Genomic DNA, 72,089 nt, shown 5'->3' on the forward strand with positions numbered 1-72,089 from the left:
ACTGGCTATCCCTACAACATATGGGCCCCTTATACAGTACACAGGCAATATTCAGGCAAACTCAGGCAGGAAATGGGCAATATTCACCACATGCAAACATGACTATATGAAGACAACAAACCTGCACCTGTTACAACATACAAGCAATTGTGACAATACGTTGGCAACAAATAGGCAAAATATGATAATACATGGATATGAAATGGGTAATCGGGAGAATATGCAGACAACAAATTTCCAATTGTGGAAAATTAATGGACAATTGTGACATTAGACGGCTTAAAATTACTCTTCCCTCCAAGCAAAAATCCCCCCTCTTTGATCTCACTGCTCACTCTAAACACAGATCTTTCTGCCTCTAGCAAAAATCACCCTCCCCAAGAACAACTTTCCTCCTCCCAGCAAAAAACCCCACCAACAATAATCCACCGCCTTCTCTGGCAAATCTCCGCACCCCTCCCCAACAAACCCTATTTCAGCAAATGTTTCCCCTTGTCTCTATTGAAACACCTAGGAGACCTTAGCTGTTGCAAGGCCTGATTCTCAGGGAGGGGAGGTCCTCTCAAGCTTGCCCTCTGGATATGTCATATTACATATCAGAGCCAGGGAAGAATTTAGATGAGCTTTCTTCGGCTCTGTGCTGCTGCTGTATCTGAGGTCCGACAGGGCTGCTATGGGTGGTTCTGCAGAGCTGCAGGCTACATGGTAATGTGCAGCTTATGCAGTCCTAGACCACCCCCAACCTGGCTGTACTTGAGGAGGACCACACCCTGGTACGTGACTCAGACCACATATATGTCAGGTAAATTTAGAGGTTTGATTGCTCAGGCTGTACCCATATATCTTAGCCACATTGAACGGCAGTGGGTTAGCAGGGTTCCACAAGAAATACCAAACTAGCACCTCAGATCCTTGCTATTTTATCAACATTCTCTTAGATCTAAATCCTAACTGGACAACATTTCATTTTCTAAAGCATTCTATATGATAAATAATTGCCATGCTTTTTATTTCTTAAAAGAGAAGTATGGACATAAACGCACCTAGGTGGATGCAGCATCGATCTGCAGTAAGAACTGAACGTTCAAACACTTCTGCTTGCTCAGTTCTCAGGTCCACTCTGAGTAGAGAGCCATGACTGTCAGTCTATGGCTCTCTGCTCTGCACCTCCAGCACTCTGGAGTGCTGGGCTGGGGAGAGAGCAGCTGGCTCAAGCTCTCAGTGGATTAATGAGTGGTTGAGCCAGCTGTTGGTCTTGGCTTCTGGGTGGATCCAACCATATAGTTGAAATCTATTCAGAGCCTGGACCGGCTCTGTGACATCAACTGGCTAGCCCGAGTCTTAGGAACGAACTACACTACTGTGACGTATAGGAGAAGTACAACCAAAAGAGCTTTGGCTAAGCTTCTCCTTTTAAAATACTGTTTTCACCTTTTTTTCATCCTTCTTCACATCTCAGTGATGTTGATCTCCCAGTGCCTTATTCAGCCCCTTTCTTTCTATTTGCACTCACTCCACTATTAGTTGCACATTGTGGTTGTAGACGGTCTACCTAATAGGGACAATAGTGGAACACGTGTGCACAATGTGTGTTGACATGGCCATCTGTAGTCTTCTGAATGGATGTACTGTATGTGACAGGGTGACAACAAAGGAGCACAGGTGGAATTGAGTTGTCACTCCATATCAGAAGTACCGGTACTTGAAAAAGAACCCTCATGGAAGAATCTCCCAGTTTTATTTGCTGAAAGCTCCATATTTAAATAGATTAAAAACAACTTTGAAATTACATTAACATTTTAAACATTTATAAGATTTTTAGTGGTTTAGATCTACTTTAAGAACTGCAGATTCTATGTCACAGCTATTAAACTGTTTCAGATCTGCCCTGAAAGTCTGAATCTAAACGGTGGTGCATATATTTAGCTCTTAAACTGCAGACAGCAGTAGCGAGTGCTAAACTAAGGTACCATATTCTGAGATCATCTAAGATTTTACTCCCATTAAAGTGTTACTAAACCCAGGACCCTACATTCACTGTATCTGGTCTCCCACAGTACACACTACATGGAAATGCAATTATTTTAGTAAATATAAACTGCTAAATACCTTTTCTCATCAGCAGCTAGTCAGTCTTGTGACTTCCATCAGTGTCCAGCAGAGCATCAATTACAGCTTGCAGGAGTTTTCATTCTCCCTGATTGTCTATGAGGCTACATAACCACTGACCCTCTGTCTGGACAGTGCTGATTGGCCCTGTGCTGATCACATGCACTATATCAAGAAAAAAAACCCCTCTCTAGCAATACACACCAAACTGAGAATGTGCAGCTTTCCCCCAAGGCTCTGTTCTATCAGCAGATGGATTGGGGACAGAAGAAGAAGGGGAGGGTCAAAGAAGACAGGATCAAACATCCTTTTTACACAATGCAGAGGATTAACCTCTTAGGTTCCTCATTGAGTATATCAAGCATGTTCTACTGCATATACAGACTGATTTTACTGTTGAGGGTTTAGTAACACCTTAAGGCACTGGTGACTTGTAAGTTCACAATGGTTGTGCTTACAAGTGTCTCCACTGGAACAGAGCAGGAAGGCTTAGCTGGCTAAGTGGGGACCCACTTCTTGAAAAGTGGCAGGTGAGAGAGCTGACTCCCAGTAAGCCATCTTATGACAAGATGGTTTGTCATTCTAGATACCTCTCCTGCTGGTCTAAGTGGAATATACCTTCCATCTACCTAGAAAGAGTGCTTATTTGTAGGACTGTTGTCTCACCATACACTGGTGCTATACATTAAAGCACAGACCACTATATTATTTTTGATGAAGTGTGTTAACCATCTGTTACTGTGAAAAAAGAAATCACTATAAACTAGTCTATTTTCAAGTATGTTGTATTAGTGGTCATACAAAATGCAATGCATATTCTAAATTCAACTTGTAAATTCACCAATGGATTATAAGTGGTCCACTATTTTGATATGCATATACATAAAGCCATGTTCTAATATAGTTTGGCTTTTTTTGTATACAGTTTGCGTATTCAGTTTAATTTCTGCTCGCTATCATTTAAAGTAATTTTCTTGCATCAAATTATTGGTTATATGAGCATGAGATGGTAAAAGATGTGTCATCTGCCTATTGTGTGCATTATAATGGAATAAAAGAAGTTTGGAGTGTTTTTGGTCCCCCTTTTCTACCTGGTTGACACTTTCCCATGACAGTGGGTGGCCAGTTAGTCTAGGGCCCAACAGCAAACACAAGATTGTCACTTGGACTGGAAAACAGCAATATCATGTCTATGGGTTTCCTTTAGAAGGAACAAGTTGACTCGGGAGTTAACCTTTGGTCCCCTTCCAGGCACTGTTAGTTCTGCCGGTGAGCAGAACCTCCAAGTGGACCATACCTTTATAAATCAACAGTGGGGGAGTATGTCAAAAGGGAAAGTGAAAATGTCTCCATAAGTATGTAACACAGTATGTGCTCAACCAAATTGAAGCTGAACTCTGCCCAAAAACACTTTTTGTATAATTGTACAGTAAAAATGAATTATTACTAATAAAGTGTATCCTGTCTCTGAATGCTGAAGCACTGGTTAGTGGAACTTTGCAAAAAAAAAAAAAATCCACCAGGCAGGTTTTTTACTATATCCCTACTGCAATAAAGTTTCATACGCAGCACATGCGCAGCTCAGTATACAACTTTGGCATCCACATGTGTCAGAGTGATGTTGTCTCAGCCTGGCCAATCATATTGGCCATAGACTGAAACCCAGAAGAAGACTGGTTGAAGATATCAGTGGCTGAAGGGGAGCTCCAGTACACCACTGCATTTAAGTAAATATAAAAGCCATGAATGCAAGCCTTTTATATGAATGGAGGATGGAGTACAGCGAGCAACCCACTCTAATATCTGCACTACAGCTGGAACTGGAAATCTCAGCACAGGACATTCTGAGCCAACATAAGACTGCAGGCTGAATGGATTTAAAGGAGCGGTATGGGTTTATTAAACAAATAAACATCCATACTCACCTATATTATTATTATTATATTATTATACAGTGTTTATATAGCGCCAAAAAGTTTGCTCAGCACTGTACAATATAGTGGGGGACAGTACATGAGACAATACTGTAAAAAAACAATATATGAGAGGGCACCTATATGCTGCAGCTGTCTCATGTCTGCTGTAAGATTGAGAGCTGAGTGATCACATGACCACTGATTGCTCAGTTCTCAGTCTGCTTGGAGCTAAGGTGTCCGGTTATGACACACAGAATAGCTGCGATTCAGAGGATCACAGCTATTCTCTGGTCATTCACAGTTTATGACACCCAGGAGAATATGTTCAGCCCTTCTCTGGAGATCTGTGTTCTCCCTCCAGATTCTCCAGCCCAGAGCTGGAGAATCTGAGGGACCGAAAACTAAGCAGCGATAATTTACCTCTGCTTAGTAAACTGATCTTTTACTGTAATCTCGCGAGATTATAGTAAAATCAGCCGTTTTCCAGAGTTTGTAGACTGTTCTCCAGCGTTTGGAGATCGTTCTCCCTTCGTTCGGAGAACTGCTTCATAAACTGCATTCGCAGGAGAACTGTGTTCTCCGAGAATGCCGGAGAACTGAGCAGCGGTCTATTACCGCTGGTTCATAAACGGACACCTAAGAGTGGTGACTGTCAGTCTCCGCTCTGCTCCTCCAGCACTCACTGGAGCACAGGGCTGAGGAGGGAACAGGCACAGCTGGCTCCAGCTCTCAGCTGTGTACTGAAAACCAGAGCCAGCTGTCAATCAGTCAGATAAGTGGATCCTAACAATATTGTAGGGATCCCTACAGAGCCTGGGAGTGACTCTGCCATGTCAGCTGGCAGCAGACAATAGCCTTCTATATACTGACTCTAGGGAACAGGAGAGCAAAAGTAAGTGCACTCGTGGGACCCACAAGAGAAGTATGACCAAAAAAACTTTGCCCATACTTCTCTTTAAAAGGTTAACTTCACCTTTACAGAAAACATAATAAATATTTAACAAATAAACAGTGAAAAAAGATGAAGTCCCCTGACGAATTCATGTAACCATGACCTAAAGTGTAGGGTGTGAACAGGGGCAGACACGGACCGGAAGTGACATCATGCGAAAGTGCATGCCAGTTCTCTGGTTTGTTTTAGGGCCGGTTGACACTATAGAAACGCAGTCCAGATGCAATCTGGATGCTTTTCTGCATGCACGTTTGTGGCGCATTCCAGTGCGTTTTTTATGCTTTTTTTATGCGTTCCAGTGCGTTTTTATGCATTCCAGTTCATTTTTTCCCCTCTCTTTTTCTTCAATTTAAATAGTAACGTGCATTTCACTGCATTTTTGATGCATTTTGGTTCGTTCCAGTGTGTTCTGGTGCATTTTTGATGCGGTTTACCACGTTGCAGTGCAGTTCTGTGCAGAAAAAATGCAGCCTATTCTACTTTTTTTTTCTTCAACCAAAACACACTGGAACTGCAAGCACTGATGTGAACTATGACATTGACAACCATATAAACTATTTTCTGTGCGTTTTGGATAAAGAAAAAAAGCAACTGAAACGCATGTAGTGTGCACTAGCCTTTAATGCGATTTTTAAGTTTTAAATGTATAAGTGGATTACATTTTTAATACAAATATCTACTATTGTAATACTACACCATTGGATAAGGTTCTAAAGATAGTAGGACTAAAGGAGAGCCTTAAAGGGACCGATACCCATCTATTGCTGGAGCACTGGCAATACAGGAGGAGACTTCCTAATGGACAGAAAGTGTTGGAGGAGTCTTTTAGTGGAAGAACCTCAGAGATATTAACACCTATGGGCCTGTGTACACTTCCATGGAGGTGAGAGTTCTGTGAGCACAGAGGTGGCATGAGCTATGCACATAGAGTAAAATAATGGGGCACAATTGAGGATGGTGATGGTTCCATAGTCATGGAAGAAGTCAAGTGGATTTGATGTATGAATTGTTGTAAAATTATATGAGAGACTCTATATTTTCCTTTGAACTGCTAAAACATTGGTTACAAGTTCACTATCAAGTTCTATTGTTAGTACATCTTACAAAGTAGTGATTGATTGCACTTTACATGCGTAATCTTTTGTGCTATCTACTTTTTTGGTTTATCATTTAGCACTTATTAAGAGTATCTCCCTGTTATACCAGTGGTAGATGGAGGATTATAGTTATCACATTAAAGGGATTTTCCTAGTATCTTGTAGCAGAAGCAGTGCAGCATCTTACTATCTAATAAAAAACAAAATAAATGTACATATTTTTCCAGAAAGCAAATGTGCATTTATTATTTTTTCCTGCATGAACCAAAGCATTGCAGCCACAATCAGTAGATCACAGGTACAATGCGGGCTCCTGCTGACATGTCCTCTGGCTTCCTGTTTGAGAGCCAGAGGACATGTCAGTGGACTGCAAGAGTGCTCATCAGTGCCCCTGCAACCCATTGAAATTACTATTGAAAAATCTGTCTGCCATGGTAGAAGATGGTACTTGTAGTTTATTCAATAACAGGAATCTATGAATGAATGGTGTGGCTGTGTGAGAGGAGCCCCACACAGCCATGCTGTTTTTAAAAAGTGCTGGTGGATGTGGGGAGAAGAACCCCGCTGATGTCACAGGGAAGGGGTGGATCGGGGGGGGGGGGGGGTTTGGAAGAAGGGGCAGGAGCTGGAACAGGTTACATCTTCCACCCTACATATGTGTGGAATATATACCATGTTCTAAAGGTGAACTTAAGCCCCATACACACAATGAGAATATTGGACGAATGATTGCCCGTTTTTTACATGCTAGTCTCATATCGATAGTGAAAAGGTTACTAAAGTTATGAAAATTCTTGCATGACAGAATAAAAATTCAGAAGTGATGTAATGTATTTTTTATTGTATTATCAAATGAAAACTGTAACGATTAAACAAAAATCATAGGATCTGGTATCGCACAAGAAAAATTTTTGTACTTGTCTCTTCAGTTAATTTCAGATGAAAGCTACTAACGATCAGATTATAATACAATCGCTTTGAAAGTGGTATTTTTTGTACGATATTGTGATGGTGTGTACTAAGCTTTAGCCTTTAAAGTGGTTGTAAAGGCTCAAGGTTTTTTTTTTAGCTTTATGCATTTTTTGCATTCTGTGTGCAGCAACACCCCCAGCCTCTAATATTTACCTAAGCCCCCTTTTGATGTACATGAGAGCAGTGGCCCTCTGGGGTCTCTCCCTCCTCATTGGCTCCTGCTACTGTCAATCACAGCCAGTGAGCCAATGAAGAGAGAGTGGGGGGTGGGGCCAAGCCACACTCTGCATATGAATGGACAGACTGAGCAGCAGCTCAGGAGTGAGCCTGCTTGGGTGCTCTCATAGCAAACTGCTTACTATGGGGGGCACTCTGTGGGAGGGAGGGTCCAGGATCGCCAGGGTGGTGGCTTGAGAAAATCAGGGCTGCTTTGTGCAAAACCATTACACAGAGCAGGTAAGTATGACTTGTTTGTTGTTTAAAAAAAAAATCTTTTAATATCATTTTTAGGGTCTGTTCACACTATAAAAATGCAGTTGAGATGCCTTCCGGATGCATTTCTGCATTTGCTTTTTTGGCACATTCTGGTGCATTTTCAATGTGTTTCAGTGTGTTTTTATGCATTCAGTTCACTTTCCCCCTCTCTTTTTCTTCAGTTTAAATAGGGACATGTGTGTTCCAGTGCGATTGTGGTGTGTTTTGGTGCATTCCAGTGTGTTTTTTATGTGTTTTGCCTCGTTTCGATACAGTTCTGTGCAGGAAAAATGCATCATGTTCTACTTTTTTTTCTGCAACTGGAACGCATTGGAACAGAAAGCACTGGTGTGAACTATGACATTGACAACCATATAACCTATTTTCTGTGCATTCTGGATGCAGAAGAAAAGCAACTGAAACACATGTATTGTGAACTGGCCCTCAGGAACGCTGCAGCAGCCAAACATGGGGCACACATCATTAGAGCTAACTTACTTTAATTGTGCAAATGTTCAAAAATAGTTTGGGGATGCAGTTCAGCTTTAAAGTTACAGCAATCTATTAATATCAGCAATTCAGACTGCTTGTAATAATTATCCTCCTCTCTGATCCAAATGTGTGATCCAGGATCCTTGCTCCATGCTAAGCCTGTCTTGCACAGCAGAGATTTAATTCCCCATGAATGTTGTACAACCAGTAAATCCAAGTAAAGCCTTTGAACCAGTCTGTCCTGCCTGGTGCTCCTTCTACAGTCCATGAATAATGGTCACATCACCAGCACAGCCCTCATCACTCCAGCCTGTGACTTTGTGAGGGGTGGGGATGGCAGACAAGAAGGAGGGGGTGAGCCTGGAAATGGGCAGGAGGCAGGCTGGAGGAAGCCGTTGCTACAACTAAAAGGAGAAAAAAGAGGCAAAGACTCCGGCGTCCCTAACACCCGTCCAAGCTGACTGGAGACCTCGCCCTGTCTATATAAGAGGTCCGATCGTGTACCGAACCATCACCGTCCAGACAGCATCCTCTGTGTGCACATCCACCCCCAGCCATGGCAGACACCCTCCGGAGGATGGCCAACAGCGAGACCTGCAAACTGCTACAGGACAAGCTGGACGACTGGTACAAGGACTATCATGTGAGTACACCTAGGACTGCTGAACATGGCACAGGCTGATGTGTGCCCACTGTATGTGGGGCTTACAGAGGTGACCACCACTTCACTTTGTGCATAGAAAAAAGGATGAGCATACACATTTTTGTAAAAGAAGTCTGATCATACACATTTATATAAAGAAGTCTGATCATACACATTTATATAAAGAAGTCTGATCATACACATTTATATAAAGAAAGTCTGAACATACACAAAAAGAAAGTCTGAACAGATATATTTATACAAAGGAAGTCTGATCATACCTATTTATATAAAGGAAGTCTGATCATACCTATTTATATAAAGGAAGTCTGATCATACCTATTTATATAAAGGAAGTCTGATCATACCTATTTATATAAAGGAAGTCTGAACATACATATTTATATAACAGAAGTCTGATCATACACATTTATATAAAGAAAGTCTGAACATACATATTTATATAACAGAAGTCTGATCATACACATTTATATAAAGAAAGTCTGAACATACACAAAAAGAAAGTCTGAACAGATATATTTATATAAAGGAAGTCTGATCATACCTATTTATATAAAGGAAGTCTGATCATACACATTTATGTAAAGAAGTCTGAACATACATATTTATATAACAGAAGTCTGATCATACACATTTCCATAAAGAAAGTCTGAACATACACAAAAAGAAAGTCTGAACAGATATATTTATATAAAGGAAGTCTGATCATACACATTTATATAAAGAAGTCTGATCATACACCTTTATATAAAAGAATTCTGATCATACACATTTATTTAATGGAAATCTGATCATACACATTTATATAAAAGAAGTCTGATTGTACACATTTATAGAAACATGTCTGGTTATACGCATTTATGTAAAGGAAGTCTGATCATACACATTTAGATAAAATATGTCTAATCATACACATATAATATGTATACACAAGTCTGATCATATACACTTATGTCACAAAGTCTGATCATACACATTTATCTAAAGACTTCTAAAGTCTGATCATACTCTTTTATATAAAAGAAGTCTGATCATACACGTTCATATAAACAAAAACTGATCATACACATATATAAACATGTCTGATCATGCACATTTATATAAAAGAAGTCTGATCATACACATTTATATAAAAGAAGTCTGATCATACACATTTATATAAAAGAAGTCTGATCATACACATTTATATAAAAGAAGTCTGATCATACACATTTATATAAAAGAAGTCTGATCATACACATTTATATAAAGGAAAACTGATCATGCACATATATAAACATGTCTGATCATGTGCCTTTATATAAAAAAAAGTCTGAATATACATAGTCATATGAAGAAACTCTGCACATATATATTTAAATAACTGAAGTCTGAGCAGGCACATGTATATATGGGAGGACTGACCACACACATTATTATGTGCACAAACTGATGTGGTTGTCACGTCCCCAGGTATATGTATGTTATGTCATGCACTGTGTGCCGATCCTCTGTAGTGAATGTTGTCTGTGACTGATGAAGGACGTCGCCCAGTGATCTCCTCCATGTAGTGTGCGGGTATCTGTGTATGGAATGTACTCACACTTCTCGGGCTCTCTGCAGTTTGCATTGCAGCGATTGGAATTGTGAAAGAAAGCGGTAACCAGGGACGCGTGTTGTCATGGAGACAGGGAACCTTTTCAGGACAGATCTCTGTTCCCCAGCCAGCAGCTTAGGTTGCAACATCACCACAATCACGTCTGTTTACCATTCCATACAATACAGGAAGTAGATGAAAGGATCGTATCCATCCTCTGTGTACTCAGCACTGCTCATTGTACAACATGTGATCTCTGATATGGAACAATACATGAATGAGATATATTACAAATGTGAGGACATAGTATGATCTGATTGAATTATCATTGACTTTCTGGTGCAAGACTACAGTATGAGGCTTATACCTGCAATGTACATTATTTATACTTTGATGGTCAGCTGTCCAGTTTATGAATCTAATAACACATACAGTAAATTACAGTGGAACGATTTACATAATAATAATTTTAATCATCATCATCAATTAACAAAATTGTAATAATACCCATAGTCCTTACACTTTCACCATCCATCATTTTTTCTCTTTTCTTTTCTTTTCTTTCTTTCTTTCTTTCTCTCTCTCTTTCTCTCTCTCTCTCTCTCTCTCTCTCTTTCTTTCTTTCTTTCGAAACACTATCACAGTTTTAAATTTCTCTAACGTTTATATTCACATGTTTCTTTTCACAGCTTTTTCTGGAAATGTGAAATGTTGCCAGTTAGAACAAACACCGTTCACTCATGAAAATATTATTGCTCAAATCTTGAGTTGATTGATAATTCTAGCAGTGGAAGGATTTACATAATAATAATCATCTTAATCATCATCATCATCTATTAACAAAATTGAAATAATACCCATGTAACATCATATTCACCAAGTAATAACTGAATACACTGCTCAAAAAAAATGAGAGGAACACTTTTTAATCAGAGTATAGCATCAGGTCAATTAAACTCCAGGGATATTGATCTGATCAGTTAAGTAGCAGAGGGGGTTGTTAATCAGTTTCAGCTACTTTGGTGTTAATGAAATTAACAACAGGTGCACTAGATGGAAAACAATGAGACGACCCCCAAAACAGGAATGGTTTTACAGGTGGAGGCCACTGACATTTTCTTCCCCTATTCATCTTTCCTGACTGTTTTTCACTAGTTTTGCATTTGGCTAGGGTCAGTGTCACTACTGGTAGCTTGAATCGATACCTGAACCCTACAGATATTGCACAGGTAGTCCAACTCCTTCCGGACGGCACATCAATACATGCCACTGCTAGAAGGTTTGCTGTGTCTCCCAACAAAGTTTCAAAAGCATGGAGGAGATTTCAGGAGACAGGCAGTTACTCTAGGAGAGCTGGACAAGGCCGTAGAAGGTCCTTAAGCCATCAGCAGGACCGGTATCTGCTCCTTTGTGCAAGAAGGAACAGGAGGAGCAAACTGACCATCAGCAGGCCACTGGTGTGAATGTCTCTGAGAAGTAGACTTCATGAGGGTGGCCTGAGGGCTCGATATCTTCTAGTGGGCCCTGTGCTCACTGCCCGCGCACCATAGAGCTTGATTGGAATTTGCCATTGAATCCCAGATTTGGTAGTTCCACCACTGGCGCCCTGTGCTTTTCAAAGATGAGAACAGGTTCACCCTGAGCACATGTGACAGACATGAAAGGGTCTGGAGAAGCCAAGGAGAACATTATGCTGCCTGTAACATCGTTCAGCATGACCATTTTGGTGGTGGGTCAGTGATGGTCTGGGGAGGCATATCCATGGAGGGATGCACAGACCTCTACAGGCTAGGCAATGACATCCTGACTGCCAATAGGTTTCATGATGAAATCTTTGGATCCATTGGCAGACCCTACACTGGCGCACTGGTCCTGGGTTCCTCTTGGTGCACGACAATGCCCGGCCCCATGTGGCGAGAGTATGCAGGCAGTTCCTGGAGAATGAAGGAATTGATACCATTGAATGGCCCACACGCTTGCTTGACCTAAATCCAATATAACACCTCTGGGATATCATGTTTTGCTCCATCCAAAGCTGCCAGGTTGAACCTCAGACTGTCCAGGAGCTTAGTGATGCCCTGATCCAGATATTGGAGGAAATACCCCAGGACACCATCCTTTGTCTCATTAGGAGCATGCCCCGGCGTTGTCAGGAATGCATACAAGCATATGGGGGCCATACAAACTACTGAGTACCATTCTGAGTTGCTGCAATGAAATTTCAGCAAAATGGACCAGCTTGCTGCATAATTTTTTTCACTTTGATATTCAAAGTGGCTTTGAATTCAGTCCTCTGTAGGTTAATAATTTTAATTTCCATCAAATGATGGAGCATCCTCACGTTCCTAACACATTACCCAGTCCATATCAGTAGAGATATCCAGCATATTTTTCCCCATTGAGATCTGATGTGTTTTCACAGTGTTCCTTTAATTTTTTTGAGCAGTGTATTTTACATGCTAACATTTTTATCTTCAACTGTTTCCTGAGCATGCTAAAACAAAACTTATTTGACAGAAGATTTACACAAGATACATACTGTATATACACATATAGTATAAATTACTGGATTGCAGCTGCTAAGAGATTAGTGGGATTTTGATTGGACCAGTACTTTATAGTTTGTAGCTAACTTATTCTGTGCCCCGTTTAGTGATGTGCCTAGGTCTTAGGGAACTAAACAGAATATACTGTAGGTGCAGCTCAATATATCCAATATACCATTCTGTATTGTTAGAACCATACACTTTAGTTCTCCAAACTCAGCTGTCTGTAATTTGTACTTTCAGAATAGTGATGGGCCAAACACCCTCCTGTTCGGGACTCCCCACTGATAGCTGAATGTAAAAAGAATTGCCAGCATTGTCTAGCAATTCAAAATTTTTATTAAAAATGCATGGGGTCCCCTCCCCATCCATACCAAGCCCTTCAGGTTTGGAATGGATATTGAGGGAAACCCCCACGTCAAAATAAAAAAAAAATGGCGTGGGGTTCCCCCCCCCAATATCCATAGCAGACCCTTATCTGAGCATGCAGCCCAGCAGGTCAGGAAAGGGGGGGACACGCGAGCCTCCCCCCTTTGGAACAATACCAGGCCACATGCCCTCAGTATGGGGGTGCTTTGAGGCAGGGGGACTTAAAGCACCTTGTCCCCATGTTGATAGGGATCAGGGCCTCTTCCTCACTACCGTAGCCGGTGGTTATGGAGGACTGCAGGCGAGGGGCTTATCAGAACCTGGAAGCCCCCTGACCCCAGCCCCACCATGTGAATCAGTATGGGGTATATGGTACCACTACTCATTCACAAAAAAAAGTGTAGTGTAAAAAATGACAGACGAGAGAGTTTTTGACAAGTCCTAGTAAAAACAAAAATTGAAAAAATGTCCCATGAAGTAGATCCAATGTCAATCATGATGCCCGCTGACCCAACCAGAAAAAAAAAAAGCTCCGCTCTCAACGCTGTCTGACAGCTGCATCGAGATGACAGTGTTTAAATACTGTGATGATGCCACAAGGGGGCATCATCACATGATTTGTAAAATAACAAACATGTCTATACTTACCTACTGCATGTAGTGGTTTTGCACAGAGCAGGCTGAATCCTCCTCTTCCTATCAATTTGTTTCATTGCTACACCAGGACAATAAATAAGGAGAGTGGATTCTACTGGCATTGGAAGGCCTAGACAGAGATTCTAATTTTTCAAAATATATTTTTAGTTGCTCTCTTTGAGAATAGAATTCTCCTCTAGCAGTTGTGCTTCAACTCATACCTGTATCTCATAACACATAGGAAATATTACAGAATTATCACCAGAGGAAAAATCAGCTGATTTATAAATTAGTTATTGCTGGCTGTAGCTCCATCCCCAAAGCCTAAAAATATGGGTTTCCATGGAGGGAGTATCATCCTTCACTTAGCCCCATTTCCTTTCCATTCTGGAGTGTTTTGTGTCTTCCTCATCACGCCTGCATAATACAGATGAGAGGAAAAGGCTTTTATTCACAAAAACATAAGCTGACAAAAGCACACTCTGGCTACTACACTAGTCCAAGAAGTCTAATGTAGTACCTGGCTTGTGCTATTGTCAGTTTGTGTTTTCGTGAATGAAAGCCCTTTTCCTCAGCTGCTGCAAAACAGTTTTTCTCTAAATAGCATCCTGCAGCTCCTGACTGTGTAAACTAAACAGAGAGAGATCACAGCAGAGCGATGTTCTGTCTGGCAGTTTAGAAGGAAGGGGCAGAGGCTGTGTGGGTTCTGTGTGTTGTTGGATACCTAGATGGGTGAATGGGGTTAGATATTTGACACCACAGCTACACAATCGATGCACAGATTTAGATGGGGACAATTGCTATGTGCACAGAATCGTTTGGGGGGAGTTCTTATTTAGTTCTTCTGCCTCTATTATTGTGAGGAGATTTACATGGCTGGTGGTTTTTGTTTGTCATGCACCTTGCATAGCATAAACAAAGACAGATTCGGGTCTCTCCCACTGCATGTTGATGGATCTGTCAAGCAATTCAAAATGGTTGCTATGGGGCACATTGTCAAGCAACATTAGCAAAAACCACAGATTAGGAATAAATGTAAACACAGATAACATAACTATTTGCTATTCTCATAGCTAATAAAAAGCTCCACTGTATTGTTAAATTTTAGAAGTATTATACCAGCCAATGTCCCTTTCTGCATCAGTGAACATGCTAAAAGTATTTCCTTTTTGGTGGGGCAGTTTCATGCAGAACCCTTTCTCCCTTTAGGTTATGTTGTTCTGTTTTATGTTTTCATGTAAGGACTGTTAAACTTCATTAATTTCTCAAGAAATCAGTTAAATTAATCCTTTATCTTCTGTTGGCAGCATGAATTACTATAGCTAGATGTTGGAGACAGTCATCAATTCCGCTAGACTCGGTCAAACAAACTTAATTGGACTATGATAAATGATAAACTTACGGGTACCGTTAATAATAATAATAATAATAATAATAATAATACTTCTAAATTTGAGGCTACATGGGAACCATGGATTAGGTATATTTCTATTATCTAATGGATTTATGGCTGGCCCTCTTCTCTTCTCTTTTTCTCTTCTCTCTTTTCTTTCCTTCCTCCTTCTTTTCTTTTGTTTTTTTCCCATTGTATTCTTTACTCTCTCCTTTGATTTTTTTGCTCAGTTTTTGCGGTCTCCTTATTTTGTCAGATGACTATCTGAAACTGCCCAGGTTTCCTGACCGATGGAATATGTTCTACCCTTCTGGGGTTGTGTTCTCTTGTTTACAGCATCATTGGTTAATGTATTCTTATGTGCCTATATACTCTATGAATCTGTTTATTTGCCACAACTGACCATGTAGGTGGGCTATGTTTCCTATTTTTCTGTTGTGACAGTAGGCAGGTGAAATCACCTGGTTGCGTCCTGGATGGACGATATATTTGTCCAAGGTTCAGGCTTTATGGGGATTTGTACCACTAGAGGGAAGTGCTGAGTCCTTCAGCACTGAGATAATGAGCCCAGCTGAAGGTAGTGGGCTCATTAAACACCTCTATAAAACCTCCCAGAGTGCTTAGGGAGTTGCTCCACCCTGGAACCAGATCTGTGCCTGAACTGTCTGGGGAGCTGACCTGTTACCTGTGTGCAGAGAGACCAAAGCCTGTGTGGCTAGCCTCTAAGTACTAGCAACTAGGTATAGCAGCAGGCTGTACCTAGTGGGTAGCTAGGGAGAAGCTGTTGTTGCAGTAAGTAGCCAAGTTGGCCAGGATTTATTTTGATGTTTCTTTTTGTTTATCCTTTTTTCTGTAAATATTGTAAATAAATTGCACCTGTTTGTTTTCACCTCCACTATTGTTGTGCTGTGCCTATTTTTTTTGTGTTGTGCACCCATCCAGGGGGTCACACACACCCGATGCCGAGCTAACCCTGTTACACTGTATACACTTTCTACAATTTTTCAGTAAAAAATATTGAAATATAAACTTTGTTTATTACTGAAGAATAAATAGTATTGCTTTTCAAGCATAAAACTTTTGAAAATCAAAAGCTGAAGTAGCCAAATATTTTTAAAGTGAAACACTAGCTTTGTTGGGAAAAAAAACATCCAGGTAAACTATATACATTGAAAAGATTTGAGCAGATTTAAAGCTTAACTCTGGTCAAAAACAACTTTTTGACTTGTGTACTGTAACAATAAAACCACAATAATGAAGTACATCTCATGCATCTAGGCTGCAGCATTCTGAGAGCTATAATTCTGGATGTGATTTGTACACAAATCACAGTGGATAGCTCACTTTTCAGCTCATCCATTCAATAAATACCTTGTATTATTTTCAATGAATGCAAGGAGCTATGTGACTGAAGTAGGGAAAATTGTGACATTCATATGCCCCTCCCTCTAATCACACAGCACCTTTTATTCTATGAAAAGAATGCAAGATGTTTACTAAAAGAAAGAGCTGGAGTGTGAGCAATGCACTATGATCTGAGTTCTCCAAGCAGAACTGTAACTTTCATCACACTATTAAAGCAAGAGTTGTACATTAAGTGTATATTTTTGTAGAAAAAATTGTTTTGGCCAGAGTTCAGCTTTAATTGCAGGTTGTAACCACTTTCTCTTCTTCACTTTCTTGAATTGATTGCAAAGTGGGTGGGTCCATCTTAATTATACTCACCTGATCAGTCTCAGCCAAGTTACACCAGGAACTTTATAGTTAAGATTTGTGGCATCTATGGAGATTATTTCCCTGGTGATTTGTAGCTTGCTACAGTGTTGCTGTTGTACCTGGATACAATTCCTCTCTAGGCTACAAATTGCTAATTATTTGCTGCTATGATTCTCATAACATAAGTATCTTCTGAAGATGATAATTTTATAGATAGCAAATAGTTTAGTGATTGAGCTACAAATTGTTAGAATGCTGCAATACAGACTTTTAAAGGCGTACCTCGATTTACGAATTTAATGCATCCTCCGGGACGTTTCGTATTGCGAACAATTTGTAAACTGAAACACAGTTTCCCATAGAAATGCATTAAAAAGCAATTATTCCGTTCTGGAGGCCAGAAAAAAGTCAACAAAAAGTCTGTTATCTGTTCAGAACTCTTTATAAAGTGCACTTTAAAGGCATAAATACTGCACAGGGACATGATTAAAAATTAATTTGTAAATACATTGAAAACCAATGAATCTGTTCTGTAGGTCAGAAAAAAAGTAAAAAAAAAGTCTTATCTGTTCAAAACTCTTTGTAAAGTGCACTTTAAAGGCACATGGCTGGAGCTATAAACCTCCCAGGTACAATGCATCCTGGGTAAACTTACTTCGTATTGCGAAAATAAATTGTAAACCAAGGCATTATTTTCGATGGATTTTCATTCGTAAACCAAAAATTGCATTAACCAAGGCGTTTGTAAACCGAGGTATGCCTGTACTTGACTGCAGTCAGGACCAGCTTATCCATATGACAATTTTGGCAGGAGCTTATTGGCCTGGTGGATGTCCGGGGGGGTCAGCTACAATTGTCATGCTTCTGAAGAAAACCAGGGAACCATCACAGTTAGTCAAAGCTGTATGCATGCCTAACACTTAAAGTGGTTGTACAGGTAGAGGGTTTTTTTTTTACCTTCATTCATTCTGTGCAAGAAGATAAAAAACCTCCAGATTTCTCCCCAGCCTCCCCTTATACTCACCTGAGCCCAGTCCTGATTCAGAGATGTGCAAGAGAGCCGAGGCTCTCTTGGCTATTTTACATCTCATTGGCTTAGAGACAGCAACTCCTGCTGCTGTCAATCCCAGTGAGGAGGGAGCAGGGGGCAGGGCTGAGCTGCGCTCTGTGAGTCTTATGGACGCACAGAGTTGTTTCGAGAGCAAGCATGCACCAGTGCTCCTAGAGCCAGCAGCTTGCTCTGGGGACACTTGAGGATGGATGGGGGGGAAGGAGTCAGGAGCAGAGGCAGGGGATCTGAGAAGAGGGGAGGAGGGGTTTTCTCAGCTAAGCACATCCTCCTTAACAAAAGCCAAAGAAATGTGCTGAAGCTGCTGCTGAAGGTACACAGAGGCAATAAATGGCCACCAAACATGCAGCAGCAGGGGCTCCAATGGGCCAGCAGATGGTGTGGGTAAAAAGAGCTGGTGGCATCTCCAGCCACACTGGGAAGATGTCAGAATCCTTAGGTGATGTCAGTGGGGGGAGCAAGCATAACGCATTTAAAGGGTCTCATCCCTCTTTTTCCAATGCATCTGTTGCTGCATGTTTGGTGGCCATTTATTGCCTCTGTGTACCTTCAGCATTTTGGATCTGGTGCTTCAACCTGCTGTGTCATTATCCACTGGTGGATTGGTAAATTCTGATATGTGTGCTGTTTTTGATAAAGGTGTTTTTTTTACTAGGTATTAACCTCATCGCCCTGCTTTTTGCTATTTCAAGCACACCCTCCTGCATGCATGAGCTAAGGGCAAATAGATTTCAAGAAGTAAATGCTACATGCATTATCACTTATTTAGGATCGCTGTGGAAAAAAAACACTAGGTGGGGTGTTTTTCAGAGTGATTTCTCAGGAAAATAAAGCATGGAGATATGAATGGACGGGGGAGATTGCTTTGAATGATAACAATGAATTAAATAGTGTTTTGGTTTGCGGTGCTCAGATGCAGTTGTCAAAGGGGTTGAGCTATGAGTACAGAAAAATGAGACAAGTCATCTGTGCTTTTTGCAATCATTATTAATATCAATCGAAGGGATGAGGAAGCCAAAGTCTCTGACTGCAGTTAAAGCACCTCTACTTTTGCTAGCACTAGGGCTTCTCTAGTTTTCAAATGTTGGAACATTTCAATAATGGATACATTTAGTGCTTATATGTTCCTGTTGTAAACCTACATGCAGTTGTGTTCAAAATAATAGCAGTCAGACATCACTAACCTGATCAATCACTGTTTTTGGTAGAAATGATATTTCTACATGGCAAATAATTTACTAGTAGGTGTAGTAGAGTAATAGAAATCCAACAGACCCAACAGTCATGACATGCATGCTGCTGATTCTGTGTAATTGAATCACTAATTGAAAGATGCATGTTCAAAATAATAGCAGTGTGGAGTTCTATTAGTGAGGTCATTCATTCTTTGAAAAACAGGTGGCAATTATTGCCCTTATTTAAGGAAGGAAGGCAGCAAATGTTGTACATGCTGGTTATAGTGCATTTCTCTCTGAAATTCTGAGGAAATGGGTCGTTCCAGAGATTGTTCAGAAGAACAGCGTACCTTGATTAAAAAGTTAATTGGAGAGGGGAAAACATATAAAGAAGTGCAGAAAATGATAGGCTGCTCAGCTATGATCGCAAATGCTTTAAAATGGCAACCAAAACCTGAAAGACGCAGAAGAAAGCGAAAAACTACCATTCGAATGGATAGAAGAATAGCCAAAATGGCAAGGACTCAGCCAACAATCAGCTCCAGGAAGATCAAAGAAGGTCTAAAGTTACCTGTGAGTACTGTTACAATTAGAAGACACCTATGTGAAGCCAAGCTATCTGCAAGAAGCCCCCGCAAAGTCCCACTGTTGAAAAAAAGACGTGCTGAAGAGGTGACAATTTGCCAAAGAACACATTGACTGGCCTAAAGAGAAATGGCTCAACATTTTGTGGACTGATGAAAGCAAGATTGTTCTTTTTGGATCTAGTGGCCGGAGACAGTTTGTCAGACGACCCCCAAACACTGAATTCAAGCCACAGTACACTGTGAAGACAGTGAAGCATGGTTGGGCCTATTTATCACATACCAGGGATCATGGATCAGTTTGAATACATCAGAATACTTGAAGAGGTCATGCTGCCTTATGCTGAAGAGGAAATGCCCTTGAAATGGGTGTTCCAACCAGGGGCGGACTGACCATTTGGAAACTCAGGCACTGCCCGAGGGCCTGGAGTCAGTAGGGGGCCCCATGAGATGCCCCTGGTACCTTTTTCATAGGCTTTTGTGAGTTTGGGCAAGGACACAGGGGCTCCATGATCCCCTATTGCCCGGGGGCCCCATGAGTTGTCAGTCCGCACCTGGTTCCAACAAGACAAGGACCCCAAACACACCAGTAAACGTGCAACATCTTGGTTCCAGACCAACAAGATTGACATTATGGAGTGGCCAGCCCAATCCCTGGATCTTAATCCAATAGAAAACCTGTGGGGTGACATCAAAAATGCAGTTTCTGAGGCAAAACCAAGAAATAGAGAAGAACTGTGGAATGTAGTCCAATCATCCTGGGCTGGAATACCTGTTCACAGGTGCCAGAAGTTGGTTGACTCCATGCAACACAGATGTACAGCAGTTCTCAGAAACAGTGCTTATACAACTAAATATTAATTAAGTGATTCAAAGGAAAGCAAAATCTTCAAACATTTTTCAGTTTATATAGTGAATGTTTGAGTTTGTAAATAAGAATACAAACACTGCTATTTTTTTGAACAGTCTAATATTCACTTTTCTTAAATTTTTTTAGAGGAACACAAATTTGATATATTTTTCTTCATGTTTTGATTTGGAATAGAATGCGTAGTGTTCCCAATGCATTTGTGTGTATGGAAATAAAAGCTATTAGAAGGATTTTGAGCTTTATTCACTTTTTTCAACACACTGCTATTATTTTGAACACAACTGTATGTTCACCACATTGAATACTGCAAGCACTATACAAACATTGGGTCATGTATCGCCAACCTAAAAGTCCAAGACGTTAAAAAGGCATATCATGTTTGTGTACATAAGGCATAACTTCAGGAAATCATCTAAATACTTGATACTGATAAAATACATATCATATGTGAGAGCTACTTTTGTTTGTTTATGTGCATCCTGCATGCATTCCCGAGTGTCGTGTTTAGAGCAACCCACACGTGAGAAACACATAAAAGAAATCCCTGATCCTTTTTATAAATTACACTGCACCAAAACACATGGTACTTAGTTGCCATGGGTTTTGGCATGCTAAAAAGCTTGCGAGTTAGCAAGCAATGTGGTACACCATTAAAAATGAAGGGCATTGCCGTGTATTTACTAAAGGGCTTTTTATGTTTTTTGTGTACTTCAGAAATGCACACACTTTTGCATGCCTTCTGGCAATGCACAAGTGAGAGGATAGCCTAAGCTATTAGAAACTGTCTGAACCTGCCTTTAGAGTCATTGTTGTGGTCTTTGAGAGGGTCTTTGAGAATGAATTACTTCACAAAACAAGCAGCTGGAGCTGTCAGTGATGGCTTGTTTTAACAGTATGTTATGGCATAATGTACTAGCATGCACTGAAAACTAACAAATTATGGCAGACTTACCTGTCAAATGCAACCCTCCAGCATTGCACTGTCACCATTCTTGACACTTCCATCTTCACCCAGTCTTCCTTCTGGGTTTATGCTCTCTGGCCACTTGCATGTCCAGGCCACAATGACCTTACTCCTACACATGCACCATTACTGCATGGCACTCTGTGCATTCACAGCAGTCAGCGTGCCCTCAATGCAGAGCGAACTGCACAGTGACGTCATCGACTAGAGCCAATATGAATATCTATTAAAAATGATCAAAGTTTAGTAGATATTCATGGTACCTACAGGTAAGGTCTGTTGTAAGCTAAGGTACAAGTTTAAAATCAGAGCTCACTACTACTTTAAAGCTCTTTTAATGCCCAATAAAAGGACTTCAAGCCTGCTGGGAAATTTGCTGGCCAAGCCCTCCAAGGTGTTGAACTGTGTTTATACACAGTTTCAGCACCAGTGGGAGAGCTAACGTTATCTTTTTTTTTTTTTTTTTGCATACCTCTCCTCCCTCTTCCAGAGTTAACTAGCATGGCACACCAGGCATATGGGCTGGTATCCCCATGGTTAGGAGTCAGCAAATGTGCAACCCATTCTGGCTATATTGCTATTAACCCTGATGCCCTTCAGCACTAAGGGATGCTCTGAGGGAGGTTCCTCAAAATGTGGGAAGACACCAAGCTTTTGCTACCCCAGGGTGTGCAGAAGTGGACAATTAGTTGGTCACCCCCCTATTTAACTGGAGCCATAATCCGTTTATCGTGCATGAGTTAAAAGATGGACAGATAAAAGCACCCAGACAGTTAATGAAAAGACTATAACGCTTATATAAACTTTAATGTTTACATTTTTTACCTTTCAGGTTCCACCAGCATCAGATGGTGTCCCCCATCTACTCCTTAGCTGCATTTTCTTCCGAGAAGGGCTATAGCTCTTTTCCCCCTAACTGCTGAAGTTCCCATCCAAAATATGGTCTGTGATATCTCAAAGAGTTCTCGGGACACCTCCTCAGAGTCCCCAACATAATTTAAAATTAGATGTTGAGAAAAGAGAGGAAAGTTGCTGTGCTCTTTCTCTGAAGAAAATGCTGCTGGGGACTCACAATAGGACATGCTCAGACATGGCTGAAACCTTGGCGGTAAATTTTAGTTATAACTAGCGGTGCTGAAGATCCTGGTACCCGATGGCATTTGGTACTGGTGCTTTGGGAGGGGGACCCCCAAGTTTTGGGCAACTCCCCCTTAAAACATCCTCCAATACTGAAGGCCATGCAGGTATCAAAATAGCAGGAGGGTTGCAAACCTAATCCTCCATGTTGTGAGTATAATAGCTTGCATGCCGGATGTGCCAAGCTGCATCACACTGGGAAGAGAATTTCTAGAAGCGCTAACCCTAAAAGCACAAGTTCAAAACTATGCATAGAAAATCATTGCATTTTCAGTCCCAAATGCAATAATTTGACAGCTCAACCAAGCAAATTTTATTGCTAGCGAATGTCAGGTAACTATGTAGGGAAGGTAACCAGTTACATTAAAGCCCTTCTACTGAAAAACAGGTTTTGCTGAATGTCAGAGAATGTAATTTTCATGTGGTGAATGTTGGACACGTGTTTTTATTTCTCCTTATATGTAGAGTCAATATTGCCAAAAGAATTTTTGGTGAATATTGTGCTAGTTCCCATGAAATAATTTATGAATGTACCCATGAGTTGATGATTGATTTTTCAGTTTACACATGATGTAGTGTTTAAAATATATAATGAAACTGAAGAAGACTTGTTTTTAATATCTGGTTTTAATAAATAGTAATTTTTAAATTGCATGTAATATATTTTTATAAGCACAGAATAATTTACTGCGCTGCCTGATGTATAAAAAATGTAAGTGTTAATATGCACTGATTTAGGCAATAAAAGGTATATTATAAAAATGTCTCTTTTTTATTTTATAGATAAATTCTTGTGACCATAATCTGAACATTTGCTGTGAGCTTATTGAGTTGAATTCAAAAATCCAGGGGCAGCTCTTTACAATTCTTAATGTAACAGCCCGGGAAGGTAAGATTCTTTTAGCTGTGGAATGCCATTGTATCTGCTTATTCAATAGAAAGATGTGAAGAGTCATTTAAAATATCATTGCTCTTTTCATACTTTTAGCACTTTTTATTGAGTTAGAGCATATTTTGCAATATACCGTATTTTTCGCTCCATAAGACACACCTGACCATAAGACGCACCTAGGTTTTAGAGGCGGAAAACAAGAAAAAAAATATTCTGAACCAATGGACTGCAGACATAGTACAGAAGATGACCAGAGACTGCGGACATAGTACAGGAGATGACCAGAGACTGCAGTCATAGTGCAGGAGATGACCAGAGACTACAGAGACAGTACAGGAGATGACCAGAGACTGCAGACATAGTGCAGGAGATGACCAGAGACTACAGACACAGTGCAGGAGATGACCAGAGACTGCAGACACAGTACAGGAGATGACCAGAGACTGCGGACACAGTACAGGAGATGACCAGAGACTGCGGACATACTACAGGAGATGACCAGAGACTGCGGACATATTACAGGGGATGACCAGAGATTGCGGACAGTATAGGGGATGAGCAAGAGACTGCGGACAGTATAAGGGATAACCAAGAGACTGCGGACAGTATAGGGGATGACCAAGAGACTGTGGACAGTATAGGGGATGACCAAGAGACTGCGGACAGTACAGGGGATGACCAAGAGACTTCAGACAGTGCAGGGGATGATCAAGAGACTGCAGACAGTGCAGGGGATTACCAGAGACTGCAGACATGGTGCAGGAAATGACCAGAGACTGTGGACAGTGCAGGGGATGACCGGAGACTGCAGACAGTACAAGGGATGACCAGAGACTGCAGACAGTACAGGAGATGACCAGAGACTGCAGACAGTACGGGAGATGACCAGAGACTGCAGACAGTACAGGGGATGACTAAGAGACTGCTGACCTTTGGGGAGGAAGGGGGAGCGGGTACCTGAATTTGACAGGTGCCCACTCCCACTTCAGCGGAGTTGTCCTCCCTTTAGTGACTTTGTGATTTGTGATTGGTCCGGCATCTTCTGGGACCTGTCATGTGTCCCAGAAGACGCCGTACCATTCACAAAGCGCAGCGCTTCTCGTGCATGCGCACTGGGCACCCGGCTGTCACAGCCGAGAGCCCACACTAAAGATGCCGGCGCAGGAAGACTGTACAGCGCTGGACTGAGGAACAGGTAAGGTTCTGCTGCAGAGAAGAGCTGAGTGGCCGGCCTGGTATTCTGACACAGCGGCGGTGGAAATACCTGACCGGCCTGTCCATATTCGCTCCATAAGACGCACTGACATTTTCCCTCCTTTTTTGGCGGGAAAAAGTGCGTCTTATGGAGCGAAAAATACGGTACTTACATTAATAAATGAATAAGTAGCTTTTGAGCATTAATTAATAAATTAGCATTGTATAGTAAAATACATTTAAAAAGAGCGTCAGACATAACAAGTGATAGAAGAAGGCTCAGGTGTATTAGCTACAGTATATGTGAAGGTATGTCATCTCTTCATTTCTAGGAGGTCAGTATGCTGGTGTGGAAACACTGAAGAGTCGCTTCTTGCCATGGCTGGGTACTTGCTTCTCAGGCCCTTCTCCAGGGCTTTGTGCTGACAGTAGCTTCTCTCTTCTTCAGGTAGAAATAATAGTGTATTAGGTTTTGTATAGACAAGTGTGGAAGGACAGTTACCATGTACCTGGGTTAACTATAGGGTGGCCTGTGGTTTCTTTGGTTGACTGTATTATATAGTTGGAACCTGCTTAGATGGCATTTGGCCCATCTCTGAGTTCTCATCCCTGTATAGGTTTCAAATTACAACATGGAGTTTACCTATATTCACTTCTGCAGGGTATCAAAGGGAATGTATTTGTCCACTTCCTATGGACAGGAAGTTAAGGAATCTCTCCAACATAGCCCTTGATGGCAGACATGAGTTCTAAACTTTCCCATCTTTATCCAAAACTAAACAAAGTTTGGGGTATAGATACTCTTTAATTATGTGTCCATTTGCTTGTCTTGCTATTGAACGCAGTTTAAAGTGGCAGTTGAATTATAGTGACAATTTGATCCACAATCACTGTGGATAATGGATACTTAAAGTGCTTTTGTACCCTGTTGAACAAAGTACAACTCTGTCCCATGTTGCTAAGTGCTTTCTAACTACCCTGGTTATGAGGTCCAGGCTGCCATCCGTCTGTTCCTGCTAGGCCAATATGACAACAGCATAGCAGCTTATCTCAGCACTTTCCCGAGACAAGCAATGGCAAGAGTAATGCAGAGTCTGACACGTCCCCTGTCCCTCTGCATTCCACTTGCCATTGCTTGTTTTAGTAATGTTCTCACAGCTGAGATAAGCTGCAGCTATAAATCAGTCATCGCATTCATAGCTGTTGTCGGATAGGTCATGGTAGGAGGAGAGGAGGGCAGGTCAGATCTCATTGCACTCAGCAACATGGGACAAAGTACTGCATGTACTTTATCTCATGGGGGACAGAACTGTAAAATAAAAAGTATAGTAATAGTTCTTCTTTAACTTTTCATCTCCCCAGCAGCACATACCTTCCCTTCATTCCCCTGTGAGAATGAAGATACAGGTGCATCTCAATAAATTAGAATATCATCAAAAAGTTAATTTATTTCAGTAATTAAATTTTAAAAAATAAAACTCATATATTATATAGATTCATTACACAGAGTGGTATAATTAAAGCATTTCTTTCTTTTAATTTTGATGATTATGGCTTATAGCTAGTGGAAACCCAAATTCAGTATCTCAGATCTCATAAAATTAGAATTTTACTTAAGACCAAATAAAAAAAAAAGGATTTTTAATACAGAAATGTTAGCTTACTGAAAAATATGTCCATGTACAGTATAGTATGCACTCAATACTTGGTTGGGGCTCTTTTTGCATGAATTACATGCATGGCATCAATATGGTGTGGCATGGAGGCAATCAGCCTGTGGCACTGCTGAGGTGTTATGGCAGCCCAGGTTGCTTTGATAGCAGCCTTCAGCTCATCTGCATTGTTGAGCCTGGTGTCTCTTATCTTCCTCTTGACAATACCCCACAGATTCTGTATGGGGTTTAGGTCAGGCAAGTTTGCTGGCCAATCAAGCAGAGTGATACTATGATCATTAAACCAGGTATTGGTACTTTTGGCAGTGTGGGCAGATGCCAAGTCCTGCTGGAAAATGAAATCAGCATCTCCATAAAGTTGGTCAGCAGAGGGAAGCAGGAAGTGCTCTAGAATTTCCTGGTAGATGGCTGCGCTGACTTTGGACTTGATAAAACACAGTGGACCAGCACCAGCAGATAACATGGCTTCCCAAATCATCACTGACTGTGGAAACGTCACACTGAACCTCATGCAACTTAGATTCTGTGCTTCTCTGTTCTTCATACTTCATACTAGGTTCCAGACTCTGGTACCTTGATTTCCACTTCTAATGCAAAATGTACTTTCATCTGAAGTACTGACAGCATCCATAGTCCACTCCTTGTGAATCTCCCCCAAATTCTTGAATGGAATTTGCTTCATAACTCTCTCAAGGCTGCAGTTATCCCTGTTGCTTGTGCACCTTTTTCTACCATACGTTTTCTTTCCACTCACCTTTATATTAATAAGCTTGGATAAAGCACTCTATGAACAGCCAGCTTCTTTAGCAATGACCTTTTGTGACTACCTTCCTTGTGGAGGGTGTTAATGACTGTCTTTTGGACAACTGTCAAGTCAGCAGTCTTCCCCATGATTGTGTAACCTACTAAACCAGACAGAGAGACAATTTTAAGGCTCAGGAAACCTTTACAGGTGTTTTGAGTTAATTAGCTAATTAGAGTGTAACACCGTGAGTCTACAATATTGAACTTTTTCACAATGTTCTAATTTTTTGAGATACTGAATTTTGCGTTTTCACTAGCTGCAAGCCATCATCATAAAAATAAGAAAAGACATGCTTGAAATAATCGCCCTGTGTGTTATGAAACAATATAATATATGAGTTTCACTTTTTGAATTGAATTGCTGAAATAAATTCACTTTTTAATGATATTCTAATTTATTGAGATGTACCTGTATGTAAATTCCATGCTGTGAATTGGAACCTATTCAGGCATGAGAACTCATGAGTTAGAGTAGAGCCAAACACCATCAAAGCAGTTCCTGGCTTTTCAATACAGACAGTCAGTTATCACAAAAAAAAAAGAATGTAGCATAAACATAAATCAATTACACCCATATACAGTATATCTGTGCTACAGTGCAGTGACACATTGAAAACATGTCTGCATGAATTTTGCCGCATCAGTGTGGATTTGGGATAACACAGAAATGAATAGTAAGACAGTTAATCATGCCGTAGGGTGTATGTTAATGCAGACACTAAAATTAAGTTTATATTGCATTTTTATGTAGTATACCATATGACCAGCAAAGATTATTATTTTTATATTATTTTCAGACAAGAGCATGTACAGGGAAGTGCTGCAAAACACATGTTGAGCATGTTGAGATACATTAGAAAGACATGTTAGCACAAAACTCATTAAACAAATATTATATAGTTCTCAAACTATTTAAAGGTGAATCTAGCCTAAATTTACTTTAAAAGTAGCCATGCATGACTAAATTGCTTTTGTTCAGCCTTTGCTATGGATGGAGGAATCTCCTCTGCTGGCTATTGTATTCAGACAGCTGAAACAGTGCTTTGCAGGGCCACCCACAGTTTATATTTTGTCTGCTTCTGTAGGAATTGGCTGAAATGTGAGCCGTGTAGGGCCAGCTTTAGTTGCATTTAAAAATAAGACACAACAAAAAGTATGAAATGTAGAAAAGAGTCTATTAAAAAGCAGTAAAGCCCAGCTGCAAATTCAACCCATGCATGTGCACAAATGACTGAATATGCTTACCTGTCAGGAATCACTAGAAAGAGACAAACGACTAAGGGAGCTGTCATCCTCTCAGGAAAAGGAGCTGCACAGGTTGGAGACCCAGCTGGCCACTACACGATCAGAACTGAACTCCGTGAGACAAGAGTGAGTGAAATATTGATGCATGCCTTGACTTGGCCTTCCAACCTCACCTTTACTCTCAAAGCCAGATATTGCAAATTATTTCTTTGATACAGTGATAATAATGGGAGATTTTAACTACTCGGAAATTGACTGGAGTAATGGTACTGCAGGAACAGTTAAATGGCAAAAGTTTTTAAACCTTCTACAGGACAAATTTATGGTACAGTTCATAGAGGCCCCAACTAGGAATAATGCTCTGCTGGACCTGGTAATCTCAAACCATGCAGAGCTTGCTACGAATGTCCATATTAAAGAACATCTGGGTAGCAGTGACCATAACATGATTTCATTTATTGTTAGCTTTAAACAGCAAGCACATACGGGAAAAATAAAACCGCTCAATTTTAAGAGAGCTAATTTTCCAAGGCTGAGAGCTGCTCTCCAACACTTAGACTGGGAGGGAATATTGGCATCGATGAACTCAACACAGAAATGGGAGTTCTTCAAAAAGACTGTTTGTGAACACACTGCAAAATATATTCCCATGGGCAACAAGTTGAAAAGGCTAAAAATCAAAAAAGCAAGCAAAATCCTCTCTTGTATTAAAAGAGGTGTAGACTCCAGAGAGAGAGATATCATATTATCCTGCTACAAATCATTAGTAAAACCTCATCTGGAATATGCAGTTCAGTTTTGAACTTTTGGAGAAACTGGGGAACTAGAGAAAGTACAGAGAAGGGCAACCAAACTAATAAGAGACATGGAGGAGCTCAGCTATGAAGAAAGATTAGAGGAACTGAAGTTATTCACCCTGAGGTCATCACAGAGGACAAGGGGGCACTCTTTATGTCTGGAGGAAAAAAAATGTAATCTCCAAACACGGAAAGGTTTCTTCACAGTGAGAGCTGTGAACATGTGGAATAGACTCCCTTAAGAGTTAGTTCTAGCCAGCTCAGTGGATTGCTTTAAAAAAGGCCTGGATTCTTTCTTGGATACACAGAATATGACTGGTTACTATTTATAGGTAAAGTTGAATGGACAGGCGGTCCATTTCCATCCAACCACCCCATAGAAAACAGTGTCTGTATCTGCTCTGCAGCAGTGGAGCGGACAAAGACCTGTGATCCGCCTGCTCAGTGGGGATCAGCAGAGAGATCCCCCTCTGAGTAGGCGGATATGCTGACGGGTCCGGTCTGTCTGAAAGGGGCCTTAAAAACATTCGACCAGAAGAGCTGAAGATCATTTCACCAATAGAGAAAATAGCTTAACACTATATGCAAGGAAAAACTGACCAGAAGTGGAAATAATATGAGAGAGACCTCTCTGCACTATAAACTAAAGGGTGTATTAAAAAAAAAAAGACAGAACTGTTCGTTCTGTGAAAGCGCATGCACATTTATTTTGTGTGAATGGGAGTAAAAATTAATGTTACTGGGCTGTCTTCTCTACAGTTAGAATGTTTTGTGTTTACAATAATAGCAGAAATCAGGAAAATACCTCTTTATGAATACTAGATGAAATCGGTTATAGTAAATTAGTATTTTAGTGTGATGAATAAATTACTGCACATAGGTAACTGCTATAAATAATTGATACAGTGTTGCAGAGAATAAACTCAGTTGTTTGACATGTTTACCAGAAAACCCTTCATAGATTACCTAAGGTAAACAAATAAATTTGTCTGCAACATTGTATCAATTCTGTATAGCAGTCTATTCTCTGCAGTAGCTGATTCATTACACTGCCAGTGGTGAGCACCAAAATCTCCATACATTTAGCAGAAGGTCTTCCTCATATTATTTCCTCTTCTGGTCTAATGTTCTTAACCTATAATGTTGGATTATTTTCTCTGTTGGTTGAATGTTCTTCACTTCTTCTGGATTAATGTTTTTAAGGCTATTTTCTCTTAGGAATGATTGTTAGTGAATGTTACATTTGCTATGCAAAAGACAACAGAGACTGGGATTTTACACATATTACAGATACAGTATTACAGGCATTATTTATGACTTTGGAACAAATGCTTAAATACTTTTATAAACAGACCCCTAAATGTTAGAGTACATTTTTCTACTTATCCTTTTATTTATTCTTACATCTACATCTAATTATGCAAACGGTTCTGGACATTAATACTGAAATCTTCTAGATAGGCAACTCCTATACAACTCAGCCTGGCACTGGTGTGGATCCAGGTGACTTTTCCTTCAGGTTTTGTAAACTGTTACTGTTACATACAACAGAATCTGTAAACTGTACCTGTGCCTATACCCTCTTGCCTCTAGATCTATTACAGCAGATGTGTTCACCATATAACCTGTTACCAGCACTATTGTTCCTTCTCTTATCTATAACATTCCATTAGACAGTAGACAGTGACAACATAACATATAACCACCAATCAATACAGTTCGATTAAGGGGAGCAAAGTAGGTACCCTTTGTCCTGAAAATGCCTTACTGATCAAGGATTCTGATATCTCAAAATGTAAGCAAAGGGCTTACCCCAGTTGGCTTAATGTCGCATGAGCTGTAGATCAGAAAATTATTCTATGGGTTCCCAAGACTTGAGCATTTTTTCAAAGGTTTCTGAGGAGTTTCAAGGTTGAAAAAGGTTGACTTAAAGTGTAGCGCCACCCAAAAGGGTTAGTTCTGCTTTAATGACTCCCCCCACGCTCTCCGTAGACACCTATGGGGAACAAGGGGGGAAACAGGTACCCGATTTTGACAGGTATCTGCTCCCACTACCTAGGAGATTGGAAGCGGAAGTTGTCCCCTCCTGACCACTGGATCGAAGGACGGGTGAGTACAGTTTTTCTATCTGCTAACTTTTATTTTTTTTCACTGGAGACTGGAAGTCCACTTTACAATAGAACTAAATATAAAACCTTTTTTTTTAATTTGGGTAAGGTAAAGGAGGGTTATAAATGTTGCTGTTTTTTAAATTCTTTATTTAGAAGGTTCACATCCAAAAATGACAGCTTGACCATAAATAATATGTAAAAACATCTGAAACAACATAACCTGTTTTTTTTGCCGTATGTGTCCCATTACTAAGATTCCACTTCCCATCTCATAGCCAAAATGGGAAGTGAGAGGTAATCCCTGCAAAGTGAGGGAATCCCTGGTTGTCACCAGAACTAGTGTCTCAATTGGAAGATTTCTCCTCTATTACTGTTCTGATTACAACTCAAAATTTAGGATTTTCTTTCACTTTCACTTTCTGTGATAACAATAAACAGGACAAATAAAGAGGGTGAATCTCCCTAATGAGGCCATAGACAGCTATATAATCTGAGAGGTGTTCTAATTTCTCACCACTCTACCCAGAAACAATTGAGTACTATCCGTGATACTTTTTTTATTTGCACTAACATACAATTTTGAGGACAAGCTTTTGGGGAGTGTCCCCTTCTTCAAGGTCCAAGCAGTCCCCTTGAAGAAGAGGACACTCCCCGAAAGCTTGTCCTCAAAATTGTATGTTAGTGCAAATAAAAAAAGTATCACGGACAGTACTCAATTGTTTCTGTCGCAAATGCACTAATACGGCTACAATCACCTCAACCACTCTACCCAAAATTCAAAGAAAACCTTTCCCTTTAGTTATACCTTAACCACATTATATATTGACAACATAGCAACATTTGCCTTTGGGTTAGTATATGTAACTATGAAACCATTGTTTTCTGGGATCGATTTATTGTGAAATTATGAGCTAGGCCAGAGCAATAAACAAACGCTTCTGATTTTTCTTATTTTATTTTCAGCCTGCTTGAAACCCAAATGGAACTTGAGGAGACAAAAACAAAGTCGGCAACTACTCTCTTAGCCACAGAGGAGGAGATACTGCAGCTGAAAGCAGAGTATGAACAACTGTAATGAAATAGTCATCTGAATACATACAGATATTTCACATAACTGCATTAACTCTTGATTGTTTAATACTTACAGTTTGAGGACAGCCCAAGACAAACTGGATCTGAGGAAAATAGATTCAATTGAGGACTATGAACGCCAAATCCGCCTGCTAAAGGACGAAATCTCCATTTTATCAGCAGAAAAAAGTGTGCTCCATGGAAGGTACTGTTTCAAAAGTAATCTGTGAAGTGAGATTATCATTTTACATGTTGTGTTTTTCCTGTTGGTTAAACATTTTCTGCTTATTCATGGAGATGGCAGGATTAATATTTCTTTCTGACACAAGAATTAATGATCCTGTAGGTTGTACATTAATGCTTTTGTGATCGAAGGAATCAAGGGCAACATCATAAGGTTCCATGCACACTAGTGTTTTTTAAATTCATAAAAGCTGTTATTAGCAATTTTTTCTGCTCCTAGAAGCTAAATTGTGTTATCCTATGTGTCCATACACACTACTTTAGGTTATTAGCATTTTTGAGCTTCAGCATCTAGGAGCAGAAAAAAATTGTTTTCGTAGAGTTTTTTGGAGTGTTTTTCCAGCAGAAAAAAAGTGCTAAATGCTTCTAAACACTACTAAAATGCTCCTAACAGCTTTTTTCTAGCTTGTTTTTTTTTACATGTACTGTAAAAACACTACTAAAATGCTGACGCTCCTAGACACTTCTAAACCCTACTAAAAAGCGGCTAAAATGCTATTGAAATACACTATTACCAGCATTTTCTGAACTTAAAAAAACGCTAGTGTGCATGGAGCCAAAAAAAAATACATTTTAGACAAAGGTAATTGTAGCAACAGTTTGGGATAAAATGAAATACAATAACAACCTGCGCTGAGAGCTAAAAGTTATATAAATAGTACAAAAGCTGCTAGAAAGATCGTTGGCAACAAACAATAAAAAATATGAGTAATAAATGCAGTGCTAATTCACAGAAAAATATCAATAGTTTTACAATATACAGTGCTCAGCATACATGAGTACACCCCTTTTGAAAGGTAAGATTTTTATCACAAATCAGGACGTCAGGATGATGTCTTTTTATGATGAAGCACGTTGGGTGGAGCTAAGGCGCATGACGTCATCGCATTACGGATCACGGCCATCTTGCTGGTTGGAAACTTTTTGTGTTCCCAAAGCTGAACTTCATTTTACTGATTGTAAATGCTATACTTTCATTAAAAGTTTTGAATTCAAAGTACTAAGCAATGGTGCAGTCTTATCTTTCTGTCCACATGTGTAACTGAGAGTATCCGATTACCTATTTTTTGGCCCTTTACTATGTATCTATATTGAGGAGTATACTGCAGTGGAAAGTGACCGGGGAAGTGATACTTTTGAGATTTCCAGCCATCCCTACGTACCATACGTGCTTTTGACCGCTTGATATGGTGGCCAGGTTGCTCTGGTAAGAGGCTGTGTGTGTGGAAGGTGGAAGAATTTTCCTATTAAAGCACTTTTATATACTTTGGCACCTGGTCTTTGTATATTCCAGCTGCATTATCTGGACTGTTTGCATGAAAAACTAATGCTATTCCACTAATTTTTGGTATGAAAAATATTATTATTTAATTTATGAACATATATTTTAAGATTACTGAGTTTTTTTCTGTGAATTAGCGCAACAGTGTGGGATAGATAGACCTAATTTCTGTGCCAGCAAGACTGTGTCCTTGTGCACAAAGCTGAGGTTTGATAAATGTCAAGAAAAAAATGTCCATGGTGCTTGCTGCTCGGAGGTTTATTGCAATAATGCATGAAATAACAGATGTCTTGACGCATTGCATACTAGACATGCTTAATCATAAGGTCCTCATGAGTCAGTACATTTAGTTATGATGATCAGATGTTGGAAAATTGATTTTCTAGCAGGATGGAATTATGAATGAGTGTCGGGAAAATTGTTTTATCTACCAGTAGAATCCTTTTGCATCCCTGAATGTTACAGTTTTACCATAATCTAAAAATGTATTAGATTGTATCATCAGTGGATTAGAGAAAAAATAGTTCTACCTCTGGCCAGGCACAGTTACCAGCTTTGTGCTGTTATTACATTCTTTGCAAAATTTAGTCACATTAATTCATCCTCAACTTCACATCTTTTTCATCTCATCTTATGTCTCCTGTCAGAGCATTTATTAGGCTACTTGAAAAAGCACAAAAATATAATTTATTAAATGGCTGGATAGGACTTGAATGTTTCCATATGAGAGGCTCCCATCTATATTTTTTTAACCAAAGTCTTCTGGCTATTAGTTTTGCCTGTTCTATGGTGGGACAGAATGTCAATGCCCATCTATTCATCCAATTCTATTAGGCCTCATTTACACTTGCTTCAAAATGTGGCATTTGACCCAGATTTTTGAAGCAATCTGAATGCCAAACAAAGCAGCTATCACTAAATAAAATGGTTACCTTACAGTCCTGTACACACTGTTGAGTTTGCCCTGCTTTACTTTGCTCCAGAAATTATACCGCATTTCGCCTTATTGGTGCTTCACCGCATCTAGAAAGCTTCCATAGATGTCTCTCACAGCACTCCCAAATTGTGCCTGCAGTGGTAGATGCTTCAGAGGTAATGCTTCAGAGTTAGCTTTGCTTGTTATTTCAGATATTGGAAAAAAAATAAAACCAACATACACAGGGCATTGGCCGAACTTCATTAAAGCTTCAACAAAGCATTAAAAACACATCAAAAATGCATGTTAAAGCAGAGTTCCGGCACAAAAAAAAATTAAGTCAAGAGCTATAAATACTATAGCTGCTAACTTTTAATATAAGAATATTTACATGTCCAGATGTCTGGCAATGTCTGCACTCGAGACGATTTCCTTAATTGGCTTCGGGTGCTAGCGCCATCATCTTAACCACTATGCATATGCAAGCTGTGTGGGGAAGTGAGAAGGGGCCGGAGATTGCTGCTGTCAAAACCAGTGCGGCAGTGGAGGGAGGGAGGATGGCAACAAGTGGAACTTGCCTGTTGGGTGGCGTTCTGCAAAAAAGTGATGGGCATGGCTGCAGGAAAGAAAATTGCATCATCTATGGAACGGGTGTCAAACTACAAGTCCCATGAGGCATTGCAAGATTGACAGTTACAAGCACGACTCCCAAAGGCAGAGGCATGATGGAACTTGTAATTTCGCAACAGCTGGAGGGCAGCCAGTTTGACACCCCTGATCTATAACCTGCCTTACGGAAAGGCACTGGATTCTCTTCTTAACACATTTTTGCTTACCTTTCCTTTTTTGCACATTTTATGTATGTACATTCTTATAATATGTAAATTGGTCTGAATAGATTTCATACAGTGATCATTTCAACATACACAACATTTTTGTTTCCGTTATTCATGGTTTAGGCTTTCTAGGAGTCGCTCTCCAAGCCCAATACGTCACTCTAGCAGATCATCCAGCCCATTTACCAGGAGCGAGTCTCCGACAGCAGCCCAGCTTACCAACTCTTCTCGTCACAGCCGACTAATATCCAGATTCAATGACATCTATGCCAATGATCGTCTAGATGCACAGACTCTGTTGAGACGTTACATAGATGACCTCGAGATGGTGCAGAGAATAATTTTTATTGCCACTGTGGTATGAAATAATTTCTTTTTGACTAATTTCTCAATACTATTTTATTAATCCGCTACATGTTCTCTATAAACCAGTGCTGCATTTTGCTGTGTACATCCATCGGCCACTTTATTAGGTACACCTGTTCAATTGCTTGGTAACACAAATTGCTAATCAGGCAATCACATGGCAACAACTAAGTGCATTTAGGCATTTAGATGTGGTGAAGACGACTTGCTGAAGTTCAAACTGAGCATCAGAATGAGGAAGAAAAGGGATTTAAGTGACTTTGAACGTGGCATGGGAGTTGGTGCCAAACTGAGTCTGAGTATTTCAAAAACTGCTGATCTACTGGGATTTTCACGCGCAGCCATCTCTAGGGTTTAAAAAGGGTCCAAAAAAAGAGAAAATATCCAGTTGTTTGGACAAAATGCCTTGTTGATGTCAGAGGTCAGTGGAGAATGGACAGACTGGAATTAGGGCAGTTCTGAAGGCAAAAGGGGGTCCAACCTGGTACTAGCAAGGTGTACCTAATAAAGTGACCCGTGAGTGTATGTCTATTTGGAGGCCAAAATTATGAGTTTTAAAGAAGAGCCTGATCAATGTGCACCACTGTGAGTTAGATTTTCCTGATATTTTTAGCCTTCAACAAGACATTTTAAGTGGGTTCTTTTTGTTATCATAACATGGCAGTTTAGAGCATGTTTAATAGCTCCTAGTAGTTTCTTGCCCTAGAGTCTAGCATAAAGGATAGCCAATGGTGCCTTCTTGTGTACAGAAATCAAACAGTAGTCATAACTATTTATTAAAATTGCCATTGTGAATGATGTGATATGATTAAAAAAAAGATGATATGCACTTTATCTCTTTATCACTTTATGTTTTGTGCAGGAATCATTCCATGCAGCTAAGATGTCATATAGACAATTTAAACTCCGTGTAAGGAAGTCCCTGTCTCCATCTCACATGGGACCCGGATCCTTGGAAGATGCTGTGACTGACTATATTGTCCGCAACCTGGATCTTTATGATGTCCAGGCCAGTGTTAATGTAAGATTTAACCCTGTATTTCTAAAAAAGTAATAATGTACAGAGCAAGGTTTCTTATCCTGGGTCCCATGGAACCCTAGGGTTCCTCCAGAGGTTGCTAAGGGTTCCTTGCGCATTAAGCAATTTTTGCCTCTCGGATAAGTCCCCGATGACACCATTGATCTTTATAGCTATTTGTAAGGGGGTAATTCTTCCCAATGACCACAAATGTAAGTAGCATAATTTCCACTGATCACCAATGTAAGGCGCATTCTTCCCACTGACCGTCACACTAATGTATCATGAGTTGTAGATATAGTAACTTTTAGAAGGGATTCCCCAAGACCAAAAAGTTTTTTCAAGGGTTCCTCTGTATTGAATAGGTTGAGAAAGGCTGGTACAGAGCATCATTTCTAATTACAAGGTGTTGGTGTGCAGCTTATCCCTGAGAACATTAGTGCCTCTTTACACCAGGATATTGCAATATTACCAGTACTTTGTGATAACACACAGGTGCATAAATAAACAGTATTAGCACATTAACGTGCATTACATTAGGGCAACCTAATCCTTTTAAATAGACTGCCAATGCACCATAGGACATGTAAAACTGGACATGCAGCGTTTTTTTTCCAAAAATATTTTTATTGAAAAAGTTAAGGTAGATCAGTATGAATACAAATATGGGTTACAGTCTGAACACAGACACATCATGTAGCATCCCGTTTCGCAGACGGGCTATGGGTTTGAATTGTATTATAAATTATAGTGAGATATAACTTTATATCTAAAAGAGTATAGCAAGCCAGCAGATACAAAGGGTGCAATAGGTAAATCATTATAGGTATATTAAGTACCGCCTATCTACTTGTAATCTCTTATGTTGGAAGGATGTGAAGTGCTGGGAAAGGATAGCACATGTTGATATGTGTGTTATAATTTGTGTGCCCATTTCGGGAGAGTGTGATCTACATGAGTCATACAGCGTTTTTTAAGGCAGTGCACGGCAATGCATGGAGACTTCACATTTATATAGGCCCTCTATTCTGCAATGTAGCACTTAGTGATGACTGTGCCTTATTGTTCTATTTTCCCACAGCATTTCTCCTATAGGCTTTCTATAAAGCTAACTGAGCTTATCTCAACAGTTGTTAGCCGAGGTTGCTAATCGCTTTCTCAGATGTAAAGATGAATGCTAAAAAGATAATTTACAATTCTGTATAATTAGTAAAAAATGTATATACAGAGCAGAAAGAATGAAAAAAGGGGAATATTGTAAGTTGTATACTGCTGCTCATCTACAAAAGGTAAAAGTGCATATGCATTGTCCTTAATGAGCTGTGTTTAAAGTCCTGATCACAGCTGTCCTATATGACTTGGACACAGTTTGTTTTTCAGAATAGTATACTTGTTACTGTAAAAACATTGACCATGAATATGATCTTTAATACTGATATGTCAATGATAATGATTGTGTTTTTTAGGATGTGATCAGTACAATGAATATCAATCCTAAAATCTCCTTCCCACCAGAAGTGGACTTTATTTTAATCAGCAGCTTCATCCGAGAGGTGTGCCGTGTGGCATTTGCCATGCAGACTCTTGAAGCCCCATTGGACATTGCTTTTGCAGTTGATGGAGAACTCTTTAGTGAAACCAAGTAAGAGACACCCTGTTACATGCTGTCACCATATCTCGCTGTTCATTTTTCTAATAAATATGTGTTTCTACAGGAATGCAAAACCTAATCAAGGTCTCATCATTTCTCCACTAACTTCAAGTTCATTTTAGCAGGATATACTTCAAGGAGCTAATATGTTTTAAACTTGAAGTTATCCTGTAAATTAGTGTGTGTTGAGGACTAACTTCACTATTGACATTTTTTATTACCACAATATTCTGTAGTATAGAACGTAAAGAAAGCCCATAAGCCACACTCCAGCAACACCCCACAGTCATAGAGTAAAAGCAGCCTCAGCCCAGCTGAGATGAGATGGGCTAAGGCTGCTTTTACTCTATGACTGTGTGGTCTTGCTGGTATGTCGTATCCAGGGATTTCTTTCCTTCCTATACTGTATTCATTAAGCTGGGACATGCTTTTCCCAGGGCAGCACCCACAGTTACCAGATTTGGACAGAGGAACCTGGAGTAGTACCCTTAGCTCAGGGGTGTCCAAACTTTTTTCAAAGAGGGCCAGATTGGATGAAGTGAACATGGTGGAGGGCCGAACATTTTTCCGAACATTCTTTGAACCATTACAATTAAATGCAAATAAATTATTTTATGCCAAGTTAATTAGTTAATTGCAAACGACATACTTTTCATTTCATAACATTAAGATCAACTGACAGCTGAGTTTTCACAATGTATTGAAAATAAATTTAAAAAAAACTTACCTGCACTAATGTGAAGGGTGAAAAAGGTAGCTGGAGCTGAAGTCTCTGCTCGGCAGCCGGGAGGGGAAGAGAAACACACTTCACGCTGGAAGCCCGGCCCTGACGTCACCGCCCTCTGTTGCTCCCAGCGTGGCGCAGTCACGCATGCGCACTGCTCTCAAGCAGAAGACTGTCTACCACAGAAGGGAGGGCCGTGCGACAGCCACATTTACACAGACCAGGGAGAACGCGCCGCAGTCAGGCATGCGCACTGCCCTCTGCTCTCAAGCAGAAGACTGTCTGCCATAGAAGGGAGGGCCATGGGAGGGCCACATTACACAGAGCAGGGAGGGCTGTTGGAGGGCCGTATTAAACCGACCCCCGGGCCGTAAATGGCCCGCGGGCCAGACTTTGGACATGCCTGCCTTAGCTCATTTGGTGTGGGTTCACAATATTATGTAGGTTTTGGTCATGAAGGATAATATAACAACAGCCTATGCAGCTAGAAAGGCCCAAAGCAAGAGTGGGATCTGTTGTATCTCTCCACTACTTTGGGTACTTTCAGTTTGCACAAATATATGGTATAACACACCACTGGAAACTAAGGGTCTGTGGTACAGTATTATTGAGTACATAGAACCCCTAAGAATATTTGTGGGCTTTAAAATTCATACAGTTCAAACAGGAGCAGGGCAGGCACAGCCAAGATATGCTTTCCAAAAATATATGTATGTATCATTCCCTCCTAAAGAAGTGATTGTGTTTGTTTCATTGTTGATCTGTGTGGTGGAACTATTATTGCACCCTTTTTTGCTGTGCTAATAAAGAGGACTATTAAGGTAGATCCTCCATCTATTAAAGGCTAGAGGCCAGGAGGATTTTGCTACGAGTCCACATCTATCCAAACACACATTTCCATTGCTGTAGCATTAAAACCCATTAAAGTCTTGAAGACTTTTGAGTGCAGAGCTACAATGAGTACAAATGAACATAAAGTAATAGATGCATGCTGATTTTAACAAAATTCTTCTGAAGTTCTTGAAAAACTATGCTCATCAAAAGGCAAATCTTTCAAGTTACTGAACAATTGCTCTTATAACGTTAGGCATTTGTGATGGTATTGTGCCATATTCTCCAGGAGTCATGTTTGAGTTTCAAATTGAAGATGATTATTTTTTTTTGCATAGATATCGTCGTACCTATGATTCTGAGTTCACTGCACCTCTAGTGTTTTACCATGTATGGCCAACCCTGATGGAAAATGATGTTCCTATAGTCAAGGGAGAGGCAGTGACCAAAAGAGGAGCCCTGGTATGCAAACTACGATGGTTTATTGGATTGATAATTGTATTTCTTTATGTTAACATCAGGGGTGGACTGACAACTCATGGGGCCCCCGGGCAATAGGGGATCATGGGGCCCCTGCTGTGTCCTTGCCCAAACTCAAAAAAGCCTATGAAAAAGGTACCAGGGGCATCTCATGGGGCCCCCTACTGACCCCGGGCCCTTGGGCAGGGCCCGAGTTTCCAAATGGTCAGTCCGCCCCTGGTTAACATCACTGGTGTATAGTCTTTATATAGTCATTATATTAAAAAATCAAAACAATGCATTACCTGCAGAAGAAAGAGTAAACATTTATGGCTCCCACCACCTGCCTCATTTGCTGCTACAATTGGGCAGGAAGTGATGCCATAGGCCCCTGGTGCCCAACCTTAAGACCTGAGGGCCGCATGTGGCCCTGTGGCATACGATGTGTGGCCCTGGGTCCTCAGCAGTCTCTAGTGGGAACATTGATTATTGTAATAACATTGATACTACTAGCCTCATGTACAGGGGCGGACTGAGAACTCATGGGGCCCCCGGGCAATAGGGGATCATGGGGCCCCTGTGTCCTTGCCCAAACTCAAAAAAGCCTATGAAAAAGGTACCAGGGGCATCTCATGGGGCCCCCTACTGACCTCGGGCCCTCGATCAGTGCCCGAGTTTCCAAATGGTCAGTCCGCCCCTACTCATGTAACATGTTCCCAGTTTTGTATTGTCTTCTGCAGCATATCCCCAGCCAAAAATATAGCATTTCCACACTCTGACTCTCATTTCCTCTATTGGGTCTGCAGTGTCTGCCCATTTTCCCAAGCATTACATTCATATATTGATAATATATATATACAGTTTATACATTACATATCTTGAACAATATGTGTGGCCTTTTGGTGTTGTCAGGGGCCACATTTGATGGCCCCTTTAGCTCATGAATTGACAACCACTGCCCTAGCCATACACTAACTTTTAATAAACCTGCCCCCCTAAACTAGAAAGCCCAGTGGAAGGAAGATTGTTATCAGCTTTAAACAGTATGTAGATTTTATGTTGACTGGGCTACAGAGAGCCTTGTAACATTGTTCATGTGTACATATTCCTTGAATTCAGGACAATAGTACCCATCTGACCAGTGACTATAGAAGAAATGACTTGATGCACTTCTGCTTCTTCACACGCCTTGCCAACCCAGTTTCTCTCTGTGATATCTCTTCATCTCAATGTTAGATTGATAGCACTATACAAAGAAATAAAGCCCAAATGGCTCACAATGTTTCCCCTTCCTCTCCCAGTCTTATCCTCACATAATTGTAGGAATCAAATATAAGAAATGAATGTATTTATATTATATTTAAATATCAAAGATTTTGTTTAATACATAACTGGTGTAAAGAGTGTTTTGTAATATCTGCCTGCTGTTCAAGTAACTATCTCACATTCAAAGCCACTACACAGATACATTGGGGTTTATTTACTAAAGCTGGAGAGTGCAAAATCAGGTGCATTTCTGCATAGAAACCAATCAGCTTCCAGGTTTTATTGTCAAAGCTCAACTGAACAAATTGAAGTTAGAAGCTGATTGGCTACCATGCACAGCTGCACCAGATTCTGAGGGCATCAGTTTTCGTAAATCGTCCCCATTTTGTCATAGGTCAGATGTTTGTGTCATCATATTTGAATGTAATTGCCTTTCAGTGGAGCCCACGTAAGAGCAGAAGCAGAAGCTCCAGTCCCCTGCGCTCCCGGTCAGTCAGTCCAGGTCGAAACTTGGTAAATTCCTCAATTTAGAACAGAAATAATTGTGGCTGATAGAATTATCTAATTTAACTACTTTCAAAAATGTTAACAATGTCTATTATTATTCATCTTCAGGCATCCAGGAGCCGTAGCCCCTCCCCCCGAAGAAGTGGGACCCCAAGTAAGTCGACCAGCAATTAGTGTCATTGGCCAGGTCAGGTCCAGAAATACTGCACCAGATGCAGGAAACCTCCAGCGTAAACTCTGTTCTGCTGAGAGCTTGTTTGACAATTGAGGGGTCAAAAAATATAACAGATTTTCCAGTTTACAACATTTTGGTTTTCTAATTTTTACCTCTTTTTAATGTTTTAAACTATTCAACTAACTTTTTTATGCTATACTGTCTGTTAGGTGTATTCACCTAATGAATTGCTTGGTTGTGGTTAGGGGTGGGACGTACCCTTAACACTTTTTTATTTTTTGTTATCCTAACATATTTTGTTATATGATAGTCTAAAATTTAGCCTGTGTTGATTTTATGAATATATTACCAATGTTTCTGTTAAAGTGGAACTACGGCTCAAATATGTACCTTAGTTCCAACATCCTTGAGGTCCCTCATCAGTATTTTATTTCCATGTTCTTTCAGATGCTGGCTTTCGGCTGTTCTGATTGACCGGCATGGGATGACATCACTCCCATGCACTGCAGCCATTCCGGTACATTGGCAGTGTGATGGAATGTAGATTGAATTGTGCATGCACAGCTCAGTGTACATTCCGCAGAGGATTACAAATAGGCAGGTAAGTGCACTTTATTACAGAAGAGATTTTTCATGACTCTTCTGCAATAATAAGCCTGCCTGTTCGCAATTTTGTAATTTTTACATTTAGTTCCTCTTTAATTTCTTACAGGTAATCTGTCATGGACTGCTGTTACTGATTGCCTTCTTAAAATACTAGCTGCCTGCTTCTCATTCAAATTCATTGATGCTGACCCCCAAAAAGTATGCGAATCAGGACAGACTCTGACATCACTGGCTGTGTTCTTGTTTTGGATCATGATTCACAAAGCATTGAAGCCAGAGACAGCCAGGCAACTATTTTTTTTTTCAAGGAGGTCAGCAATGGAAGTTCAAAATTTTCCCTGTAATAATGTAGGTTCCCTTTAAATCTGTGAGTGGAAAAAACTACAGCAGGTATAAATTGTAGTCAACATTAGTTGAATTGTCTGCACTTCATACCTGAAGCAATTTCTACCCTTGCCCTGGGGACAAAGTCTCTTTAATTTAGATTTCATGCTGAAGTATTATTCATGCAGGCATAATATATATATATATATATATATATATATATATATATATATATATATATATATATATATATACAGCCAGGTCCATAAATATTGGGACATCGACACAATTCTAACATTTTTGGCTCTATACACCACCACAATGGATTTGAAATAAAACGAACAAGATGTGCTTTAACTGCAGACTGTCAGCTTTAATTTGAGGGTATTTACATCCAAATCAGGTGAACGGTGTAGGAATTACAACAGTTTGCATATGTGCCTCCCACTTGTTAAGGGACCAAAAGTAATGGGACAATTAGCTTCTCAGCTGTTCCATGGCCAGGTGTGTGTTTTTCCCTCATAATCCCAATTACAATGAGCAGATAAAAGGTCCAGAGTTAATTTCAAGTGTGCTATTTGCATTTGGAATCTGTTGCTGTCAACTCTCAAGATGAGATCCAAAGAGCTGTCACTATCAGTGAAGCAAGCCATCATTAGGCTGAAAATACAAAACAAACCCATCAGAGAGATAGCAAAAACATTAGGCGTGGCCAAAACAACTGTTTGGAACATTCTTAAAAAGAAGGAACGCACCGGTGAGCTCAGCAACACCAAAAGACCCGGAAGACCACGGAAAACAACTGTGGTGGATGACTGAAGAATTCTTTCCCTGGTGAAGAAAACACCCTTCACAACAGTTGGCCAGATCACGAACACTCTCCAGGAGGTAGGTGTATGTGTGTCAAAGTCAACAATCAAGAGAAGACTTCAGCAGAGTGAATACAGAGGGTTCACCACAAGATGTAAACCATTGGTGAGCCTCAAAAACAGGAAGGCCAGATTAGAGTTTGCCAAACGACATCTAAAAAAGCCTTCACAGTTGTGGAACAACATCCTATGGACAGATAAGACCAAGATCAACTTGTACCAGAGTGATGGGAAGAGAAGAGTATGGAGAAGGAAAGGAACTGCTCATGATCCTAAGCATACCACCTCATCAGTGAAGCATGGTGGTGGTAGTGTCATGGCGTGGGCATGTATGGCTGCCAATGGAACTGGTTCTCTTGTATTTATTGATGATGTGACTGCTGACAAAAGCAGCAGTGTTTCAGTCTGAAGTGTTTCGGGCAATATTATCTGCTCATATTCAGCCAAATGCTTCAGAACTCATTGGACGCCGCTTCACAGTGCAGATGGACAATGACCCAAAGCATACTGCAAAAGCAACCAAAGAGTTTTTTAAGGGAAAGAAGTGGAATGTTATGCAATGGCCAAGTCAATCACCTGACCTGAATCCGATTGAGCATGCATTTCACTTGCTGAAGACAAAACCGAAGGGAAAATGCCCCAAGAACAAGCAGGAACTGAAGACAGTTGCAGTAGAGGCCTGGCAGAGCATCACCAGGGATGAAACCCAGCATCTGGTGATGTCTATGCGTTCCAGACTTCAGGCTGTAATTGACTGCAAAGGATTTGTAACCAAGTATTAAAAAGTGAAAGTTTGATTTATGATTATTATTCTGTCCCATTACTTTTGGCCCCTTAACAAGTGGGAGGCACATATGCAAACTGTTGTAATTCCTACACCGTTCACCTGATTTGGATGTAAATACCCTCAAATTAAAGCTGACAGTCTGCAGTTAAAGCACATCTTGTTTGTTTCATTTCAAATCCATTGTGGTGGTGTATAGAGCCAAAAATGTTAGAATTGTGTCGATGTCCCAATATTTATGGACCTGACTGTATATATATATATATATATATATATATAAAAAGTCCAATAATATTTTCAGAATATTTAGCATTTTTAAAATTAGCTTCATGGGACCAATAATACAGTGAATTAAAGGAATGTAATGAACGCTATTACATGGCTACCACACTGTGTGACTTGCTGCATTATTACTGTCATACAATGCATCCAAGGCAGACATTGAGTTTGGTTTTTGCCTATTAATGCTATTGATCTTGTGATTCTCGAACCATGACGGTACACTAAACCTGACCGCTATATATTTTCCTCCATTAGGATTCTAACTGAAAGCTTATTCATCAGGAATCAGACAACACCAGTGGTGCTTCATGTTTTATCCAGAGACCTCAGACCTTCATTGTCATAATGTGAATGGATAATTATTGACATTTGTATGTAGTGTGTTTTACAGTTTGTGTATTTTTTTCACTATAAACTAATGCTCATTGTTTTGATTTTTTTTAATATGAAAATGAATAAAGTCAGTTCATATGTCCTAAGCTGTGTGCAGTAACTGCTGGGAGAAGTTGCACTAATTGTTCTCCTATACAAGGAGAATGCAAGGCTTCAATTTACCTGACTGTAAACTGACAATACAAATAAAAAATGTTTTCACTTTAAACTAATCCTCACTTTTTAAACATTTTTTTATATAAAAATGAATAAAGTCAGTTCATATGTCCTAAGCTATGTGCAGTAACTGCTGGGAGAGGTTGCACTTGTTCTCCTATACAAGGAGAATGCAAGGCTTCAATATTACCTGACATGTAGACTGACAATACAAAACATTGCTTTATTTTATATAGCTGTATAATGTAATATATATGTTTAATTTCATGTTAGGGTACCAAATGTTCATTTGCAATTGCATTGGAAATCTCTGGCACATGGATTTAAAGTACTGTATATGTAAACTCTAACTTAGTAAAACAACCCCTTCAGTTTAAAATAGAAATAAAAGGCAAAACATTTGTGTATAGATATACAAAATATTATAAATATCCCCCCCCTTTTTTTTTATTAATAAATGATCACATACCATCTGTTCTCAGCTGCATAAGGAGCTCAGAGAGCTGGAGGAGGAGAGACAGCAGCACACTGATCTTCCCAGTGAGTGACTGAGCAAAGGGGGCATGTCAACACAAGTCTGTTCATTGGAGGAGAGTAGGCTGAATTTCCATCACAACCAGAAAACTGACCACACTGTGCTCTCATGCCCATAAATAGAAAAGCAAAGGGACTGGCAGGATCATCAGGGATTTCACACAAGGGAAGCAATACAAAGAGAACAGGATACGTTTTCATACAAATACATGGTACAGTAGGTACCAGGGGTGGACTGACCATTTGGAAACTCGGGCACTGCCCGAGGGCCTGGGGTCAGTAGGGGGCCCCATGAGATGCCCCTGGTACCTTTTTTCATAGGCTTTTTTGAGTTTGGGCAAGGACACGGGCCCCATGATCCCCTATTGCCCAGGGGCCCCATGAGTTGTCAGTCCGCCTCTGGTAGGCACATAACAAGAATGTGAAATGTTGGGTTTACGTGTTCTTTATTTTTTTCAGTAAGATGGGGAAAATACATTTCACAATGGGTGACCTCTCAAAAATAGCAAAAGTTTGTGCCTGTAAGTGTTTTGGGTTGTAAATGATATATCCTGCAGAGATGACCTGCAGTGGCAGGAGCTCACACTGGTCCCCAGCTTTCCATCTCATGAACAATCTGGTATCTTGGCTTTATATAATGCTTAGAATATACTTCTTGGTCTCAATTTTTGTGTTCCAGCCACTCTACCTTTGTCAATATACTGGGTTCTCGCCAGTATTTTGCACTGTTGTGTGTTGGCATTCATTGGTGAGCATTATGTTAAGGATTTCATTACAAAGCCAAAATCATCCACCCAACAATAAATATTTTTTTGTTAAAAATACTGTCCCCTTTACCCATTCAAACTATTTAGAATAAGGAGACTAGGGAGTGATCATCAAAAGCTGTCATTCTACAAATATGCCACTAGATGCCACTAGTGTAATAAAGATGAATGGCACTAAATAGAGCAAGAAAGAAAATAATGCCATTTAACAAACCAAGAGTTATTTGTAGCAAAGTAAATGTAACAATAGTCAGATAAATAGTGATCAAATAAGCCTGTTTTGTCAGTTGATTGTAATGGCTTACTACTATTGCGTAAAATTATTGGGATCAAGAGAATTACATGTAAGAATCCAGTTAACCAAGGCATTATTGCCATATTCCATATTACTAAGTGCCATAGGTTACATGCTGCTGTTTACTATATTTCTGAAGTAGTGGCTAAGTGATTAGCACTTCCACCTGGCAGTACTAAGGTTGTGGATTCAAATCCCAACCACAGCACTACCTGACTGGAGTTTGCATGTTCTCCCTGTGCCTGCGTGGGTTTCCTCCGGGTCAGGGGCAGACTGACAACTCATGGGGCCCCCGGGCAATAGGGGATCATGGGGCCCCTGTGTCCTTGCCCAAACTCAAAAAAGCCTATGAAAAAGGTACCAGGGGCATCTCATGGGGCCCCCTACTGACCCCGGGCCCTTGGGCAGTGCCCGCGTTTCCAAATGGTCAGTCCGCCCCTGCTCCGGGTACTCCGGTTTCTTCCCACACTCCAAAGACACGCTGGTAGGTAATTGGCTCCTGTACAAATCGGCCCTAGTATATGTATGAATGTGAGTTAGGGACCTTAGATTGTACACTCCTTGAAGGTTAGGGACTGATGTGAATGTACAATATATGTAAAGCACTGCGTAAATTGACAGCGCCATATAAGTACCTGTAATAAATAAATAATAAGTACCACAGTGCCATACTACCATATTCTAAAGTGCAGTATTTACACAGGGGTAAGTTTCCATATGCTATTTTACTGAAGTGACTTGCTTTACAAGGCTATGTTGCTATATATTATGAGATGCCGTGGTACACCATGTAATTTTTCCATGGACTCTTACCAAACATACACATACTTTCCTATGGACATCAGCATTATTCTGATAATTCATCATTGCGGGTTTGTTCCAGGTACGTATAATCACCACAAATTGCTTGTTATATCTCTTGGAGACTTCAGTGATGAGATTTCTAAATAACAGCTTGTATATTTTCCTCTTTTGCCAAGGCATTACTTAAACGGTCATTGTTATGCAGTTTAACTCCCCAGTTATGTATACATTTAACTTGGTGGTAAAACCACCTGGATGGTGTGACAACATCATTTGTAATTAACAATAAGTCCCCATTCACACTTTTGAATTGTGGGCAGAATTGCCGCAACTCTGCTCGCAATTTCAAAATGGTCTGCTAAAATGACAAATTGTGGAACTGCATGTTCAGGTGCCATTAATTTTAATGGTACCTAAAAATGCAGTGCTGTTCTGTTGTGCGATACATTGTGTTGCCCAAAGAAGTTTCTGGGGCCTAAATGTCTGCACACCAATATTAACTACACCAGTCAGCAACCAACAATAAATAAATTTTTAGGGTGCTTAAACCTCTCCATGGTGTATCAATCTGTTCGTACAATACATTTATATATATAGAGTAAGCACGCTAGATAACAAAAATGATTTAGCAATAAACTTGCATTAGGCATATGCTGTACATACAATTGTACAAAAGGTACAAATGTCCAAGTATATCAGATCACATCATGCATAATACAGCAAAGATATTCGCTTTACTGTTGAATCACAGCAACAAACATACAGTATATAGGTTCAGTGAGCTACACTTAAAATGCATAAGAGTACAGTGCTCTCGGTCAATCCAAAATGTTAATAAACCTCAAACCTAAATTTTTAAGGAAGTAAAAGTGAAGTTTTGGCTTTCTTAGGAGAATATTTATGTGTGCACAATTATGGAGCAACTATTAGTGTGCAAAATTATTATGCCAGTAAATGAAAAACAAAAATGTTCCCATCTCACTTGTTTATTTTCATCTGTTGAAGCAAGAATAATAAACAAACAACTCAAAATTTACAAATAAACATTTCTGACTATTCAAAAGAAAGATCATTGACCAAAAATCGGTGACCAATATATCCACACTTCTTTTCAATAACAGTCATAAGCCTTCTATTCATGGAGTCTGTCAGTTTCTTGATCTGCTGACGATTGACTTTTTGTGCAGCAACAATCACAGCCTCCCAGACTGTTCAGAGAGGTGTACTGTTTTCCTTCACCATATATCTCCCGTTTAAGAAGTTCCCACAAGTTCTCAATAGGGTTTAGGTCAGGTAAAGGGAGCCATGTCATTATTCTTTCATCTTTAAAGCCTTTACTGGTTAGCCATGTAGTGGAGTACTTCGATGCATGTGATGGAGCATTGCCCTGCATAAATATCATGGTCTTTTTGAAAGATACAGACTTTTTCCTGTACCACCGCTTGAAGAATGTTTCTTCTAAAAACTGGCAGTAGGTTTGGGAGTTGATTTGGAGTCCATCTTCAACCCAAAAAGGTCCAGATAGCTCATTTTCAATAATAGTAACCCATACCAGTACCCAAACTCTACCTTGCTGTCATCTGAGTCAAAGTGGAGCTATGTGCCCATTATTGATCCAGCCATGGGCCCATCCATCTGGTCCATCAAGAGTCACTCTCATCTCATCAGTCCATAAAACCTTTGAAATATCTGTCTTCAGATATTTCTTGGCCCAGTCTTGACATTTCAACTTATGTGTCTTGTTCAGTGGTGGTCGGGTTTCAGCCTTTTTTTACCTTGGCCATGTCTCTGAGCACTGAACACCTTGTACTTCTGGGCACTCCAGGTAGGTTGCAGTTCTGGAATATGACAGCACTGGAGAATAATGGGTTCCTGGTAGTTTCATGTTTGATTCTTCTCAAATCTTTGGTAATTCATTTGCATCTTTTTTTTCTCAACACATTTCTTGCGACCCTGTTGACTATTTGCAACAAAATGTTTGATGGTTCTGTAATCACACCCCAATATCTTAGAAATGTCAAGAGTGCTGCATCCCTCTGAAAGACTTTTTACAATTTTTGACTTTTCAGAGTAAGTTAAATCTTTTTTTTGGTCCATTTTGCCTGGGGAAAACAAGCTGCCTAATAATTATGCACACCTTGATATAGGGTATTGGTCTCCTTAGGTCACACCTCCCTCATCACATGAATACACATCACCTGATATGCTTAAATTCAACAAACATTAAAGTTAATACAGCTTGGAGTTGGACAATATGCATACAAATTATTATTTGGTCAAAAGGCTCATTTGCTTAATAATTGTGCACACATTGCACATGCAGGAGTCTGAGTCAGACCCCGGTGAAAAGAGAGAGGAGCTGAAACTAACATTTCAGGAATGTAACAGCCTCTTTTATCAAGAACCTCCTACTGTTATGCTTCATGTGATCTGACATACTTGGATATTTGTACCTATTGTATAATTGTATGTACTATATATGCCTAAAACAAATGTATTGCTAAAGCGTTTTTGCTGTGTGGTGTGCTTACTCTATATATTTAAAATTATTGTGACAACATAATTTGGCCACAAAAGTTGGGATGGTCTTTCTCTTGGGGTATCTCTCCTTTGCAGTCTTTGTAAAAAAACCCCCCCAAAAAACAGCATGTAATTCAGACTGCCACCAACCTAAAATAAAAAACTGAATTATCATTGGTTAGAGGTTAAATGTCATACAAGTTATAATTATGCTTCATCAGACTTTCCTGATCTGCACACTTGCTCTGGGATCTGAGACTAAGTACTGAAGCCAGGGAGTCAATATAACAGCCTGGCAACTAGCATTTTCAGAAAGAGATCAGCAGTGGCAGCTCTGTATTTCTCTAATGATACTTTAAAGTGGAACTTTACTTTGTCAATCAACATGAACTATTTTAATTTTTTTTGCTGCTAACCTTAGTAAATAGATAACAAAATATATTAAGTTTACTTGTGTTAAACATTTTTTAAATACCTATTCACTTGCTTCCTGGTTTCTGGCATAGGTCAAAATGATCTCACACATCCCAGGAATCTTCCTGATCATTTTTTTCTTTCAATAAATAATTAGTGTTGCAATATTAATAAGCATACAGTATCTAACAGAAGTGAGTTCACCCCTCATATTTTTGTAAATATTTGATTCTATCTTTTCATGTGAGAACACTGAAGAAATGACACTTTGCTACAATGTAAAATAGTGAGTGTACAGCTTGTATAACAGTGTAAATTTGCTGTCCCCTAAAAATATACATATATATATATATATATATATACGATAACACCAAATTACACACACCTGCTCCTCATTCACACCTGAGCCCTTGTAACACTGAGTCACGTGACATCCGGGAGGGAAAATGGATAATTGGGCCCAATTTGAACATTTTCACTTAGGGGTGTACTCACTTTTGTTGCCAGCAGTTTAGACATTAATGGCTGTGTGTTGAGTTATTTTGAGGGGACAGCAAATTTACACTGTTATACAAGCTGTACACTCACTACTTTACATTGTAGCAAAGTGCCATTTCTTCAGTGTTGTCACATGAAAAGATAGAATAAAATATTTACAAAAATGTGAGGGGGGTGCTCACTTCTGTGTGATACTGTAAATGAAGATAATAAATATAACCAAACAAAAAAATTATATCATAAAAGTCCTCAGTGAACAAAATTTGAAATAATGATCCCCTTAAAGGAAAAATTTAAATAAATGACATAAATAATATATAGTGATGTCATCATGTACAAGAAGTAATATGGAAGTTGATGCTGATTTGGTGACTATATTAATGTGCACATTTTATTTTATCCTTGTAAGTGCCATTTTATGTCTAATAAATGGTGTTTGGTGATGCCTACAATATGAGACGTGTTTATCTGCTTATGTTTACATGATTATACCTGCCTGCACTACATTTTCCTTTCACCTGAGGAGCGGTGCTGGATAACAAGCCTTTGGGATTGATTTTCTTTGAGCGATTATGACCACTCTGCATAATGGGGTCTTTTTAATTGGTAAACCCGCATTCTGTCTTCACTGTGGTGTTGAGTAACACTGAAGTTAATAGAAGAAAAGGAGAAGATGGCAGTGTATTCCTCTTAAAGGCAACTAACACTTTTTTCACTGTGTTTTTTACTGTAGATATTCATGTAATGTATTAAAAAGTTTCCTTTAAGGGAATTTTTGCGCAGTTCTATGCTGTTTCCAAATTTCAATCATTTTTTCTTTTTATCTGGAGGAGGAGCTTTCTCAGCTAAGCACAACCTCCTGCCTTCATGCCTTAACTAAGGGCAGATGGATTCTAGGAAATAACTGCTACATAAATCATCTGCTCTTATTCAAGATGGCCATGGCTAGAAATGCTAGGCAGGTGTTTCCAAAGTGATTTCTCAACAAAATAAAGCAAGACATAGATGGATGGGCGAGTTTGTTTGAATATTAAATGGTGTTTTCAGTTTGTGATGCTCAGATACAGTTTTGCCTTTATTGTGCATAACTTGCTGCATGGACAGTGTTACTTTAGATGTTATATAATTTCAGTTAAATATCACAGGTAAATCTGAAATCTTTACAATACATTTTTTTATATTGTAAAGAAAAACAAGAAATCAATTAGATCAAAGAACATGACATTATAGGGAGTCTAAAAAAAAGCCCTCTCCATTGATCCAGTGCATCTGGCTAGTGGCCATAATGCTGTACTTTTCTAATAATAAAATAACATTTGCTTAGAACAGAAAATAGCCTAAAATATTTTCTCAGCTTGCACAGAATAATCATACATGAAGATTTGCTGGATGAATGGCTATGCAATCTTTTAACAAATAGACCCCTATATAAAATACACTTAATAAATGAAGTTTTATATTTTATTCTCCTAGGTAAATTTAAATCAGTATGCATCCACAAGATGGCAATATTTGACTATATGATTTTCAGTTCTACACTGGCTGGTATAAGCTATATCAGTCATATACAAAACATACAATTCTTCTCACAATCTAAACCTTCAATATACCATAGTAGCAGAAGGGTGAGCTGGGGCAAAATCATTCAAACAATTAAATCTTTCCGCTCATGGCTTTTAAATGCCTGAGTTCAACAATATTGTTTGTGCAAAGCACAGTCAGCCAGTGCTTTGAAATAAATTATGTTACCGAACTATAAAAAAAAAGCATGAGAAGTTTGAATTGATAAAATGTATGCTGCATATCCCAGTGAACAGCAGCAAAGCCCCAGTGTCGTGAATGGGCTTTGTTCGCAATAACTACTATTAAACTGGTCACACTACTTAAAAACTCATTTTTGAATGTCCTGCACTAGGAGCTGTGGTTACTCCTACTAACCCCTACCACATTACGAAATACAATGTAGTAAGGGTTTTCAGGAGGAACCATGGAGGATACTATCTAATTCACCTGGAAGTGTTGTCTGGAACTTTAAATTTAAAGTAACTTTCAATTTTCCACGTGTTTACGGTATGGTACTTTTTTTTTTTTTACATTTAGGTTCACTTTTCAAGTTCCTAAAGGTATATGTAGATGGGAGATTTACAAAATTTATGGGAGATTTACAAAAACTGGTGCACTCAGAATCTGATGCAGCTGTGCATGGTAACCAATCAGCTTCTTACTTCAGCTTGTTCAGTTAACTTCGACAAAACACTTGGAAGCCTTTTTGGTTTCTATGCAGAGCTGCACCAGATTTTGCACCCTCCAATTTCAGTAAATAAGCCCCAATGCATAATGTCAGATGTAGAATGTCAGATCCTAATTGGCAGAAGATGGTTACCAAAGCCTTGCCACAATCAAGGATTGTGGATATTTTAGCCTGCATCACTGCTAATCCGCATTCCAACATTTGCAGCAGCCTGCAGAGCAAAGATGGCACTACTGGTTAGCACTTCCGCCTGGCAGTACTAGGGTCGTTGGTTCAAATCCTAGCCATGGAACCACCTGCCTGGTGTTTGTATGTTCTCCCTGTGCCTGCGTGGGTTTTCTCCAGATACTCCAGTTTTTTCCCACACTCTAAAGACATGCTGGATGGTGAATTGGTTCCTGTTTAAATTGGCCCTAGTATGTGAATGTAAGTTAGGGACCTTAGATTGTACACCCCTTGACGGTTAGGGACTGTTGTGAATGTACAATATATATGTAAATCACTGCGTAAATTGACGGCTATATAAGTACCTGAAATAAATAATTACTGTACATCACTGTGATGCTTGGATCCAGTACTACAGCCGCTGCTACCACGTTCAAACTACTAATCATGGAGTAATAAAAAAAAGTAATGTTGAGGAATATCCAAGCTAGGAGCACTTTACAATTTAGATCTCACCCTGGGGGTCGCGACCCCTTTGGGGGTCGAACGACCATTTCACAGGGGTCGCCTAAGACCATCGGAAAACACATATTTCCGATGGTCTTAGGAACCGAGACACCACTCCTGTCTCAGGCGATCTGTGGGCGGGATGATATGCTGCCCCTGTAACCTGGCCACACCTCCGGGATCACTCAACAGCTCCGCCTCCTCGCCGCTGATTGGCCACCGGAACTGTAGCTCAGGAGAGGCACACAGGCGGCCAATCACCGGCGAGGAGGTGGAGCTTGGAGAGGAGGAGCCGAGCGGCAGCGCGCGGAGATCAAAGAAGACCAAGGGAGCTGCAGGAGCGAGTGAAGAGAGAGGCCAGAGAAGGAAGACAGCTGACAGGTAAGTGCAAATTTTGCTGCTGCAGCCAGGTATGCAGGCTGTAGATGGGAGAGGGAGAGAGCGAGCCCAAGCTGGAGCAGGAGTCAGCAAGGTAAGTATCATTGGTGTCAGTGGAAGGGATAGTGCCCCATCATTTGTGTCACTAATACCAACGATGGGGCACTATTCCTCCCCCCACTGACACCAACGATGGGGCACTATTCCTCCCCCCACTGACACCAACGATGGGGCACTATTCCTCCCCCCCCTGACACCAACGATGGGGCACTATTCCTCCCCCCACTGACACCAACGATGGGGCACTATTCCTCCCCCCACTGACACCAACGATGGGGCACTATTCCTCCCCCCACTGACACCAACGATGGGGCACTATTCCTCCCCCCACTGACACCAACGATGGGGCACTATTCCTCCCCCCACTGACACCAACGATGGGGCACTATTCCTCCCCCCCCTGACACCAACGATGGGGCACTATTCCTCCCCCCACTGACACCAACGATGGGGCACTATTCCTCCCCCCACTGACACCAACGATGGGGCACTATTCCTCCCCCCACTGACACCAACGATGGGGCACTATTCCTCCCCCCACTGACACCAACGATGGGGCACTATTCCTCCCCCCACTGACACCAAGAATGGGGCACTATTCCTCCCCCCACCGACACCAACGATGGGACACTATTCCCCCCCCCCCCCACTGACACCAATGATGGGTCACTATTCCCCCCCCCACTGACACCAATGATGGGTCACTATTCCCCCCCCTGACCCCAATGATGGGGCACTATTCCCCCCTCCACCACACTGACATCAATGATGGGGCACTATTCCTCCCACTGATACCAATGATGGGGCCCTATTCCTCCCACTGATACCAATGATGGGGCACTATTCCTCCCACTGACACCAATGATGGGGCACTATTCCTCCCACTGACACCAATGATGGGGCACTATTCCTCCCACTGACACCAATGATGGGGCACTATTCCTCCCACTGACACCAATGATGGGGCACTATTCCTCCCACTGATACCAATGATGGGGAACTATTCCTCCCACTGACACCAATGATGAGGCACTATTCCTCCCACTGACACCCACAATGGGGCACTATTCCTCCCACTGACACCCACAATGGGGCACTATTCCTCCCACTGACACCCACAATGGGGCACTATTCCTCCCACTGATACCAATGATGGGGCACTATTCCTCCCACTGATACCAATGATGGGGCACTATTCCTCCCACTGACACCAATGATGGGGCACTATTCCTCCCACTGACACCAATGATGGGGCACTATTCCTCCCAATGACACCCACAATGGGGCACTATTCCTCCCACTGACACCCACAATGGGGCACTATTCCTCCCACTGACACCCACGATGGGGCACTATTCATCCCACTGACATCAATGATGGGGCACTATTCCTCCCACTGACACCAATGATGGGGCACTATTCCTCCCACTAACACCAATGATGGGGCACTGTTCCTCCCACTGACACCAATGATGGGGCACTATTCCTCCCACTGACACCAATGATGGGGCACTATTCCTCCCACTGACACCAATGATGGGGCACTATTCCTCCCACTGACACCAATGATGGGGCACTATTCCTCCCACTGACACCAATGATGGGGCACTATTCCTCCCAATGACACCCACAATGGGGCACTATTCCTCCCACTGACACCCACAATGGGGCACTATTCCTCCCACTGACACCCACAATGGGGCACTATTCATCCCACTGACATCAATGACGGGGCACTATTCCTCCCACTGACACCAATGATGGGGCACTATTCCTCCCACTGATACCAATGATGGGGCACTATTCCTCCCACTGATACCAATGATGGGGCACTATTCCTCCCACTGACACCAATGATGGGGCACTATTCCTCCCACTGACACCAATGATGGGGCACTATTCCTCCCACTGACACCAATGATGGGGCACTATTCCTCCCACTGATACCAATGATGGGGCACTATTCCTCCCACTGACACCAATGATCGGGCACTATTCCTCCCACTGACACCAATGATGAGGCACTATTCCTCCCAATGACACCCACAATGGGGCACTATTCCTCCCAATGACACCCACAATGGGGCACTATTCCTCCCAATGACACCCACAATGGGGCACTGTTCCTCCCACTGACACCCACAATGGGGCACTGTTCCTCCCACTGACACCCACAATGGGGCACTGTTCCTCCCACTGACACCCACAATGGGGCACTATTCCTCCCACTGACACCCACAATGGGGCACTATTCCTCCCACTGACACCCACAATGGGGCACTATTCCTCCCACTGACACCCACGATGGGGCACTATTCCTCCCACTGACACCCACTATGGGGCACTATTCCTCCCACTGACACCCACGATGGGGCACTATTCCTCCCACTGACACCCACGATGGGGCACTATTCCTCCCACTGACACCCACGATGAGGCACTATTCCTCCCACTGACACCCACGATGGGGCACTATTCCTCCCACTGACACCCACGGTGGGGCACTATTCCTCCCACTGACACCCACGGTGGGGCACTATTCCTCCCACTGACACCCACGATGGGGCACTATTCCTCCCACTGACACCCACGGTGGGGCACTATTCCTCCCACTGACACCAATGATTGGGCACTATTCCTCCCACTGACGCCAATGATTGGGCACTATTCCTCTCACTGACGCCAATGATTGGGCACTATTCCTCTCACTGACGCCAATGATTGTACACTATTCCTCCCACTGACGCCAATGATTGGGCACTATTCCTCCCACTGACGCCAATGATGGGGCACTATTCCTCCCACTGACACCAATGATGGGGCACTATTCCTCCCACTGACACCAATGATGGGGCACTATTCCCCCCACTGACACCAATGAGGGGGCACTATTCTTCCCACTGACACCAATGATGGGGCACTATTCCTCCCACTGACACCAATGATGGGGCACTATTCCTCCCACTGACACCAATGATGGGGCACTATTCCCCCCACTGACACCAATGATGGGGCACTATTCCTCCCACTGACACCAATGATGGAGCACTATTCCTCCCACTGACACCAATGATGGGGCACTATTCCTCCCACTGACACCAATGATGGGGCACTATTCCTTCCACTGACACCAATGATGGGGCACTATTCCTCCCACTGATACCAATGATGGGGCACTATTCCTCCCACTGATACCAATGATGGGACACTATTCCTCCTACTGATGCCAATGATGGGGCACTATTCCTCCCACTGACACCAATGATGGGACACTATTCCTCCCACTAATGCCAATGATGGGGCACTATTCCCCCCACTGACACCAATGATGGGGCACTATTCCTCCCACTGACACCAATGATGGGGCACTATTCCTCCCACTGACACCAATGATGGGGAACTATTCCTCCCACTGACACCAATGATGGGGCACTATTCCTCCCACTGACACCAATGATGGGGCACTATTCCTTCCACTGACACCAATGATGGGGCACTATTCCTCCCACTGATACCAATGATGGGGCACTATTCCTCCCACTGACACCAATGATGGGGCACTATTCCTTCCACTGACACCAATGATGGGGCACTATTCCTCCCACTGATACCAATGATGGGGCACTATTCCTCCCACTGATACCAATGATGGGGCACTATTCCTCCCACTGATACCAATGATGGGGCACTATTCCTCCCACTAATGCCAATGATGGGACACTATTCATCCCACTGACACCAATGATGGGACACTATTCATCCCACTGACATCAGTGATGGGGCGCTAGTCCTCCCACTGCAAAATTACAGTTATGAAGTAGCAACGAAAATAATTTTATGGTTGGGGGTCACCACAACATGAGGAACTGTATTAAGGGGTCGCGGCATTAGAAAGGTTGAGAACCACTGATTTAGATCTTTTAAGCAAGATGCGTAGGAGAAAAAAAAACAATAGGGTTGTGCATTGATTCTTACAGTGGAACTGTGTCTTGGAATGTGGCTTTCAAAATCCTTTTTTTTGTCACGTTTTATATCAGAGCTTTTTTAGGCAGAAAACACTCTTTAAAGCCCAACCATTGGACAACAGCTTTGTCAATCGGGGGAAAAGGGTAGTATTAGATGCACTAGCAGATTTAGATGGACTCGACTAACAAATTAAAGAGGAACTCCAGATAATCCAGCTTTTCTTTTGGAATAAAGCTTTTATATAAATGAAGAAAAGCTGATCATTGTGGGCCCCCTGTTCATGTTAAATGGTTTGTCTCAACCCTCTAACTGCTACTTTTGCTTGATAACTTGGTCTGCTAAAAGAAGTCAAAGGGAAAGGAAGTTAGATGAAATCTCCCCAACAGTCTATCCCTGTCCCCCCAAAATATAAGTTTGGTCTTAAAGTACAAATTTTTTTACCTATGCATTGAGGCTGTGCTCGCACTGCATGAGTTAACTGCTCTTTTTGTCTAGGGGTAAACACAGACAGAGCCTATATTCACCCGATCCTTTGATCCCTCGGAAAATGGCACTCCCCCACGTCCAGTGGTGGACTGTTCCTGATGTCTTCACATCCAGAACTGGTCTATGGGTTGTGATGTTCTCAGGAACAGTCCACCACATGAGACCACTAGACTGTGGGGGGGAGGGACTAATTTTGTGCTGGGAGGATCGGAGGATTAAGTGAATATATTTCGGCTCCACAATCCCCTAGAACAGGGGTGTCAAACTGTACGGTCCTCCTGCTGTTGAAGGACTACAAGTCCCATGAAGCATTGCAAGGTGGACAGTTACAGGCATGACTCCCAAAGGCAGAGACATGATGGAACTTGTAGTTTTGCAATAGCTGGAGGGCTGCAGTTTGACACCCTTGCCCTAGACAAGAACAAGCAGTTAACCCATGCAGTGTGGCCACAACCCCACTGCATGGGTAAACATTTTCCCCAAATTCTTCTTTAACTATTACCCTCACTTTGGAGGATGGAGAAGATCCCTTTAAATATTGTTTATAATCCTGCCAGCAGGTGCTGCTCCTTTAAAAGGGAATTCCAGTTTATACCTAATTAGCCTTAAAACTGTACCCCACCACTCCTAACTCCTATGCTATCTAACCTGCTTAAGAAAAATGTATATACTAACCTAATATAGGCTGCTCCAGTCCAATCACGTAATCTCCCTTGTGTCAGCCAGGCAAGAGGACAGAACGATAAGGATGGAAGAGTTCCCTGTTAAAGTACTCTCTTCTTTTTTTTTTACCAGTTTCTAGTTCATATTGTCAGTTTATAATATACATTTATACTGTATATTCCTGGCTCAGAAAGTAGATCTAAATTTTAGTTCAAACACAGTACCAGATAAACTGATGGATTTTTAATATTTTTATTTATGGGTATTGTAGATATTATAAGCTTCATACATATATTTCTTCTATATTGTGTTCCAAGATCAAAAGATTATCTTCATTTTCTTCCAGCTGGACACGGCCAGAGGTTTAGCTAAAAAACAAATTTGTTTCTTGCGATATCATGTAACCAGTGATGCGTAGAATACATCCATAAATTTATAGGCTGTTGGCTTGATATGTAGTTTAGGCACAAGCCTGCAAGCAATGAGAAACCAAAACCACACACAATCCTTGGATAAGATTTCATAACTAGCAGAACTGGCTGAACTTAAAACAATGTCAGCCAAACATTTGAAGGTCACGGTCCATCAATTAGTACTTCAAGTGAAGAATGGGATTACAATGTGGATTTTGTAACAAAATGGTGATAGGAGGTTTTTCCTGTCTGCACTGTAATTTTTATCATAATCTACCCCATCCTGCATATGGAAAATGCATTAAGAATGTATATATGTGGTATATATCTTTAGATACCATGGTGCCTGTATTTTATTTCCTAGTCAGCGCATTACCCAATCATCATACAGCTTCTTATCATACAGTGTAGTAGAGAGGAATCAAATTTTTTCCAGATGGTACACATGTGTCAGTGTTGCCTCAAATTTCCTTAGTTAAATTGCGATGGGGCCCTAAAAGGAGAGTAGTAAGTATAGAAAGGTACATTAGATGATTTCTGTCTTCTTTCCTTCTGATTTCATCCAGACTAATTGAAAATTAGGGTACTCATGGGTAACCTCAGCTTGCAAGAAGCAGGATTTCCAACCATCAAGAAATCCACAGACTGTTTTTAAAGTAGAACTAAAGGCAGAACTTTTTTGAATCTTGGACAGATTATGGTGGGGTTAAAATCCCTGTGTGTGTTTTTTTCTTTCCATCAGTGTTCCATGTGGGAGATTTCTCTTCACTTCCTGACCCACAGGCAAAACAGGTAATGAAAGGAAATCCCTCCAAAGTTTGTGAATCCATGGATATCATCAGGGTCACCAGAAGTAGTGTCCCCATAGAATCATTTTCACACTATTCTTCTGGTGATAACCAAAAAAAAAGTTTTTTGCACTTTAAGTGATAACAGTAAATAGGACCATTAGAGAGGGTGCCTTATAGGGACACAGGTGGCAATAAAAACTTGAAACGGTGTTCTAATCACTCCCCAAAGTTTTGCCTTTAGTTCTAATTCATAGCTGAACTCTGGGTAAATAGCCAAATATGTAGTTGAAATACAGATACACTATATTGCCAAAAATATTGGGACACCCCTCCACATCATTGGGTTCAGGTGTTCCAACCACCTCCATGGCCACAGGTGTATAAAATCAAGCACCTAAGACTGGGATGCCATTAAAGGTATGTGTATGTAAAGGCAGGCGTCCCAATAGTTTTGGCAATATACACTGCTCAAAAAAATTAAAGGAACACTTTGAAAACACATCAGATCTCAATGGGGAAAAATATCATGCTGGATAGCTATACTGATATGGACTGGGTAATGTGTTAGGAATACAATGTTACAGGCAGCATAACATTCTCCAGACCCTTTTACATCTGTCACATGTGCTCAGGGTGAACCTTCTCTCACCTCGGCTCTATGGTGCTGGGCAGTGAGCACAGGGCCCACTAGAGGACGTTGGGTCCTCAGGCCACCCTCATGAAGTCTGTTTCTGATTGGTCAGAGACATTCACACCAGTGGCCTGCTGGAGGTCATTTTGTAGGGCTCTGGCAGTGCTAATCCTGTTCCTCCTTGCACAAAGAAGCAGCTACCGGTCCCACTTTCTCTGTTAGAGATATGGAATGCAGTGGTGTCACCTCCTTACCTGCAGCCTGTTGATTTAACAGTCAAAGAGCAGTAACACCTTGAAATGCTGTCAGCTCTGTTCACTCTGGTCTCTCTTCTTGTTTGCCTTAGTCCATGTAGCAGGTCCTGATTGGATTATAGAACTGCCCAATCCGTCTCTAAGGCAACCTATACATTCATCATTTTTTTTCATTCATCCAGCGGGCTGAATGAAAATAAAAAAGGTCTGATTCCCCCATCCACACATTTGATGAAGAAGAGGGAATCCTCCCACTGTGCTATTGTGTTCTGACAGCAGGGAGCCTTCCCTGCTGTCAGAATACAATAATAAGTGCTGTTGGCTATAGCCAGTGGCACTGATAGATTGGGAAAGAGTTGACTGGCTGGTTGTACAGATGTCGATTTACCTAGGTTGATTGACTTCTGTACAACCAGGGTGCCCATACATGGATCAACACTCAGCCAGTCTCTGCTGAACTGTCTGAATTTTGATCCATGTATGGCTGTCTTAAGTCTGAGTGTTGCTGAGCAGGAGATGACAGGGGCTGATATCAAAGCATGTTCTGGTACTTTTCTGTATTTCTCCATACAACAACCACAAATATTTTAATATAATATATAACTGCATTTTTATGTGCCTGGAGTTTAGCTTTAAAAGGTAGAAAATGCAGAGAATGGCACCAGGATGATGTAACTCTGGGCAAAGAGGACCAATAGAAATTAGAAAAAGACCAGGTGAAGATGGTGGTAGCAGGTAACAAAAAAAAGAACAGCTCTGATCTGTCAGTGCTGGAGGAGGGCAAACAGTTATCTAAAGTCTGTGAAAAACAATAAGTATACATTTTTGCTACATTTTAATTGTAAACCAGTGCTCAATGTGCTTGTTAGTTTTATGCAATATATAATATTTATATATTAAATATTAATATATATTTATACTTAATTAATTTTGAACACTGCTATGCTGTGCATGAGCAATGCTCATAAAAAAGTGAAATGAGAGAAGCATGGAGGCTGCCATTGCTAACATCTTGTGAAAATTCTAGTAGGCTGTCTGTCTCTTTGCTGGATTGGGCCATCTCTCTGCTATATGTAGCTGTCTCTTTACTGAATGGGGCTGTCTCTTTTCTATATGGAGATGTCTCTTTGCTATATGGAGCTGTCTCTGCTAGATTGGCCTGTCTCTGTGCAATATTTGGAGCTGTCTCTTTGCTATTTGGAGCTGTCTCTTTGCTGAATGAGGCTGTCTCTTTGCTTTATGGGGCTGTCTCTTTGCTATATGGAGCTGTCTCTTTTCTGAATGAGGCTGTCTCTTTGCTATATGGCGCTGTCTCTGCTAGATTGGCCTGTCTCTGTGCACTATAGGGCTGTCACTTTGCTATATGAGGCTTTCTGTTTGCTGGAGTGGCCAGTCTCATTTCTATATGGAGCTATCTCCTTGCTGAATGGGACTGACTCTTTCCTATATGGAGCAGTCTCTGCTAGATTGGGCTGTCTCTTTGCTATATGGGACTGTCGTTTTGCTATATGAGGCTTTCTCTTTGCTGGATTGGGATGTCTCTTTGCAACATGAAGATGTCTCTTTGCTGGATAAGGCTGTCTCTTTGCTATATGGAGATGCCTCTTTGCTGCATTGAGATGTCTCTTTGCTGGATGGGGCTGTCTCTTTACTAGATAAGGCCATCTCTTTGCTGGATTGGGCCACCCTTTGCTATATGGACTTGTCTCTTTGCTAAAAGGGGCTTTTTTGCTATATGGGGCTGTCTCTGCTGGATTGGGCCATCTCTTTGCTATTTGGAGCTGTCTCTTTGCTATTTGCGGCTGTCTCTTTGCTATTTGGAGCTGTCTCTTTGCTGAATGAGGCTGTTTCTTTACTTTATGGGGCTGTCTCTTTGCTATATGGAGCTTTCTCTGCTGGATTGGGCTGTCTCTTTGATATATGAGGCTTTCTTTTTGCTGGATTGGGCTGTCTTTTTGCTACATGCAGATGACTCTTTGCTGGATTAGGATGTCTCTTTGCTTGATGAGACTGTCTCTTTGCTGGATTGGTCTGTCTCTCTGCTATAAGGAGATGTCTCTCTGCTATATGGAGATGTCTCTTCACTGGATGGGGCTGTGTCTTTGCTGGATCGGGCTGTCTCTTTCCTGGATGGGGTTGTCTTTTTGTTGGTTTGGGATGTCTCTTTGCTATATGGGGATGCCGCTTTGGTGGATGGTGATTTCTCTTTGCTGAATATATGGGGATGTCTCTTTACTGGATTGGGACTTTTTTAATATATATGGGGAAGTCTAATTGCTGTATTGGGCCATCTCTTTGCTGAATATATGTGGATGTCTCTTTTCTGCTCTATAGTCAAAATATACTGTAAATATGATCCAGATCTGCAGTTCCTCCCATCCCCTGCTTTGCTGATAAGATGACATCGTCATCAGGGAGGGAGAAGGTAGGACTGTGCAGGGGAAGGCAATGAATAAAAGGGGGCACTCTGATTAAAGAGAAAAGGGGGACATGACTGCAAGGGGGCTGAGATTGCTAGGGGTACTGTAATGTAAAAGGGCACTGTGATATAAAGGGGGACTGCACTGTAAATGGGCACTGTAATCAATACAGTGCCCCGTTACAGTGCAGTCCTCTTTATAACACAGTGCGTTAATATCACAGTGTCCCTTAACATTACAGTGCGGAGGACTGACTCTGTGAAAATCCTGACACCAACCGCAGGCCCCCTCCTCCAGTCCCTGGAAAAATTGGATGCTCAGTCTTAAATGCCCGGGTCTATTTTTTGTCCCAGTCCAGTCCTGGGGCCACGGATCCATTTCTCTTCACAGATTTACAGTAGTTGGGAGAGACATAATAGGATAGGATTTGCTTATACCCCAACCCTGAGATGTTTGTTGATTTGGGTAAAATGACCAGTTTTATGTATATCTATATCTGACAAAAAGCGAACATTACCGCAGGATATCCGAGGTGGCCACCTCTCTGGCGGGTACCCCAGTATGCTTATCTATACAGACTTGTCTATTGGGGGCTCATATCCCAGGGGTCCCTGATGCCATTATGAGATTGATACATACTATTTGTATTGCCACTTTATGGTCTATTGCCTTACACTGGAGATCCAATGCTGTACCTTTGGCCTCCATCCTACATAGAATTGATGCTGTAATGCTCATGGAACGCATTCATTATACTCTGCTGGATAAGATGCACTTATTTGATAAAAAAATGGGAGTCATGGAGGGATTATAGACATTTATTGCATGATTAATAATGTTTCCAGTAAACAATGACTGACAAATTCTGTTGACAGACGTATCATTCAACTTATCTTATCATTAACGTATTTCATGTACTTGCAATCTACTTTTCTTCTGTTTCTTCTCTTCCTTACTATAATATACTTTTCTGAATTGTACTTTTCAAAAGTGCCTTGTTTTTGCTGTAAATATTTGAAAATGTGCTGTTATTTTATTGTCTACTTATATTCAATAAAATCGTTTGTAAACAAAAAAAAAAAGCGAACATTACCTATTTGTAATGTATTTTGAATGTATTGTGGTATTTATTATACCTTGTCTTTTTTTATCTTTCTTTCTTTCTTTCTTTCTCTGTATATGTGATATTTTGCATTGCTGTATATTTATATTGAAAATTTTAATAAAAAGATATTATATAATAAAATAATTAGAGCCTCTTAGTTTCTGTAATGACAAATCTTCATAGCAATTTTGATAGTGCTTTTTTCACCAATTTAATGTGTGTGTTTTTTAATTCCATTTTATCCATGTATTTCAAGTTTGTATTTTATGCATGGCTACATTGGTTTAGCTTGGTCCAATCTAAGTATGAATATGAAGTACTTGTGAGATCCCTGTGGAAGCTGAGAACCGCTATAACAGTCACCACTACTGCAGTGATTGCCTCTATCCTCTGGGTCTCGTGCCAAATGGCTGCCTTGTAGCATAGAGAACAAAAGGGGTCATGGGCAGCATTCACAGAACAATATGCTCTGACTGAACGAAGTGGGGAGGTGGCATATTTTAACTCTTCTTTCCCAAATTTCTAATTTCTTGCTTTTGCATCAGTACGGTAGCAGCTGCCACATAGTACAATAACATGATTATGTGTATAAAAATGAATGTTAAAAAATGGACACAGCTTTGGATGGACTTCTATAACGATGACACACCAAAATTTAGATATGAAATATCGTGACTCCATGCAAATGGAAATTATAACTGTGTATGTGACCGGAGCTATCTGACATTTTACGCCACCAGTAGGGACTTTAGTGTAGGAAAGTGAAGAATATAATTTTTGTGTCCTCAAAGAATGAATTCTAAGTAACAGTCTAGTCTATGCACCATCTGTTCCTGTATTTTCTCCAAGGAATTTCAAATAGGATATATAAACAACTGCAATTTAGTTTATAAAGCCCAAATTTAAATGATAAAGAAAGAGTTTATGTCAGGACGGTAGGCAGGCATCCATAATTTTGTTTCATTTTTATAACAAGGCATAATTGAAATTGTTTGTATGTGATTCTTGGATGAGCCAGAAAGTGATATCTACCTCCTTCCCGAAACTCTGAACTTCTTATTATTGGAAACACGTCAAATGACCATGAGCCAGGCAATGTTTGGCTTTTCTTTATATGTCAAGTAAAAACTGAAATTGTGTGTATTCTAGAGATAGTATTAAGAAAGTTATCCTCAATATAGAAAGGTATTTTAGCTACAAGTTTGGAGGATGAAATACTTTCTGTTTATAGCTGAAGCCTAAGCCTAATCACAAACCATCCATTCAAAATTGCAAATCCAATTTAAAGATGAACTCCAGGCACAAAAACTAAATGTATTCTTCAATAGCCACAAAGAATATTGCTTTGTGAGAAATAAATGTTTTAGTAAGCCTAGTTGTTGCTTGTTAAAATAGTGGTTGTCATTGTACTGTGCATAGTCTGTGCTGGGAGCAAAGCTGTGGGAGGGACCCATCAGGCCCCACGGACCATAAGCTGCCTGCAGAAATCTACAGGATGGGTTGGATACAAGAACAGTCACCCTGCACAAGGAAAGAGAGTAGCAGTGACCAGTCTTTATTATCAGGAAGCTCCTGCAAAGAGGCAAAATTTTCACACTGGATTATTGCACAGATCTGGATGAAATACACAAACACCAAGATTTACATATACACTTACCTCTTGTGTTTGGACAATATTTGTTTGTCCAAGCTTTAAAGGATATATTCACCTTTGGGAACATGTTACATGTTTTTAGGGTGGAGCATGTAACATGTTCCCATAGCCGCAGTTGCCACCCCCCCTCCCTCTGAGAGAAGTTTCCCTGTACTATCTGTCAAATTTGAAAACAGCGCAGGAATAGAACAGGACTACCTGTACGGGGATGCACGGAACACCTGTGCATCTCCATGTGAGGGCTGTGTTTGCACATATGAATGAGGCCTTTTACTGACCTTCTGGCTTCATCACTTGCTGAATTACTGATCTGAAACAGTTACACTGGAAAAATAGAGTAAAGTCAGAAGTCTATATTTGATTACTTTCTCTAAGTCAATGAAAAGCAGTAATGGCAGCTTCCAAGTTTCTCTTAGGTTTCCTTTACGGCTCATTAAAAATGATAATATACCCACAAGTAACACAGTATTAGCATTTTTTTTTTGCAGCACTGGCTGCATTGTGATTTTATCATGACCTGCAAAGAAACTGGGATTAAAAAAACTTTTAAATATATTTGTTTATGCTTAATCTTTCCCCACATGTACTATGAGAGCTTGTCCAGAAGGTTGTAAAAGAGGGCCAAAAGGACCTCAGATTTATAGGTCACCAGTTTAGGCATAACCAAGATAGAGTCTTGTGTAATCCCCTCTAAAGATCAACAGTAGTGGTTGTCCATTTGGGTAACATGTGCACTGGTTTAAAATGAACATTGATAAATCTGATACAGTATCTGAAAAAATCCTTCCAGACATACAGGTACAGTGCTCTCCAAAATGAATCTTACAGCATCCTTGATTAATAAGTCACAATAGAAAAGTTTGTGCTAAAGGAGTGCTCATTTGCTTCCTGTCTCTAACAAGAAGATTTAGAAAACACTTTTGATGGAGGACCCAGAGATGCATCTGACAAACATTACCCCTACACATGATTTTAGACGTCTATGAGACAGTCATGTGGAACATTCTACTCATTATGACCACAACAACATCAGCCCTGCCAACACAGTTTAATAACTAAAGGCACTGCAGTTCTGTGTGCAAACCTGTATCTTTTACTAAACAAAATCTATGGACATTTTACTGTTAAAACGAAATTTTCTGCAGCGAATTTGTGTATGGTTTCTCTGGCATTCATTAGTGACTGTCAAACATTGAATGATGTCACCTGACCACATAATGAGATACATACAAATCTGAGTACTGCTAGTGTCAATTAGGTTTCACATGCTTGTGATCTAACATAGGTTTTTGGATGACAACACTTGTAATTACGATAATCCAATGATAAATGGATTTGGCATAAAACACATGAATATGCGTAGAGAGTAACAGTACTGTAACTAGGCATAAATGTTTCATCATTGCAGAACATTAATTGCAATGTTGTCTTTCATCTAGCTAAAACTGCGATCCATTTTGCAGAGTGAATTTTGCAAATAGAGTGGCAATTTGTGTAAGGTTCACTTTGTGTGTACACCATCACATGCTGCTGTTCATGGGTATGAAGATCTGTTGGTTCAGCAAGACCACCATTGCAAAAAAAAAAAAAAATCAGACATGGCGTCAGACATGCCATTGACCCCATCTGATCATAGGTAATGTAGTAGTATGTGTTCTAATGACCATGAGGCACAGTATTGCAGAAAGAGTGTGAACTGAAAGGGCCTTCATCACTCATCTGACAATTGGTATATTTTCTATCTGCCACTAAAAAAGTCAAAGTCTGAATGTGCTCCAGCTAAATTTATGCTCCAGCCAGAGCTGGTGAGTGCAGACGAGGCTTTTTCTCTCTGACAAAGCAATTGAGCAATTGAGCTCTGTTGTTTGGAAGGAATACATTGTCAAGGCAGTGATGTTTTCTGATACTTTTTTCCCTCAACAGTCCTATGACTGCCAGGAAGACTTTTGAAAAGGTCTGTAAGCATGTGAAGCAGAGACACAACTGAAAGCGGGGACAGAAAGATATGCATCAATAGACAGAATCCAGTCTTTGGGAATACAGTAGTTGAACACAAGATGGTCTGAAAGGATTCCATCTAAAATCCATAATTGGAGATGTTCTTCTTTGTGAGCTTTGTAAAGTCAATGTCTGGCTTCCAACCCCCAGTTTTCTTCTGCACTAAAAAGATTGTGGAATATAACACCTTGACTCTTTGAGACTCGGGCACTGGAACAATAGCTCCATCTAAAAGGATGTTCTGGAACAGGATAATTTTCTTTCACTGTTTTGGAATATTTAAATGAATGAAGGGTTCTCTTGGGGTTCACCTGAAATACCAGTTGTGGTTCTGACTTACTGTGTGCAAAAGCCACATATTTGTAAAGTTTTCTGCTCAGGCACCGTGAAAGGCTAACAACTGAGCTCCAGTACAGACTGGATGGACAAACTCTCAAAAATATTTCCCTTTATTTTGCATTAAAGTCCTCTTATTGCCTTAAAGGAGAAGTATGGCCAAAGCTATTTTGACTAGGGATCACAGGTGTGCAGTTTGCTCCGTACTATTGTGATCCGTTTTCAGCCAAGAGCAGGCTAAAGCCTGTTCAGGTTTAGGAAAAATCCCAACTATACAGTCGGGATCCACCCAAATGCCTGGAACCAGCAGCTGGCTCAGCCTCTCAGCAAGGGAGCCTGAGCCAGCAGCTCCCCACTCCTGCAAAGCCCAGCCCTTCAGTGTGCACTGGAGGGGCAGAGCAGAGAGCCAGTGATTGACAATCACCAGCTCCTTACAGGCTGAAGACAGAGAACCGAGCACACATTGGTGTTTGATTGGTCTTAGAGACAGTGGGGGACAGCTGCAGCTGGGATCATTGCTGCAGTCATCTAGATGAATATGATTATGTTTTTTTTTTAAAGCCATACTTCTCTTTTAATAAAAGGAAAACTGTGCTACACAGCAGGATCTGAACTCTTTTTCTCATCTGTTTCCTTTCTCCTCTCTTGAGTATTCTAGGAGCATCTGACATGGTTGAAACCTTCTATGTTTAAAGAATCACTCATCCTGGGGTATGTACCTCAACTTACCACCGGTCACTGTAGATATGGTTTTATCAACTTTTTCATCGAAAAGTGACTGACCTTGATATGGTACTCTGCACCATCTTTTCTTGGATGAAGTGTAAGCTCCCCATGAACAAAACCACACTGTCCTCTTTGCAGTAACTGTGTTTAAGCATGGATCTGATAGAGGTCCTGATCACATATATTGCTCATTGATGTTGTCAGAGGAGAGCTTTAATTCCTCTAGCACTGAGATAATGCTTTCCTTGTCTTGGTCAGCCTGTACTGCAGCTTCCACATTTTCAATCCATACTCAAGAGCTTTCCCCACTTCTATCAGGGCTATTTCTGGATGACAAATGTCATCTGAATTTAGGTAGATCATTTTTAAATCGAAGTTAATTACATTCCTAAATGAAGCCACATCATCCAGTGGAAAAGTTACATGTCTGACCAGACACAGCGTCAACCAGAAGAGCAGTATCAAGGTACTTCACTTCAGACTCTTTTAGTGAATAAAGTTTGCGTAGGTGATTCTGGAAGGATTTGTTTCTAATCCACTTTGCTGCATTCCTCCTACAGCAGATCTTTAATTTAAAAAATCTGAGCATGATTGTCTTCTTCTTGTGGTTCTTGTAAAATCTCTTCTTAGCCAGAACGTCCACTGTTTTCTCCCACTGAAGGGCCTCTCTTACAGCCCTAATATCTGGTTGCACAAGGCTAAACTCAAAGCCTTCATTGACTACATTCTCAGGCTTCTCTCCATATGAACTTTTCAATGAAGTGTGTATTACTATCAGTGAGTGAGCAGGAATAATAAATGCCTGCAAAATTGTCTGAAGGTACTGATATGAAAAACTTCTTTAGAGTTTTTTGTCTGATAAGAGAGACTATTATTCTGTTATTTGCTTTTTTCTCCAGAAGTTTCTGTGAGGCATGTGTCTTACAGGGTTTTACCTTGTAGTGTGGTATTAGGGCAGAACCAGCAGCGTCCTTCAGTGGGTCACCCATGTAAAGATGTAAACAGGTGCATATGGTACCTTGATGATGGGTGAGACTTTCTAAAGTGGTTCTGACAATGCTCTCTGCCTGATGACCTACTACGTACTGTCACTTCTGAATGGATTATGGGATCTGCAGTCAGACATAGAATAGCTAAATGAGACAAACATATAAGTAAACTTGCATTACCCAAACAGGTGCCAACTATGACAGTTGCTCCCTACGGCCTCTGTTCTGGCTGCTCCATCAACAAGCAATTGCTGCATGGCACCAGGTGTGTGCTGTA

General features: G+C 40.7%; 1 protein-coding gene across 4 annotated transcripts; it reads left to right on the top strand.

The window, feature by feature from the left end:
* The first annotated feature begins 8,379 nt into the window (after positions 1-8,379).
* Positions 8,380-46,243, top strand: SPATA18 (spermatogenesis associated 18). 4 transcript variants are annotated; one of them, XM_089669239.1, is made up of 13 exons: positions 8,381-8,655; positions 23,496-23,601; positions 25,131-25,246; positions 28,576-28,646; positions 32,392-32,487; positions 32,576-32,704; positions 35,900-36,134; positions 37,005-37,163; positions 38,627-38,802; positions 40,705-40,828; positions 42,530-42,604; positions 42,707-42,752; positions 45,894-46,243. In XM_089669239.1, the coding sequence occupies exons 1-13, from the start codon at positions 8,569-8,571 to the stop codon at positions 45,899-45,901; spliced, it is 1,428 nt and encodes a 475-aa protein (XP_089525365.1). In that variant the 5' UTR covers positions 8,381-8,568; the 3' UTR covers positions 45,902-46,243. The 4 variants fall into 4 exon arrangements, with proteins under 4 accessions (XP_089525366.1, XP_089525363.1, XP_089525365.1 ...); XM_089669238.1 differs by having other exon boundaries at positions 8,382-8,655; positions 28,528-28,646; XM_089669240.1 differs by lacking the exon at positions 42,530-42,604 and having other exon boundaries at positions 8,380-8,655; positions 28,528-28,646.
* The last annotated feature ends 25,846 nt before the right edge of the window (positions 46,244-72,089 follow it).

This window comes from Staurois parvus, unplaced genomic scaffold (genome assembly GCF_062004578.1).
Source record: "Staurois parvus isolate SC_StPar_1 unplaced genomic scaffold, SC_StPar_1.0 ptg000071l, whole genome shotgun sequence".
Classification (NCBI taxonomy): Eukaryota; Metazoa; Chordata; class Amphibia; order Anura; family Ranidae; genus Staurois; species Staurois parvus.

What these genes read in the sequence shown, in the direction of transcription:
- SPATA18 (XM_089669237.1), top strand. Translation starts at nt 8,569, where the DNA reads ATGGCAGACACCCTCCGGAGGATGGCCAACAGCGAGACCTGCAAACTG. An exon ending in ATACTGCAGCTGAAAGCAGA is followed by an intron (nt 32,488 to 32,575) that starts GTATGAACAACT and finishes TAATACTTACAG; the next exon opens with TTTGAGGACAGCCCAAGACA. An exon ending in TGACCAAAAGAGGAGCCCTG is followed by an intron (nt 40,829 to 42,529) that starts GTATGCAAACTA and finishes ATTGCCTTTCAG; the next exon opens with TGGAGCCCACGTAAGAGCAG.